A 72,089-nucleotide genomic window follows, 5' to 3' on the forward strand; every position below is an offset into this window, starting at 1 on the left:
TGGAAAGAAGCTATTAAAAGCGAACTAGATTCCATTATGATAAATCATATATGGGATTTAGTTGATCTACCAAAAGGATCTAGACCTATTGAAAAATTTAAGGCTAGATTGGTGGTAGTGGGGTCAAAAGAAATGAATTGACTATTTTGGTACTTATTCTCCTGTTACTAAAATCTTTAACATTAGAGTTCTGATTGCAATTGCAGCAATTCATAACCTTGTGATACATCAAATGGATGTAAAGACGACATTTCTAAATGGCAATTTAGAAGAGGAGATCTATGTACAACAACCAGAAGGACACGATATACCTGGACATGAGGAAAAAATGTGCAAATTGAGAAAATCTTTATATGGTTTGAAACAATCACCCAAGCAATGGTATGAAATATTTAATGGCGTTTTACTTTCCCATGGCCATGTGGTGAATGGATCATATACATGTGTCTATTCCAAGTCTTATGATTTGAATTATGTGATTATATACCTATATGTAGATGACTTGCTTAACTTAGGCACAAACTTAGATATGGTTAATGACACTAAGTCTTTTTTATCCTCTCACTTCGACATGAAAGATATGGGAGAAGCAGATGTAATTCTTGGTGTCAAAATTACTAAAACAGAAAATGGCTTTTCATTAAAACAATCACATTATGTTGAAAACTGTTGTAAAAGTTTAACAGTTTTGATGTGGTTCAAGCTAGAACTCTTTATGATCCTAGTGTAAATTTAACGAGCAATAAGGGAGGAAACAATATCTCTCAAGAAGAAAATGCCAAGATCATAGGTAGTGTAATGTTCCTAATGAACCATACTAGACCTGGCATAGCCTATGTCGTTAGTAGATTGAGTAGATATACTCAATGTCCAAATCATGAACACTGGAATGCACTTTATCGCTTACTCAAATACTTGAAAGGCACCATGAATTATTGTTTGCACTTTAACAAATTTCATGCTGTTTTAGAAGGATATACTGATGCAAATTGGGTGTCTAACAATGATAAGGTGGGTTCCACTAGTGGCTATGTTTTTGTTCTAGGTGGTGGTGCAGTGTCTTGGAAATCATCCAAGCAAACTTGTATTGCTCGCTCAACCATGGAATCTGAATTTATAGCCCTTGAGCAGGCTTGTCAAGAAGCAGAATGGTTGAGGGCTCTATATTAGCCGATGTTCTGTTGTGGGGGAATTCTTCTCCTCCTATTTCAATGCATTGTGATTCACAAGCAGCTATTGGTACTACCAAAAATAGTGTCTATAATGGAAAGAGAATACCTATTCGCATTAGACACAATATAATGAAACAACTCTTGAAGAATGGGGTAATTGCCTTAGATTTTGTAAGATCGAAAAAGAATTTAGCAGATCCTTTTACCAAAGGGTTACTGAGAAGAGTTGTTCTTAAATCGTCAAGTGGAATGGGGCTAAAGCCCATTGATTAAAGGAAATATGGTGGAAACCACTCGTGGTCAAACGAAATCATATTATCTTTTGTTTGCACTATAATTCTCCCGTTCCTATGGCGTATAATAGTGCGTGTGTAATGAACTTGATGGATGTTCTTTGAAGGGTGAGTTATGAGAAACTCTTAATGATCTTATGTTGAGATCATCTACTTGAGTGTGAAGGTGGGCCACCTTCTATGAAAGACTTGGGCAGTCTTTCTAGAGCACTCATGAGACCCAAGGTGTGCACATGGCCATCAAAAGCGTTGTATTCTTTGATCATGGAACAACAAAAGTTTTTAAGGTTTTTACATGTTGTGGGGTCTCAGATGAAGTCTTAGAAGTTCAAGAGTAATTCACTTCTAAAGCGTCACTTTGTTGTCTCATCTCACTACGTATCAATTCAATTGAAAGATATTGATACTTAAGTTTTTCATAACCTTATCCTATTTTATTGCCTAGAAAATTTCTTCTTTGTACTCTTTTAAATGTTTTCTATAAAGCCATTTGTGGGGATTGTGAGAAATGGCTTTGAGTATAAGCCTTAGGTGCTGTTTGATAAAACTGAAAATTAAGTGCTGAAAAAATAAGTACTAGATTTTAAGTGATGAATATTATAAGTGCTGAAAATATTGAATGATTTAATTTATATAAAAATATTAGTTGATAATGTTCAACTTAAAATGTTAAGTTAAATATTTTGACTTATCAAAATAAGTGGTTTTTAACTTATCCCACATGGGAAACTTATCAAAATTTCCAATTGTATATAAAGGCTTGGGCTTTATAAACCTTCAAATTGTGTTCAATGGGTTTTGGCAAATATACCATACGCGCATGCTCGCTCGTTCCCACGATGTCCGACTGGACTGAGCCCGAATTTTATTTTTAATTTTCTTCACAATATTTGTTTTACTCATTTGAATTTTTCTTCAACAAACTAATTGGTAAAAAACGAATCATGATTTCAATTTTTTCACAACTATTATATATTCGTTTGTTTTTAGCTTTGTGAATATACAATTTTTATTATACAATTTTTATCTCTTCTCTTCACAAACTTTCTGGGCAATTAAATACTCTTGTTGTTCCACTACTTTCGACTTTTAGTGCACAAGTTCGAAAGCCTCTGTGTTAACCTTGACGAGCGACCGGATTTCAGATTGCATCTCCGTCTTGTTGAAATAATAAACTTATATTTAATAGTCTTTAATTTAGTTCATTTTATTGTTCAAGAGTCATATATGTATTTATCAATAGTTGTAATGTTTCATAGAGAGTCATCTGTATTTATAAATAGTTATGTTGTTTACCAATTGTCATGTCTGTAATCAGTGGCGGAACCAGGCCGGGGCTTGCCGGGGCTGGAGCCCCGGATGGCCACCGGAAAATGGTGGTAGAACTTTTCTCAGCCCCTGTATTTATTCCAGCGTGAGAGGTGCTGTGTACAATATTATTAGGGTAAGGTAGAAGAAGGGTCACTTTTGTAATTTTGTTTTCTAGGAACCTAAGTTGAAACCGCGCTGTTTCCATTTAATGAAACAAAATGGGCCTATGGCGATGGTTGAAATAATAAAAAGTTTTAAATGGTAAATTACACCTATGACCACTGAACTTTACTTGTTTTTAACAGTATCGCTATTAAACGTCAAAAGTTATCATAAAATTCATTCAACTTTACACTTTTTAATACATGTGTACACTTAACTTCTCAAAATAAAAATATTCAAGAATTAAAGTTGTTCAGAACGACCTTTACCATGAAACCACATTATTTACTTTTCAAAATCACCATTGTTTAGACATTATCTCCTAACCAAACAACACCTAAATGACCTCAAAACGAAATATTTCAAGAATCAAAGTTTCTTTGAATATCATTAACTCTTGGATTTTTTTTTAATTTGAAGCCATCAACAGTCGTTTTGAGGCGCTGAGTGGCCACAACAGTGATTTTTATATTAAATTTTGAAGTTCAGTGATTATACCATTATAAAATCAAAATTTAGTAGCCATAGGTGCAATTTACCCAAGCTTTAAACCAATTAACTTGCTTAGCCTTCAAAAAGAAAATTTTCTTCCATCTTTTTTAACAACTAATTAACTACTATGTGGATTAGAGTGAATTTACAACAAAACAAACTCAATTGTTAATCTTTTTCATCATATTTTACATTACAAAAATTTTGTTGTTCAATATTTGAGCCCCGGATCATCCGGAATCCTGGTTCCGCCACTGTCTGTAATGTATAAATACCTATGAATTAAAGTAGTAAGGCAAGGGAATTTTCTTCCAGCAATTATACTCTTCCTCTGTACCTGTAAAAATTTATTTATTTGATCCAACAAATTGGTATCAGAGCCAGCAAAAATTCTCTACAATGATGAATGGAATGATCTCATACAAATATCCACAATTATCAAAGGAGAACTATGATAATTGGTGCATTAGAATGAAGGCTTTGTTGGGTTCTCAAGATGTGTGGGAAATGGTAGAAACCGGATATGATCAGCTAGAGAGAGGCAGAATTGTCGGCTGCTCAAAAAGGAACTTTGAAGAATTTAAAGAAGAAGGACCAACAATAACTCTCTCTAATCCATATGTGTCTGGATGAGAATATGTTCGTGAAAATTTCTACTGCAACAACAGCGAATGAGGCATGGGAGATTCTTGAAAATTCCTTTAAGGGGAAAGATAGAGTAGTCAAGGTGCATTTGCAAACCTTGAGAAGTGAGTATGAAAAACTCAAGATGAAGGAGTCAGAGAAAATTGATGAGTTCTTTAATAGTACCGTGGTAATTGTGAATCAGTTGAAGAGATATGGAGAAAAAATGGAGGATGTTCTTGTGATAGAAAAAATTCTTCGTTCTTTGACTCAGAAATTTGATTACGTGGTGACTGCCATTGAAGAATCAAAGGATCTGGAGACTATGTCTATAGATCAACTCTTGGGTTCGTTACAAGCCCATGAGGAGAGATTAAAAAATAGAGCAGAACCCGTCGCTCAGGTGTTGCAGGCGAAACTGGATTTGAATGATAAAGAAGAAAAGAAGCAATTTGAAGGTGGATATGGAAGAGGAAGATCACGAGGTAGAGGCCGTGGCTAGAATCGTGGATATAATGGAAGAGGTAGAGGTGGAAGAAATTTCCATAGTAATGAAACAACAAATCATCAGCAATGGAATGGAAGAGGACGTGGAAGAGGAAACAATTTGCAAGGTCGTGGAAATAATTGGAATGGCCGTGATAAATCTCGTGTGCAATGTTACAGTTGTCAAGGATTTGGGCATTATGCTGCTGAGTGTAAATCTGATCCTTTTAAAGATGAACATGCCAATTTTGTCGAGGTTGATGATGAAGAATCAACTTTGTTACTGACATGTAGTGAAGATGAAGAAAGGAGCAAGGAGTCTTGGTATCTAGACTCGGGAGCAAACAATCATATGACGGGAAATAAAGAACTTTTTTATAAGTTTGATGAATCTAAGAAAGGAAGCATTTCTTTCAGTAACAAAACCAAAGTTTCTAGTTATGGGCAGTGGTGACATTCTTATCAAATTGAAGAATGGAGATCATCTTATTTCTCATGTTTATTATGTTCCAACTTTAAAATCCAATATTTTGAGTATTGGACAACTTTTGGAGAAAGGTTATGAGGCGAAGATGAATAAAAATGGGCTGGTTATGAAAGATGGAAAGAAAAAAATGATTGCAAAAGTTCCTATGTCTTCAAACAAGATGTTCAAATTAAAAATCAGCAGTGATCGTCCTATGTGTTTGAAAGCTTCGTCAGATTCTGCATGGTTGTGGCATCTCAGGATGGGTCACTTGAATTTTGGTGGACTAGAGCAAATGTGCAAGCAACAAATGATGCACGGATTAAGATTTGTGAAGGGTGTATGTACGGGAAGCAATCCATAAGGAGTTTTCCAAAGGAGTCTTTGTCAAGCACATCAAAGCCACTTGAATTGGTGCATGCAAATATTTGTGGTCCCATTAATCAGAGTTCACATAGAGAAAGACGGTATTTCTTATTATTTATTGATAATTATACTCGCAAAACTTGGGTTTATTTTTTGAAGGCAAAATTTGAAGCATTTGAAGTGTTTAAAAAATTCAAAGTACTAGTGGAGAATGAAAGCGGCTTGAAAATTCAATCATTGTCAACTGATAAAGAAGGAGAATTCACATCTGAGAAATTCAATCAGTTTTGTGATTATAATGGTGTTCGTCGATTTTTTACTGTTCCAAGATCCCCTCAACAAAATGTGCCGTGGAACGAAAAAATAGAACCATTCTTAACATGACTCGAAGCATGATGAAGTACAAAGATATGCCAAAAGAATTTTGGACAGAAGCAGTAACATGTGCAGTTTATTTAAATAATAGAAGTCCTTCAAAGAAGCTTTTGCGAAACACCCCTAATGAAGCATGGTGTAGAAAGAAACCAAATATTTCTCATATAAAGGTATTTGGTTGTCTTGGTTATGTTCATGATTCTGACGAATTGAGAAGCAAATTAGATGATAAAAGTGAGAAGATGGTGTTTATTGGCTGTGCAAAAAATTCCAAAGGTTATAAATTTTATAATCCTCGGAATGGAAAAGTTGTGATAAACAAAGAAACAGAATTTCAAGAAGAAAGCTCATGGAATTGGGAGATTCCAGAAGATCAAAATTATGATTTTCTTCCTGTATATGGTGATGATTTTGCAGGTCAAAATGAAGATGTAATTATCATACCACCAAATTCACCTTCCACATCTCAGACAAATATGACAGACTCATCCCTAGAAAGTTCATAAGAAAGGCAACCTCGAATGGGAAGCTTGAGTGAGATTTATGAAGAAACTGAAGAATTAAAAAACACTACTTTATTCTGTTTGTTTGCCGATACAGAACCTGTACAATTTGAAGATGTTGTTCAGGAAAAGAAATGGAGAAAAGCAATGGATGAAGAAATAAATTCCATAAAAAAGAATGACACTTGGGAATTGACAACACTGCCAAAGTGGATTTTCAAAATAAAGAAAAATGTCAAAGGAAAAGCGGAGAAGTATAAAGCTCGCCTTGTTGCAAAAGGTTTTTCTCAAAAGGCCGGAATTGATTATGAATAAGTTTTTGCTCCGGTGGCTCGAATTGAGACAATTCGATTAGTTATTTCTTTGACAGCTCAACAAGGATAGAAAATTCACCAAATAGATATCAAATAAGCGTTCTTAAATGGAACTCTTGAAGAAGAAGTTTATGTAAATCAACCATTGGTTTATACTGTGAAAGGGCAAGAAGACAAGGTGCTGAAGTTAAAAAAGGCTTTGTATGGCCTTAAGCAAGCTCCAAGTGCATGGTATTCTTGCATCGATGACTATTTCCAGAATAATGGCTTCTCAAGATGTCCAAATGAGCATGCTTTATATATCAAGGAGAATGAGGTTGGAAAAATAATGTATGTATGCTTGTATGTTGATGATTTAGTTTTCACACGATTAAGGGGGTGTGTTGAAATAATTAACTTATGGTTCATTGTATTGTTCAATAGTCATTTATATATTTATCAAGAGTTGTAATATTTCATAGAGAGTCATCTGTATTTACAGAGAGTTATATTGTTTACCAATAGTCATGTTTGTAATGTATAAATACCTATGACTTAAAGTAGTAAGGCAAGAGAATTTTCTTCCAGCAATTATACTCTTCCTCTGTACTTGTGAAAGTTTATTTATTCGATCCAACGCGTCTGCCGAAATCGCTTTCAAAGCAGTGGCTCTTGTCACGGCACAGTTCGATTTCGTTTCAATTTCGATAAGTGTTTTCTACAACCCTAAAAAAATTTCCTACAATTCTTAAAACAACTACATTCCCAAAAGAATAATAAATATTAGCATCTTGTCTACAAAATAAAAACACTAACACAGTAGGAACAAAAGAAAAGGAAGATATAAAAGGCTCAACAACAAAACGAAGATTAAAGATTTTTTATCGCGAAAGAGAGGATAAAAAGCCGAAAATATGTGCATGCTTTTTTGAGTTGTTTCTGCTAGCTAAGTTAGCATTTTGGACAAAAATTTACGAGCTCAATTCTATATTCAGAGCACAATTAGTTTCAGCATCATCCACGGATTCCTATTCATTCAAGTGTTGAACCAACAGTACCATAATATGAATTCAATTTACTATACAACTCAAATCAATGCTCACTTTTACCATTAAGTAGTAGCCATTCATGCCTAGAATTTTAACTGTCAATTCTAGGATTCATTGCCGTGATGATCCAGCGGAATTGAGCCTATCAACTGAGTCATTTGTTCTACGACGTTTATTGTTACCTCCCAGTTGAAATTTCTCATCTTCGGAGCTGTCTGAGTCATTTGTTCTAGGACGTTTATTGTTACCTCCCAGTTGAAATTTCTCATCTTTGGAGCTAGAAACATCAACAGTCTGCTGTGGCGAGGGCAGCTCTAGTGGCAAGGGGGAAGGTCTACTGCATTGCTTTTGCATTTCCAGCTCAAGAATGCCGCGAGTAGTGTTCTGTGCATCATATCTGGGTTGCAGCTTGTAATCTGATGTGCATTGTAGTATGCCTTTAAGAGCAATTAATTCTTCATCTATGGCCTTCCCCTACAAACGAAGTCCAAATTTTACATTTTCATATTTACAATACAATTGAATTAATGACCAGGAAGAGTTTTAGACGCGCACCTTTATATGCTCCACCCAGTTTTGCAGAATGTCTTCGAGCGGAAACATGTGAAGCAGCCCGAAAGCACTGCTAAATCTAGCTGCATCTATATACTGCTTTTTTTCCAAAAGAATCTGGATATTCTCTGTAGAATACAACAAACAATAATAATATGTAAGAGTACTTGCCTTCACTCTGCCTTGCAATTTGTCTCGACAAGTTAAACCACGAAATCAACAATAGAAACTGTTATAAACCATGTGAATACACTGGAAACACATGGGATACCATATAGACTAAAACTATATATATATTTCATTCAAGGAGAATACACATTAAGTATACTACCTAGATGGCTACCCGTACCTACAGGACTCATACCGTACTTACATTATTACAGAAACAAAAAAAAAGAGTGAATAGTTAGAAAGAATACTGGGAATCTTATCAGTGAAAGATAGAAAAGACCGAATTTCCATGGATTTCTCATTTTCCAAAATTAGATTTTCTTTCCAGGAAACTGCCAGCTCTACAGCTTTGGCTTGCACTATAGGATTTATTATTGGTGAGACTTCAATTAGCTTCTCCAATAATAAAATCTTATTCCCGATACTTGTATCCGGTCCTGCACCACCATATCTGCACTGCTGGGAATATGATTCCTGCATCAAAGTTAAAACAAATTCTGCTGGGTCTGGAGAGAAATTAAGAGCAGCTACAACTTCATCTGGCACCAAATCATGCTCACCCATGTCACTCAGAATCAATGGAGTAGTATGTTCACATGCTTGGAGATGAGACTTTTGCTCAACTGTCACAGAATACAAATACATTAATTAAAATCAGATTATATTCACAGGAATTTCAAGCATAAAGTAATGGAAATTATGAGTTCTACCATTTCTCACAAAGCATCAAATGTCCTGCTCAAAATTGGAAACACTACTAACAGAAAAGATAGAATATAGAAGCACCAAAATCTTTTTGCTATTCATAACAAAATATTTACAATCAGCAAATAGCATCATGAGGGGAAAAGAACTTACTAGCATTCTGATAAATAGCATCAATTTGCTGTTCTTTCAGTTCAAACTCCTTGAGACATGCTTCAAACTGTTTCTCTTTCATTTCAAGTTTGGTTGAGCGTTCTTCTAAAGTTGTTTTAAGTGCATCAAAGTGCTTTTCCCTTTGTTGGAGCTCTAAAGTTGTTTTAAGTGCATCAAAGTGCTTTTCCCTTTGTTGGAGCTCTTTACAAAATCCACAAATCTTTGTTTGCGTTGAATTGGCTTCTCCCTCTTTTAAACTGAGGTCATTGCAGCATTTCTTCAAGAATGTTTTCACCAAATCAAGGTACTTCTTTTTTTACTCAAGCTCCTCAGAGCATTCTGTTAATGATTTTTCAACTGAGACTAGTTGTTCCCTTCTCTCTGTGATGAGCGTTTTGATTGACTTCACTACTTTCTCCTTCAATTCAAGTTCTTCATTTCCTTCTCTAATGGATCCTTGTATAGCATTGAATTTCTCCTCTTTCAGTTGAAGTTCTCGTTCTCTCACTTCAAGCTCCTTCTGCACTAATTCTAATTCCTCAGTTTTCTCAGAAAGGTCCTGGCAACATTTCTGAAACCTTTCTTTCACTGAAATAAATTTGATATCTTCGAACTGGAGCTCTCCTTTGCGTTCTTCTATTGATTTAGCAATCGTAGCCAGTTGCTTCTTTTTCATGGTGAGCTCGTTTTCTTTCAGCTCAATTGCAATATTCAAGCTTATAGAAGAAATTTTTAAAGTTTCAACTTCTTTCTCTTTCACCTCAAGCTCATTACAACGAACTTGAAGTGACTTCTGCACCGATTGAAGTTCCCCCCTTTTTGTTCTGAGAATCTCACTGCAATCCTCTACCTCTTTTTGAGTCAGATTCAATTGCTTTTCTTTTGAAACCAACTCCAAAGATAACTCCTGAGTGTACTTTGTAAGCACAGAAAAAAGTTTATTTTCCGATTGAAGATCATCAAGCGTTGCTTCTTCCTCTTCTTTAGCCCGTTGTTCGAGCACTCGGGTGGCTTCTGCTATCTTTTCTGCTTTGAAGTCAAGTTCTTGCCCATGTTTCAACAAAGAAAACATGGCTAACTCAAGTTGTTCCTCTACATCTTTCCATTGACGAGTTAATGAGAGATTGGAAGATGCATCTCCATGCGTTTGATCAAAGGACTTCCATATGCTTTCTTGCTTTAACTTGGCCTGTTTTATATGATCAGATATTTTCTCCATTGGAGCAAAAACCCTATTGAACAAACAACATTGCATCAGTGTTGATCACATGTTCAATAAATCCCTAAATATTTTCTAGATCATCTTCTACTATGATACTAACAACTATGATACTCATATATACAAATTTTAAGAATTTATAGATATATTCATATATTCTAATTATATACACAATGAGGATTTGAAAAGTTATAGAAAAATGGCAAAAGCACTGACCTTTGAGGAATCCCAGAAGGAAATAATAAAATTAAATAATGTTGGCTCTGTTTATAGAAGAAACCAAATACAAAAAGATTAAGAAAAAGCAAAATCAAAATCAAAGTAAACATGCAGAATGAGAAAAGGGGGAAAAGCAGCAACCTTTAAGAGTGTAGTGGAGAAGGATTTTGAGAAGGATTTTCCTGTGAAACGAAAAGAAGAAAGAAGGAGAAGAGGGAAAAGGTTTGAAGAAGAAACAAAAAACGAAAATGGCAAGAAAACTTAGAAAGGAAGAGGCTAATGTAGCAAAGGAAGATTTAAAAACTTGTGAGTTGTTTTTGGACAGCAAAGGAAGTTGAATAAAAGTTAAATATTTATTTCTGTTAACGTATAAATTGGGAATTAATAGAAGTAATGTAAAAAAAAAAATTTTTTAAATTTTTTTTTATAGTAAATTTAACGTTATTTCCCTTCGTATTTAAACTCTCAAATAAAGTTAAACTTGTAACTTTCATTAACATTACTTCCCTTCCTATTTAAACTCTTAAATAAACTTGTAACTTTCATTTACCTTCTAAGTTAATTTTTAACTTTTATTTCTATCGTTTACTTTTCCTCTCTATTAGTTCCTTTAACTCTCACCTCCACCTCTAAACTCTCAAACAAAGGTTTATGAGTGAAGGCAGAAACAATTCATTCATAATATAATGTGTCAAATCTGGAATTTTACTCTAATTTGTCAAATTTGACAAAAAAAAATAAAAATAAAATCATCTCTTAACAAAATAATTAATTTGAATTTTTTTTGGTAAATTGATTTGAATTAAAATATTCTCTATTTCCTTATTAGTAATCATTTTCATTTTACATAACATTTAATAATTACACCATTATTACATCACTCTTTGGAATAAAATTAATGGTTGGCATGGTAGATTCTTCTTCTTCTTAGGTCCCACTTTAATGAGATTCAACGTATGATAAATTCAGTTTATTGGATTCAAAACCTAAAAACCTAATGGTTAGAGATGCATCCACTCGCTTCTTGGGATCGTCTCTGCTGTCGAAAAAAGACTGAGGTCTCAGCTTTCGGCATCTCCACTCCTTTAACCTAGCTATTCTCGGTACACATGTCTAGTTCAGAACCTAAATACTCTTCTTAACAGACTTATTAAAGCTAAATATTTCTAGTGAGGGACCTTTTATCAACTTTGGTGGGTTCCAACCTAAAATATATACTTTTTAAATTAAATAATAATAATAATTAATATTATTAATATGTAAATATAATAAAATATTAGGATATATTTTATAGTTTAATTTAAATTATGTAACTTACTAAGTTTTTAAATTTTATTTTATATATATTTAGAGTTTAAATAATAATTAAAATTTATTAGTATTAAAAAGATAAAATAAATTTTGTGTAATATTTGTGGAAACATAAAATTTTAAATATTTTATTTATACCTGAATTTTACACCTGAAGCAGGTTTAAATTTAAGGTTGAATTAGTTTTTTTTTTCAAAAAATTGAAATCAATATTATTATTAATAGTATAATTATACTATTAAATTTTAAATGTGCTATATTTATGTTACAAATTATTATGACATTGATATTTTAATTTATTACATTGAATTTATTAATTTGATATATCCAATAATATTATAAATTGATTTTAAGATATTAAGTTTTTTTAAGAAAATTTTACGATATTATTAGTAGTACAATTATTAATATGATATACATTTCATTAAGTTAGAAGGACAAATGAAAATAAAATCATTTTTAAGAACCTTTTAAACTCGGTTGGAGCATGGTTAATTTCTGATTAGTTTTTGTTAAACATCCCACATTGTTAAATGGGGAAGCTATATGGCTTTTTAAATATGTGAGACAATCCTCACCTTTTGAGGTACCTTTTGGGGTGAGTTAGACATTTGTTTACATGGTATCAGAGCCATGGTTCAATGTTGGGGCTCCCGCTGATATTGGCGTCACGCACCAAATGAATTGGGCGTGAGGGGGGCGTGTTAAACATCCCACATTGCTAAATGAGGAAGCTATATGGCTCCTTAAATATGTGAGACAATCCTCACCCTTTAAGGTACCTTTTGGGGTGAGTTAGGCCTTTGTTCACAGTTTTTTTACCAGTTCGATTTTGTTATATATCACTTTATTTAAATTTTTGCCACTGATTTGGTGGCTAACATAAAATCAGGTCTCTACCTTTGAGATACAAAACTATAAGACCACAATTCATTCCCTAAAATGGCCAAATTTAACACCTAGCTTTGCAACCACAATATTTATTTTGCAGACTAAATCGATCTCAACTTAAAGGTCAATTAAGATTTGGTATTTAAAATTGTTCTCTAATTTATTGTTTTCTTGTAATGTTTATTGTTCGTGTTAATGAATCTAATTTGTTGGGAGTTGTTTTGAAGCTTACAAAAATTACGTAGTAGAATGATGATATTCCGTAGAAGATGACGGTCGGAATCAAATTTGTAGCAGAACATATCGTAAGAGATGAACTCCTACAAAAATTACGTTCTGTAGACCTCTCCTACAAAAAGTCACCTACAGAAGATTTTCTGTGGGAGACGTTCTTACAGAATCACTACAAAATTGTCGTAGGCCATAGTTACAAATCGCCTACAAATATTCCGGAGTGAATATCCTTCATAATCGCCTAGAAAATTCCATAGGTGATCCTTTACATAATTACTACTAATATTTTGTACGTCATTAAATATCCATCATAATTTATATTTGTTATGATTATTAATATTAATTAAATAGTTAATTTTATATTCCAATATTTAATATTAGTCACCTGAATCATATATCTAATACTCCCTCCATTCTCAAATAAGTGTCGTTTTAGAGTTTTTCACACGAATTAAGAAACACAATTAATATGCACTTAAATTAATAAATTTACATGGATTAACTAAATAAAAATTCTCTCTCTATAAATTAAGGCAAAATTTAAATGCTTAGACCAAAAAACTATACTAAATTTTATTGAAAAACGAAAACGACACTTAAAAAAGAATAAAAACAATTATCTAAAACGACATTTATTTGAGAATGGAGGGAGTAACTAGGAATTATATATATATATATATATATAGATTAGATCAGGTGTGACACATTTCTTATGGTGTGACAAGCCTTATTGTGTGACAATGATCAATTTTGTAATTAACCAAAACGAGGTGGCAAATTTATAAATAAAAGGAAAGAGAAAATTGTTTTATTTTTTTTCTTTAAAATGCATTTTACCAACTTTTCCAACCTCGTTTTTCAAAAAAATTTATACCGTTGGACTCGTCTTAATTAAATGGTCATTTTAAGATCCATGAAACTCAAGTAAAAAAAATTCCGGTGAACGAAATACGGGTGGACGTTTTCCGGCAAGCAACAAAGTGTTCAGAAAATTCTAAAACAATTCCAGAAAATGTAAAACATTATTCTAAGAAACTTTAATTCTTGGATCAAAGTGATATTTCTTACGGTTTAGTCCCAATAAAACTTTTTCCTTAATTTTATCCATTTTACATGCTTCAACAATTTGTTGGGTAAAAACTATAAGGAATCTCGCTTTGAGCCAAGAATTAAAGTTTCTTAAAATAATGTTTTACATGTTTTGGCATTTTTTGATAATTTTCTATACACGTTTTTTTTCCTACTTACCTTGTTCCAAATCAATGTACCATTTCTTCCAACATAATACTTATATTGTTCCAACAGAAATTTTTTTTATTTTTTTTCTTTAAAATACATTTTTCTGACATTTCTAACCTCGTTTTTCGAAAAATTTAATACTATTAGACTCGTCTAAATTAGACAGTCATTTTAAGATCCATGAAGCTCAAGTAAAAAAAATTCCGGTGAACGGAATTCGAGTGAGCGTTTTCTAGCAAGAAAAAAAGTGCCCAGAAAATTCTAAAAAACTTTCAAAAAATGTAAAACATTATTCTAAGAAACTTTAATTCTTGGGTCGAAGCGGGATTTCTTACGGTTTAGTCCCAATAAAATTTGTTCCTTAATTTTATCCATTTTACATGCTTCAACAATTTATTGGGTCAAAATTGTAAGGAATTTCGCTTTGAGCCAAGAATTAAAGTTTCTTAAAATGATGTTTTACATGTTTTCAAATTTTTTAATAATTTTTTGGGCACGTTTTATGTCCTACTTACATTGTTCCAAATCAGTGTACCATTTGTTCCAAATCAGTGTACCATTTGTTCCAACATAATACTTGTATTGTTCCAACAGAAAAATGTTTTATTTCTTTTCTTTAAAATACATTTTTCCGATATTTCTAACCTTTTTTTTCGAAAAATTTTATACTATTAGACTCGTCTAAATTAGACTGTCATTTTAAGATCCCTGAAGCTCAAGTAAAAAAAATTCCGGTGAACGGAATCCGGGTGGGCGTTTTCTGGCGAAAAACAAAGTGCCCAGAAAATTCTCAAAAAATTTCAGAAAATGTAAAACATTATTTTAAAAAACTTTAAATCTTGGATCGAAGCGGGATTTCTTACGGTATAGTCCCAACAATTTGTTGAAGCATGTAAAATGGATAAAATTAAGGAAAAAGTTTTATTGGGACTAAACCGTAAGCAATCCTATTTCGATCCAAGAATTAAAGTTTCTTAGAATAATGTTTTAAATTTTCTGGAATTTGTTGAGAATTTTCTGGGCAATTTTTTTCTCGCCGGAAAACGTCCACCCGGATTCCGTTCACCGGAAATTTTTTTACGTGAGCTTCAGGGATCTTAAAATGACCGTCTAATTTAGACGAGTCTAATAGTATAAAAATTTTTGAAAAACGATGTTAGAGATGTCGGGGAAATGTATTTTAAAGAAAAGAAATAAAACAATTTTCTCTATCATCTCTTTCATTTTATTTACCAATTTGCCACTTTGCCCTTTTTAATTATCATCAAAACTACGTAGTTTTGTTATGTCACACAATAAGCTCTTTGTCACAACTTAAGCCCTTGTCATGCTGGATCTCACCCTTATATATATAGAGAGAGAGAGGAGGGCTCTTGTGAGAACCATTTTTTAGGTGATGACACTTTGTTATGTGAGAACACTCAAAACTACGCCGTTTTAAGTATAAAAATTAAATAAAAATGGCATTTCCAACTACACTTTATGCTGCTTACCACTAAGCCAGTTACTTTTCTTGTACATTATGTCGCACGCTGCTTAATATACTAATATCCTTGTATCTTCTATTGTTTAATATTTGACGCATACACTTATTAATATAGATTAAATGTGCATAATAATGAATTATTAATACGAAAAAAAAGAAATGTGCATAATAATGAATTATTAATAGAAAAAAAAATGTGTATAATAATGAATTATTAATAGAAAAAAAAAATGTGCATAATAATGAATTATTAATAGAAAAATAAATCCAAGAACATGCTCCAATTTCTTATTTATTTAAATCCTCTATATTTTTGTAATTTATGTTTTAAAATGTTAAGGACGATGTTCTAAATATTATTACATACGTTCTAAATTTTATAATTTGTGTTCTAAAAATTAAGTATAATGTTTAAAAAAATCAGTAAATATATGGACCATTTTTGCATTTCTATAATATAATTTATAACTCATATTCTAAATAACATAATGTATGTTCTAAAAAACATAATGTATGTTCTAAAGTTTATAGTTTGTCTTCTAAAAATTAAGTATAATGTTCTAAAAAAATCAGTAGATATCTGGATCATTTTTTCATTTGTTCTATAATATAATTTATAACTCATGTTCGAAAAAACATAACGCATGTTCTAAAAAACATAACGTATGTTCTAAAAAATATGTCGTATGTTCTAAACTTCATAGTTCGTATTTTAAAAGTTAAAATATATATTCTAACGTATGTTTTAAAAAATATATTTTATTATATAAATAAAATATTAATATAAAAATTTATTAAAATATATAATATATTTTTATTTAAAAAATATTATATGGACAATTTTTGCATTTGTTCTATAATATAATTTATAACTCATATTCTAATACATAACGTATGTTCTAAAGTTTATAGTTTGTGTTCTAAAAATTAAGTATTATGTTCTAAAAAAATCAGTAGATATCTGGATCATTTTTGCATTTGTTCTATAATATAATTTATAACTCATGTTCGAAAAAACATAACGCATGTTCTAAAAAACATAACGTATGTTCTAAAAAATATGTCGTATGTTCTAAACTTGATAGTTCGTGTTTTAAAAGTTAAAATATATGTTCTAACGTATGTTTTAAAAAATATATTTTCTTATATAAATAAAATATTAATATAAAATTTCATTAAAATATATAATATATTTTTATTTAAAAAATATTATATGGACCATTTTTGCATTTGTTCTATAATATAATTTATAACTCATATTCTAAATAACATAACGTATGTTCTAAAAAACATAACGTATGTTATAAAGTTTATAGTTTGTGTTCTAAAAATTGAGTATAATGTTCTAAAAAAATCAGTAGATATCTGGATCATTTTTGCATTTGTTCTATAATATAATTTATAATTTATGTTCGAAAAAACATAACGCATGTTCTAAAAAATATGTCTTACGTTCTAAACTTCATAGTTCGTGTTTTAAAAGTTAAAATATATGTTCTAACGTATGTTTTAAAAAATATATTTTCTTATATAAATAAAATATTAATATGAAATTTTATTAAAATATATAATATATTTTTATTTAAAAAATATAGTATTGGATTTTTTTAGCATTAGATGCACTTAATAATATATAAATAAAATAATTGTATAATTAACAAACTAAAGCAAGCGTATTTTTATTTAAAAAATATAGTATTGGATTTTTTTTAGAATCAGAGGCTAGTATATAAATAAAAGAATTGTATAATGAACAAACTAATAAGCAAGTGCATTTTTATTTAAAAAATATAGTATTGGATTTTTTTAGCATCAGCTGCACTTAATAATATATAAATAAAGGAATTATATAATAAACAAACTAAAGTATAAGTGGCGCGCGTTGCACTCCTCTTATGCCCCAGTCCCAGGTTTGAATCACTCCTCTATAACTACTCTTCTTTTGAAAACAACTAAGATAAGTAAGCTTCAAAATAGCTCCCAGATAGTCGGTCCCTCATGCACCACCAATGAAGTCAAGTTGCTGCTGCACACTAACTAAGATAATCTAAATAGCTCACAGTTGATCGCTCATATGCCTATCAATATCGTCATATCGTTGTTCAGTCGGTGCAATCGTCTGTGGATCCACATGGAGGTATAAGTGATCATCTATATGGTGCTCATTCTGCTGCTCATGTCGCTCTATCTCTCTGCTATCAACTCATGGTGCTCATTATGCTGGTCAGTCGAGGTGGATGCCCCCGGTTTGCCTGAAGTAGGCAATTACGCTCCATGATATGTGCATCCAGGTACATTAGAAACTAGATTGCTTCTGCAATATTGAAATAGAAAAGACTAGCAGTATTGAAAACTTCTTAATATTTGTGTCCCGGGTACATTAGAAACTAAAATGCTAATATTAATGGTAGTTGTTGCTGCTTTGAAAGAGTCGCTCACATAATTATTATGATTTCATGGCACATTATGATTATGATTATGATTTCATGGCACATTATAAAGAGAAAAAAGAGTCTGCTGATGATTTTATGGCACATTATAAAGAGAAAATTGAAACATGAACAAATGAAAGGCATCTTTGTAAGAGTGTAATTCTCTGTGTTTGATATTGATATGAATTGTTGTATTTATACAGAATACAGTTCACATTGCAGTGAACAACTATAGTCAATAACTGAACCTATATTCTAGGCTAGAGATACGTAACAGAATGATACAGATAGATAATCACTAAAATACATAGTCTAATACACCCCCGTAGTCGAAGAGTTCGGAGGGCGAACATTGAGACTATTTCGAAAATCTTCAAATAGTGTGGAGGGAAGGCCTTTGGTGAAGATGTCAGCGATTTGGTAGCGAGAGGACACATGGAGAACACGGACCTCTCCTTTTGCAACGCGTTCTCGGACGAAGTGAATGTCCATTTCGACATGCTTAGTGCGATGATGCTGAACCGGGTTGCCTGTGAGATACACGGTGCTGATATTGTCACAGTATACTATGGAAGATTTCTGAATCGGACAGCCAAGTTCTAAGAGCAGATTGCGTATCCAGCACGTTTCTGACACGACGTTGGCAACGCCGCGATATTCGGCCTCTGCGCTGGATCTGGATAGCGTTGGCTGTCGTTTAGCGGACCAAGAGATCAGATTATCTCCTAAGAAGACACAGTAGCCTGATGTTGATCGGCGAGTGTCGGGGCAGCCTGCCCAATCGGCATCTGTGTAGGAGATCAATTGACTAGGAGATGATGCTAGAAGTGTGAGGCCAAAGTCAAGGGTGCCCTGAACATATCTGAGAATGCGTTTAAGAGCAGCCATATGTGTTGTTTTGGGGCTGTGCATGAACAAGCATATCTGTTGAACTGCATATGAAATATCAGGTCGGGTAAGGGTGAGATATTGAAGAGCCCCAACCAATCTTCTGTATTCCGTAGGATAATGATAAGCAGAACCAGAAGAGATACTGAGCTTTTGTTTGGTGTCAACTGGAGTGGTAGCCGGATTGCATGAGCTGAGTCCTGCTTTTGCAATTATTTCAGAAGCATACTTCCGTTGAGATAGGAAGAGAGAACCAGGCGAGTGAGTTACTGATATACCCAAAAAATAGTTCAGAGGGCCCAAATCCTTCATTGCAAATTCGGAGCTCAATTGTGATATGACGGAAGCCTGAAGTGTGTCAGAAGAAGTAATTAGCACTATATCGTCGACATACAGAAGTATGTATGACACATCAGAACCTTGTCTGTAGACAAATAATGAGCTGTCAGAGATGCTATTAGAGAAACCGATTTTTATGACAAAGTTGGCAAACCGCTGATACCAGGCCCGAGGTGCTTGCTTGAGCCCATATAATGATTTCTGTAGCAGACAGACATGATCCGGATACCTGGAATCCCGGAATCCAAGCGGCTGGTGCATGTAAACGGTTTCAGTGAGATCCCCGTGCAAAAATGCATTTTTGACATCCAATTGCCGAATTTTCCAATGTTTGGACAGTGCGATGCTCAGGACAGCACGAATAGTGGCCGGTTTAACCACAGGGCTAAATGTTTCACCACAATCAACTCCTGCCAACTGTCCGGAACCATTCCCAACCAATCTTGCTTTGTATCGCTCAAAGGAGCCATCTGATTTTGTTTTGTGCCTGAAAATCCACCAACTACGAATAATATTAGCACATTTTGGACGGGGTACAAGTACCCACGTCTTATTTGCAATAAGAGCTTCAAATTCATCAGTCATGGCTTGTACCCAGTTTGGATCACTTAATGCAAGAGACGGTGTTTTGGGAAGTGGAGATATGGTGGGTTTTGTTAAGGTAGACAGATTTAGCATTCGACGAGGTTTATGGATGCCATGTTGAGCTCTTGTGGCCATTTTGTGAGTGTTAAGGACTGGTACTGGAGGAGAAAATAGATTACGGGACGGAATAGACGCGGAGGACTGCATTTGCACTGTGCGTGCAGACGGGGATGAGGACGAACTGGAATTAGATGACAGGACGGAAGAGGACTCGACTGACCTATTTGTACTGGACGGAACATCAGATGACACGGGCGAATAGACACGATGCGACTTGGGGGAGGACGACGCGGACGACTCGATTGGACTAGATGGAGTAGCGGGCGACGCGGATTGTGATACAGACGCAACGGGGTTAGGGGACGCGACATTGGTAAATGATTTGAGACTAGGAGTGTAAGTTGGATTTTGGACAGCGGGGAGGAACGTATCGTCTGACTCGGTAGAAATTTGGGAAGGAGATGCGCAATTATGATGTGCGGTTGAAAATGGTAGTGTTGATTCGTCAAAAATGACATGACGAGATATGATTATTTTGTTTTTAGATGTGTCCAGACACTTATATCCTCTATGATTAGACGGATACCCTAAGAAAACACATGGAGAAGACCGAGACTCGAGCTTATTTCGTGTTTGGGATGGGATAAGAGGGAAGCACAGACAACCGAAGACACGCAAGTGGGAATAGGTGGGTTCTTGTTTATACAGAATTTTGGTGGGTGATTGGTATCCTAGAACTTTGTGAGGATATATATTTAGGAGATAAGTTGCTAATTCGAGAGCATGATTCCAAAAGTTAAGAGGAATGGAGGCATGATGCATGACTGTTCTAATCAGATTGTTGATGGTGCGTATGGTGCGTTCGGATTTTCCATTTTGAGGTGAGGTATATGGGCAAGAGAACCGAAATTGCATTCCGTTGGTTTGACAAAATTGTTTAAATGAATTATTATTGAATTCACCCCCATTGTCACACTGAAAAACTTTAATTTCTCTTTCAAATTGAGTTCGAACATATGACCGAAAAATAAGGAAAGCAGAATAGACTTGAGATTTGTGAGCTAAGGGAAATGTCCAAAGGAAATTAGTATACGAGTCTAAAAACAGAACATAGAAACGATGACCCCCCGAGCTAAGGACGGGTGAGGTCCAAATATCACTATGAATTAAATCAAAAGGCATACAAGCAAAATTGTTGGAGGACTGAAAAGGTAATTTTACCTATTTTCCATTAATACATGAAGAACAAACGTAAGAATCCTTAACTTTATTACAAGAGATGAATTTATTATTGAATAGGGCGTTCAAAACATGACGCCCTGGATGTCCTAATCTATTGTGCCAAACGGCGGAAGACAAAGCAGTAAAAACAGACTGAGAAGATGCGGAATTGTGGGAGCTAGATGTGACTGGATAGAGGGTGCCGGAACTCTTACATCTCATGATAATATTGCCCGTCCGTAAATCCTTCACAGAAAAACCCAAAGGATCAAATTCCACAGAAACTTGGTTATCTTTAGTAAATTGACGGACATAAATGAGATTTTTGATAAGATGAGGTGCATGCAAGACATTGGTTAACTTTAAACGGTGATGATTGGAATTTAGATATGCATTACCAGATCCACAAACAGGCATACAATGACCATTACCAACAATTATATTTTCATTGAGGTTCGAATTGAAATAAGAAGTGAGTGTACCTTTGTCAGCAGCCATGTGAGAAGTAGCTCCTGTGTCCATGTGCCATTGTTCGGGAGGTGGAGCAAGTGTCATGGTGTGCATAGCTTCTTCAATATTGGTAAGTGCATAGGATGGTGATTCCATATGAAGGTGTGCCTGCTGCATGGGAGGACGAGGTCCTAGAATACCAGATTATGACGGCTGCCTGCCTGAAGTAGGATAAGGGCATGGAGGAGTAGCCCATTGTTGCGGTGGTACCCATGGGTAGGTATAACCCCAAGTAGGAAGGGCAGTAGGTCGATAGTGCGGTGGTTGAGATGACCTAGGGTTATACCGACCACCTCTACCGCGATATGACCGACCACCGTGTCTGCCGCCGCGGTAGGTGGAGGATCCGCGATAGTGCGCAGGTCGCGGTGAGTGGTGCGACGGCGCAGCATTAGTTTCCGCGGATGATACGGTCAAAGCAACTGATTCAGATGAGGCAGGATTCTTGCGGGCACGAGCTGTTTCCTCTAAAATCAGCATAGACCTGGCTCTCTGAAACGATGGAAGTGGATTCCCATGTCTTATTTGAGTACCAACGGTGTCATAGGCCTCAGACAGACCTGATATGAGTTGTAACACCATCTGATCATTGGTAACCGGACAATCCACATTGGATAATTGATCAGACAAGGATTTGAGATGCTGACAGTAAGCTGAGATGTCAGAAAAATCACTAAGCTTGGTTTTGGAGAACTCTTGCTGAAGAAATAGAGCCCGAGAATTCTTGTTATCCGAAAAAATTTCTTGCAGACGATTCCAGGCCCTGGCGGCTGTGGAATCAGCTTCAATGATGGTGTGGAGAAGGTCGACGGAGATGGTGGTATAGATCCATTGAAGCACAACGACATCAATACGAGCCCAGAGGTTAGGGTTGGATTGTTGAAGAGTGTTGGTGGTAGGGTCTGTGGGTGAAGGAGGAAGTATATGGTCCAGGACTTGAAAGGTTGTGGCATGAAGCTTAAACAGAGCGACCCAAGTGGAATAATGCCCTTTTTCGACATCTAGGGTTATTTTGATAAAGTTAGAAATATTGGAAACGGTGAGGGACGGATGGTGATTTGTGTTTGATTCGGTGTTGTTTGTGGTCGAATTGGTGTTGGGCGGGGTACCGGCTGAAGATTTTTCTGTGTTTGTGCTCATTATGTCGACGGGAAGAGAAGACAGGGAGGTTGCGATTTGGGTGCTTTACGGCGGCGGTTTGTTTAGGGAAGGTGTCGGCGACGGGAGAGAAGAAGGAAGAAGAAAGATTAGGGTTAGGGTTTTAGGGTCTCTGATACCATGTAAGAGTGTAATTCTCTGTGTTTGATATTGATATGAATTGTTGTATTTATACAGAATACAGTTCACATTGCAGTGAACAACTATAGTCAATAACTGAACCTATATTCTAGGCTAGAGATACGTAACAGAATGATACAGATAGATAATCACTAAAATACATAGTCTAATAATCTTCAATGCAACCAAATGAGCCATTATTTCTCAAACTTAACTAATTACAATAAAAGGGCGGCCCGGTCGCATTACGCGTCCCCGCTGAGCGAGGGTCCGGGGAGGGGTCCCACCACAAGGGTGTATTGGGGGCAAGCCTTCCCTTGCCAATTTAATCGGCAAGAGGCCGCCCCTAAGACTCGAACCCGTGACCTCTGGTCACACGGCAACAACGTTTTACCGTTGCGCCAAGGCTCGTTTTACACGTAAACCAAATGAGCCATTATTTCTCAAACTTAACTAATTACAATAATTACAATAATTCCAAGTAATTTTTTTGGTTGATAGTTTTAATTAGCCTGATTTGTTCTCAACATTGGCATAAAATACAACATTAATGTAAAACACATAAAAAAGGAAATACTGCAGATTAAAATAGCAAATACTGTATAATTTCTTTAGTGAAATAAATTCAAAGAAGTAGACCAGCATGTGTTATTTCTCCATAAAGGAATTGATGCTTATTTAATAGGTAATAGTGACATAAATATTGTTATGTCAATTGAGGTGTAGAGAGCTACATAAGCTATAAACTGAGGTACCTTGTCATGATCATCCAGAATGCACTCTTCATAGGAATAAACCTTCGATATGTCATTTTCCGTTCCACATGACACAAGTTATATGACAGATATTTGTTTTCGTGTCGTCTAAATATTTTTCGCGATACTAGATTAAATTTATGTCATATGAAAGCTTAAGTACAAACAACCTCAAATCACATGTAGTGTTACGATGACAGGCGTCTGTCATCTAAAGAAAACGCAATTTTGAGCCGAAGGTATTTAATCATCAGATGACACGATGTATATATAACTATTGTTGTTGTTTGAAAAAAACCCGCAAATGAAAATGAGTTTTGCGGCCAACCTTACCTTTCCCAATTTAACGCGCTTAAACGTTTTAATTAACATTTCAGCTCATATATAAACCTAAGATTACAGGGTAAATTAGGTTTCTTCAGCTCATATGTTCAACTCGATGGTTCATGGTTTACGTATAAACGAAACGAAAAGGAAGATATAAAAGGATCAACAACAAAACGAAGATTAAAAAAAGTTTATCGCGAAAGAGAGGATAAAAAGTCCGGTATAAAACCGAAAATATGTGCATGCTTTCTTTGAGTTGTTTCTGCTAGCTAAGTTAGCATTTTGGACAAAAATTTACAGACCTATATGTTACAAAATTGAGAACTTTGTTCTATTTTTGTATTTAATTAAAATGTATGTTTTGTTCTTAATGTTTGTAAACTTTAGTTTATGATATTTCACTCTTTGAAAGTTAATTATGGTTAGTTGTTAGAAGTTTGTAGAAGAGTCAAGAAAGTAGAAGTTTGTAGAAGTCGTGTACTGTACAAGATATTTTAGTTTAGTATAAATAGAAATGAGAGAGTTTTATCTATTTCACTATAATCTATCTATCTATTTGTTCTCTGTAATCACTATCAAAAACAGAGTGTCTGAAATTGCAACTTGTTCTCTTCTGAAATTAACAAGTGGTATCAGAGCCTTCTTCTCAAGGGACCTGCCAAAGGATCTTTTTTCTCAAAGGGGAAATGGCATCCAACAATCAACCAGTTCCTCAATTTAATGGAGAAAATTATCACATCTGGGCTTTCAAAATGGAAGCATACCTAGAATCTCTGGGTTTATGGGATGTGGTACAGGAAGACACAGATCCACCACCTCTTCAACAGAATCCAACCTTGTCTCAGATTAAGGCACATGAAGAGCTCAAGCAAAAAAAACCCAAGGCTCTTACTGCAATCCACTCTGCTCTTTCAGATATGGTCTTCAATAAGGTAATGAATATAAAATCTCCAAAGCAAGCATGGGATAGGTTGAGGGAAGAATATGAAGGAGATGATAGAGTTAAGTCTGTCCGTTTATTCACTCTTATAAGGGAATTCAACTCACTAAGCATGAGAGAAGATGAGTTGATATCTGAATATTCTTCCAGGTTGATGAATTTAGTGAACAAAATCAAGCTCTTAGATAATGGGTTTTCAGATTCAAGGGTGAAGGAGAAGCTAATGGTAAGCCTCCCATCAAAATTTGAATCAAAAATTTCAGCAATTGAAGAGTTTTGTGATGTGAAATCTCTATCAATTACTGAAATTATAAGTAAGCTTCAAGCTTTTGAGGAGAGAATCAATCTCAGAGATGGTGGCAACATGGAGGGGGCTTTTCAAGCTAACTCTAAAGGAAAACAGTTCAGAAGGGAATTGAAGAAATCTGTAGGAGAAGGTTCAGATAAGGGCAAGAGAGGACAAGGATCAAAAGATCAAGGTAGAAAAGGAAATTTCCCACCTTGCAAACACTGCACTAGAACAAATCATAAGGAGGAGGATTGTTGGTTCAAAGGAAAACCTCCTGTTCAATGTAGATTCTGCAAAAAGATGGGTCACATTGAAAAAAGTTGCCGGCAAAAAAGGGCTCAAACTCAAGGCAGAATGACACAGCTAGCAAACGTCTCCACTCAAGATGACGATGAAGATGACGAACCGAAAGCGAGTTTATTTCTTGCTTCTCACAAATTCAGCCCACTTGATAGTCAATATTGGCTGATTGACAGTGGGTGTACAAGTCATATGGCCAAGGAGGAAGCTGCTTTCTACAAGCTAAACAAAGATGTGAAGATCAAGGTGAGACTCGGAAATGGGCAACTGGTTGAATCAGCTGGTAGAGGGGTAATTGCAGTGCAAACAAAACAAGGTACGAAATTTATAAATCAAGTTTTGTTTGTGCCATCTCTTACTCATAACTTACTAAGCGTCTCACAAATGCTGCAACATGGTTACTCTCTCATTTTTAAAAATAATCAGTGTTGCATATATGATGATAAAGATGTTTTGTTGGTGAAAGTGCCTATGGTAGACAAATGTTTTACTTTAAACATGTCTTATGCTGAAGAAAATTTGAATTTAATCAGTCATGATGAATCTGTATTATGGCACCATCGTTTTGGCCATTGTAGTTTCAATTCATTAGTTAAACTAAGTAAGGAGGGGCTGGTTAGATTTATTCCTGAAATCATCATGTCTGTTGATGTATGTGGTACTTGCCAATTTGGTAAAATGCATAGATAACCTTTCCCCTCAATGGCTACTTGGAGAGCCACAAAGAGGTTGGAACTTGTGCATAGTGATGTTTGTGGCCCTATGAAAACGGAATCTTTGAATAAGAATCGATATTTTGTGTTGTTTGTGGATGATTTTACTAGAATGACATGGATTTATTTCATTAGAAATAAATCTCAAGTCTTTGATGTCTTCAAGAAGTTCAAGAAGCTTGTGGAGAATCAAAGTGGTTGCAAGATTAAATATTTTAGGACTGATAACGGGAAGGAGTACAACTCCATTGAGTTCAGAGATTTATGCGATAATGAAGGAATCTGTCATCAATTGACAGTGGCTTACTCCCCTGAACAGAATGGAGTAGCTGAGAGAAAGAATAGAAGCGTGGTGGAGATGACAAGATGCATGTTAGCTGGGAAATCGATGCCGAATCAGTTCTGGGCAGAAGCGGCATTTACTGCAGTCTATATACTTAATAGATTGCCAACTGCTGCTGTTATAGGAATGACGCCTATTGAAGCTTGGAGTAACATCAAACCATCTGTGAAGCACATGAAGATTTTTGGGTCTTGTTGCTATTTTCACATTCCTGCAGTAAAACGAACCAAATTGGATGTGAAAGCTAAAGTTGGAATATTTTTAGGCTATGCATCACTTTCAAAAGGATACAGGATATTCGATCCCGAGAAGAAAAGGGTGGAGGTCTGCAGGGATGTTACAGTCGATGAGCAACCCTATTGGGATTGGGAATCAAATGAAATTAAGAAGCAAACTGATTTACAAACTCAAGCTTCAGAAAAGCTGCAGGTGCAAGGTGACTCCTATAAAGACAATGCTACGTTAGAAAGGGAAAATGATGATGAACCTGTGAATCCAAAGACAAGGAGCTTAGCTGATATATATGAAGAATGTAATGCAGTAATAGAAGAGCCGGCATCATATGAAACAGCAGCTCAAGATCCAAATTGGATTCAAGCAATGCACGAAGAGTTGTCAATGATAGAAAAGAATCAAACTTGGAGTTTGGTAAAGAGACCAGTTAATAAGAAGATTATTGGGCTCAAATGGGTGTATAAAGTCAAAGTAAATCCTGATGGAACTTTGAATAAAAGGAAAGCAAGATTAGTGGTTAAAGGGTATGCACAGGAAGCCGGCGTGGATTATGGAGAAACTTTTTCACCCGTAGCAAGGCAAGATACAATCAGATTTTTGGTTGCCTTGGCAGCTCAGCACAATTGGAGATTGTACCATCTTGATGTAAAATCAGCCTTCCTAAATGGAGTGCTTGAGGAGGAGATTTATGTTGATATTCCTCCTGGATATGAGGTACAGAACAATGAAAATGTGGTGTTGAAGTTACATAAGGCTCTCTATGGTTTAAAGCAAGCTCCTAGAGCTTGGTATGGCAGGATAGATTCTCACTTCATTCAATGTGGTTTCAAAAGAAGTGAATCGGAAGCTACTTTATATGTGAAACATGATACAAATGGAAAGATGGTTATTGTTTCTCTTTATGTCGATGACTTGTTAGTCACAGGAAATGATGAAGATCTGGTCAAGCAATTTAAGGAGGAGATGGAATCACAATTCGAAATGTCAGATTTGGGTGAAATGAGATATTTTCTGGGCATGGAGGTAAAGCAAACTTCTCAAGGAACATTCATGTCACAACAAAAATATGCAGCTGGATTACTTAAGAAGTTCAAAATGAATCAATCTAAACCTATGTCTACTCCCATAGGGCGTAATGAAAAACTCTCAAAAGACTATAAAGGGGAAAAGGCATATCCTTCACTCTATAGAAGCTTAATTGGAAGTTTGTTATTCCTCACTCACACTAGGCCAGATATCATGTTCCCTGTAAGTTTTCTCTCTAGATTTATGCATGATCCAGGTCAAATACATCTTGTTCATGCTAAAAGGATCTTGAAGTATGTGAAGGGAACAATCAATTATGGATTATGGTTTGAAGCAGGAAAGCTAGGAAATTTAATTGGATTTTCTGACAGTGATTGGGCTGGAAATGATGATGATTGCAAGAGTACATCAGGCTATGTTTTTTCATTTGGGAATTGTGTGTTTTCCTGGTGTTCCAAAAAACAGGATGTTGTAGCACAATCATCAGCCGAAGCCGAATATATCTCAGCTGCTGGTGCTGCTAACCATGCTGTATGGTTGAGAAAGTTGTTGACGGATTTGGGAATGACTCCAATAAATGCTACAACTATCTATGTTGATAATAAGTCTGCTATATGCCTTGCTAAAAATCCCGTTTTTCATAGGAATTCAAAACATATACGGGTTAAATATCACGTTTTGAGACAGTTAGAGGCTGATAAGGATATCAGTTTGCTGCATTGTTCATCTGAAGAACAACTAGCAGACATCATGACCAAGGGACTCCCTAAAGGAAGGTTTGAAAAGCTGAGAAGTCTTCTTGGAGTATTAGAACAAAATTCTCAAGGAGGAGCGTTACAAAATTGAGAACTTTGTTCTATTTTTGTATTTAATTAAAATGTATGTTTTGTTCTTAATGTTTGTAAACTTTAGTTTATGATATTTCACTCTTTGAAAGTTAATTATGGTTAGTTGTTAGAAGTTTGTAGAAGAGTCAAGAAAGTAGAAGTTTGTAGAAGTCATGTACTGTACAAGATATTTTAGTTTAGTATAAATAGAAATGAAGTACCTCTCTAGAATGAGAGAGTTTTATCTATTTCACTATAATCTATCTATCTATTTGTTCTCTGTAATCACTATCAAAAACAGAGTGTCTGAAATTGCAACTTGTTCTCTTCTGAAATTAACACTATATAATAGAGCTTTGATCAGGAGCTAAACTGCAATTTGCTTCAGCAGTACCATAATATGAATTCAGTTTACTATACAACTCACATCAATGCTCACTTTTACCATTGAGTAGTAGCAATTCATGCCTAGAATTTTAACTGTCAATTCTAGGATTCATTGCCGTGATGATCCAGCAGAATTGAACCTATCAACTGCGTCATTTGTTCTAGGACGTTTATTGTTACCTCCCAGTTGCAATTGATCCCTAAAATTTCGGTTCTGCAACTGCTGTTGAATCAAAGCAGGAAATTTCTCATCTTTGGAGCTAGAAACATCAACAGTCTGATAGTATCCACTTGGCTGTGGCGAGGGCAGGGCTACTGCCAAGGTTGGCTGCGGCGAGGGCAGGGCTAGTGGCTGTGGCGAGGGCAGGGCTAGTGCCAAGGGGGAAGGTCTCCTGCATTGCTTTTGCATTTCCAGCTCAAGAATGCGGCGAGTAGTGTTCTGTGCATCATATCTGGGTTGCAGGTTGTAATCTGATGTGCATTGTAGTATGCCTTTAAGAGCAATTAATTCTTCATCTATGGCCTTCTCCTACAAACGAAGTCCAAATTTTACATTTTCATATTGACAATACAATTGAATTAATGACCAGGAAGAGCTTTAGATGCGCACCTTTATATGCTCCACGCAGTTTTGCAGAATGTCTTCGAGCGGAAACATGTGAAGCAGCCCGAAAGCACTGCTAAATCTAGCTGCATCTATATACTTCTTTTTTTCCAAAAGAATCTGGATAATCTCTGTATAATACAACAAACAACAATAATATGTAAGAGTACTTGCCTTCACTCGCCTTGCAATTTGTCTCGACAAGTTAAACCACGAAATCAACAATAGAAACTGTTATAAACCATGTGAATACACTGGAAACACATGGGATACCATATAGACTAAAACTATATGAATATATTTCATTTAAGGAAAATACACATATATATCATGCTTACATTATTACGTAATAAATGAGAAAAATGAGTGAATAGTTAGAAAGAATACCGGGAATCTTATCAGTGAAAGATAGGAGTCGACATATATCAGGAGCATGTCTCTGATCAGAAACAAACAGAAGAAGTCTTAAGATCTCCTTTCCTCCGAAACAACGCACGAGTCTATATGCAGCCAAAAACAGTAGAAAAGAACAAACTTCCATGGATTTCTCAGTTTCCAAAATTAGATTTTCTTTCCAGGAAACTGCTAGCTTTACAGCTTTGGTTTGCACTACATGATTTATTATTGGTGAGACTTCGATTAGCTTCTCCAATAATAAAATCTTATTCCCGATACTTGTATCCGGTCCTGCACCACCATATCTGCACTGCTGGGAATATGATTCCTGCATCAAACTCAAAACAAATTCTGCTGGGTCTGGAGACAACTTAAGAGCAGCTAAAACTTCATCTGGAACCAAATCTTGATCGCCCATGTCACTTAGAATCAATGGAGAAGCATTTTCATCATTGCTAGTACTAGACTGAGACTTTCCTGTTGCAGAATTATCTGGTTCACAGAATACAAATACATTAATTAGAATCAGATTATATTCAAAGGAATTTCAAGCATTTATGAGTTCTACCATTTCTCAAAAAGCATCAAATGTCCTGATCAAAATTGGAAACACTACAAACAGAAAAGATAGAATATGAAGCACCAAAATCTTTTCTCTATTCATATGTAACGATCCGGTCTGGAGTGGGTGGCTCCGGGGTAGAAAGCCTGAGCAAGGAGCGGCACTAAGAGATGGCGATGGGGGCAGAAATGAACTGAATCCCACATTGGAAATGGAGTGGGAGTGATTGGAGCTTATTAGTAAGATGTGAATCCAATACATGCAGACGCGTTTTAAAGCCGTAAGGCCCAAGGTACTAGATTTGGGCCAAAGGCGACAATAACTACATGATATTGGACCAGGGTGTTACATCATAACTAGATATTTACAATCACCAAAAACAGTCTACCTATTTGAGTGTCTGTTGCATGAATTTAAGGATCATGAGAGAAAAAGAACTTACAAGGTTCAATCGCCTGCCTATTCCGATAAATAGCATCAATTTGCTGTTCTTTCAGTTCAAACTCCTTGAGACGTGCTTCAAACTGTTTCTCTTTCATTTCAAGTTGGGTTGAGCGTTCTTCTAAACTCGTTTTAAGTGCATCAAAGTGCTTTTCCCTTTGTTCGAGCTCTTTACGAAATCCACAAATCTTTGTTTGCATTGAATTGGCTTCTGCCTCTTTTGAAATAAGGTCATTATTGCATTGCTTCAAGGATGTTTTCACCAAATCAAGGTACTTCTTTTTTGACTCAAGCTCCTCAGAGCATTCTGTTAATGATTTTTCAACTAAGACCAGTTGTTCCCTTCTCTCTGTGATGAACATTTTGATTGACTTCTCTACTTTCTCCTTCAATTCAAGTTCATCATTTCCTTCTCTAATGGATTCTTGTATAGCATTGAATTTCTCCTCTTTCCGTTGAAGTTCTGACGAGCGCTCAATAATAGACTTGTCAATTAACTGCAACTCTGTTTGTTTCACTGAGAGCTCGGCGGAGCAGTTGTTGATAGCATTATTTATCACATCATGCTGCTTCTCTTTAGATTCAAGTTCTTCAGAAACTGAATCAAGATGTTTCAGTTTCACTTTGAGAACTTCGGAGCAATTATTGATTTCTGTATTTATTACATCATACTGCTTCTGTTTAGCTTCAAGCACTTCTGTTTTCTCACCAATCAACGCTTTGATTGAATCAAGATGTTTCTCTTTTGAAGAAAGAATGTCTGAACTCTCCTCAATCTTTTCCTGGAATTCAGTGAGTTTTTTCTGTTTCAAATCGAGCTCTTTCATGCACTCCTGAATAACTCTTTGGGTTGTATCAAATTCTTTCTTTTTCAAATGAAGATCAATCTGACACTGGTCAACTGAGTTTTTGATTGCACGCAGTTCAGTAGAGTGATCTTTAGTTAATCCCTGCAGCACATCCAACTGCTTCTGCTTCACCTCAAGCTCAGTATTGCAATCACTAATTAAATTGTTTACACTAGCCAAATCCTTCTGTTTCACCTCAACTTCTTCTTTATAAATTGTAAAACAATTTTTCACGTTTCCTAGTTCGTGCTTTCTCACTTCAAGCTCCTTCCGCACTAACTCTAATTGCTCAGTTTTCAGAGAAAGGTCCTGGCAACACTTCTCAAGCTTTTCTTTCACTGAAAGTAATTTGACATCTTCTAATTGGAGCTCCCCTTTGTGTTCTTCTATTGATTTTGCAATTGTAGCCAGCTGCTCCTTTTTTGTGGCTAGCTCCTTTTCTTTCAGCTCAATTTCAGTATTCAAAATTTTAGAAGAACTTTTCGCAGTTTCAACTTCTTTTTCTTTCACGTCAAGCTCATTACAACGAACTTGAAGTGACTTCTGCACCGACTCCAACTGATCATTTTTTAAAGAAAGATCCTTGCAACAATCTTCAATCTTCACTTTTAACAAGCCCAATTTGGCCTTGTCTGATTTGAGCTCTTCATTTCGTTCTTCGATTAAGTTCTCAATTGTACCTAATTGCTTCTTCATCAAAGTAAGCTCTTTATTACAATCTTCATTGTCCTTTACCACCAATTCAAGTTCCCCCCTTTTCGTTCTAAGAATCTCACTGCAATCCTCGATCTCTTTTTTAGTCAGATTCAATTGCTTTTCTTTTGAAACCAACTCCAAAGATAACTCCTGAGTGTACTTTATAAGCACAGAAAAAAGTTTATTTTCCGATTGAAGATGATCAAGCGTTGTTTCGACCTCTTCTTTAGCCCGTTGTTCGAGCACTCGGGTGGCTTCTACTATCTTTTCGGCTTTCAAGTCAAGTTCTTGCCCATGTTTCACCAAAGAAAACTTGGCTAACTCAAGTTGTTCCTCTACATCTTTCCATTGACGAGTTAATGAGAGATTGGAAGATGCATCTCCATGCGTTTGATCAAAGGACTTCCATATGCTTTCTTGCTTTAACTTGGCCTGTTTTATATGACCAGCTATTTTCTCCATTGGAGCAAAAACCCTATTGAACAAACAGCATTGCATCAGTGTTGATCACATGTTCAATAAAGGGAAAAGTAAAAATAAAAAATTGCTCGTGGTTTGCATTATTTGCAAACTAAGGTGTGTGGTTTAAAAGTTTGCAAATAGAGAGATGTGGTATGTTTTTTTACAAAAACATGTCCAAAAATCAAATTGCAGCCGTAAGATGAACTTAAATATCAATTTAGTTCATAAAAACCCTAAAACTTCCACCATATGATTTATGGTTTCGATTCAGGGAGTTGCATTTTGGGGGAGGGGCAATATTTTGTCGATACATAAGAATAATGTTTTTCAAGATAAAAATATCATTGGTTGTAATAAGAACTTAGTAGTTTAATTTGAAATACCCTGTTTTGTAAATCAAACCATAACACATATACAGTGGCATAACCATGACTCCAGATGATCCACGGCTCCAACATATCAGTAAAAAAATAAATTCGAAATTAACCGTATGTTATCATTTTTTAAGAAACTAGCACTAAACTAATACTCCCTCCATTCCATTATATAAGTCATTCTAGGGTATTTCACACAAATTAAGAAATATATTGGTTAACTAAAAAAAATTCTCTCTCATGTCACTATTGGGCAATAAACATTGGAATATTAAAAAACACATGTACCAATACAAAAAATAATTCTCTCTCATGTCACTATTGGAAAATAAGCATTGGAATCCTAGAATGACTTATATTTAGGGAAAAAACTAATTTGCTAAAATGACCTATATAATGGAATGGAGGGAGTAGAAAATTAAACATGTTTACTTTTTTTAATGGTAAAGACATAATAAAAATGAATATTAAAAGTAAGCATCATTGACCATCTCATCTACCTTTAAACATTGAAATAATACTACATAAATATTACCAGATACCATTGCTAAAAAAAAAAATTATCAATTCTCCGGTGGCTTGTCGGGAAACTTTTAAACCACAGCCATGTTTGCAAATTGCCCAAACCATAAACATTATTTGTGTAGTTTTCCCTTCAATAAAGAAAATAACAGAAAAGAAATCCCTTTCCTCCCCTGTATTATATGATTTGCATGTAAAAAGTAAACATATATTCTTGTAATTTTAAGAATTTATAGATATATTCATATAGTCTAATTATATGCACCAAGAGTATTTGAAAAGTTACAGAAAAATGGCAAAAGCACTAACCTTTCAGGAATCCCAGAAGGAAATTATCAAATTAGTAATGTTGGCTCTGTTTGTAGAAGAAACCAAATACAAAATGATTAAGAAAAAGCAAAATCAAAGTAAACATGTAGAATGAGAAAAGGGGGAAAAGCAGCAACCTTTAAGAGTGTAGTTGAGTCAGGCTGATATTGTTCTGATCATTCGCTATGGAGCAGACCCAAGAATATTTAGAGCTTAAAAGTTAGCTTTTTTATGGGAATGGTGAGGGTTTTGAGAAGGATTTTCCTCTTAAACGAAAAGAAGAAAGAAGAGAAAGAGGGAAAAGATAAGAAGAAACAAAAAAGGAAAATGGGCATGACAACTTAGGAGTGAAGGCAGAAACAATTCATTCACAGAATACAATGTGCCAAATCTGGAAATTTACTCTAATTTGTCAAATTTGACAGAAAAAAGAATCACACCTGTTAAGGAAAGTAATTTAATTTGAATTTTTTTGGTAAAATGATTTGAATTAAAAGTTCAGAAAATAAATTAAAATATTCTCTATTTTATTATTAATAATTTTCATTTTTTATAACATTTATTAATTACACCACTTAATTACATTAGTGTTTGGAATAAAATCAATGGTTTGCATGAGCACTTTTCTCTTTCCTCATTCCAATTCTAACCAGATTCAAGGCATGATAAATTCTTTATAGGGTGCTCAAAACATAATGGTTAGAGGTGTATCCGCAGCGCTTCTCGGGATGATCTCTGCTCTCTAAAAAGATTAGGCTTTCGACTTTCGGCATCTCCACTCCTTTAACCTAGCTATCCTCGGTAAACATGTTTGGAACATCATTTAGAATCCAAATATCTTTCTTAGCAAACTTATCCAAGCTAAATATTTCCCACAAGGGGGCTTTTTATCGGCTTCGTTGGGTTGCAAGCTGAGCCAAACGTGGCGTGGTATTTGGTATGTTGTTTCTCACTTATCTAAAGTGTATTATTGGTGTGTAGGTACCAGAGCTTCTATTCACATTTGGGATTATCCCTGACTACCTCGAACAAACATTTATGTCTCGATCACCTCTCCACCTCCTAATATTCGTAATGTTTGTGATCTTTGGAGTTTGGGGTCAACTTGCTGAAATATGCCTCTCATTCATTCACTTATGTCATCATATTATTGCAATGACATCTTCCGAGGGCACTATTGAGGTGAAAGGTCAACTTCGGTACTATAACAGAAAAGGTACTTATAGTCAGGGGTGAATCCAGTATGGGGACACTGGGGCAGTTGCCCCATATTTGTATTTTTTTAAAAACTCGGGTATTAATTTTGAAGTTTTAGAGCTTTGTCCCCCTTCATCAATGGAGGTTTAGGGTTTATTGGTTCTATAATTGAAGATTAAGAATGGTTTTAAATTTAATATTTTTTTAATTCTGTTTTAAAGCAAAACGACGTTGTTTTATTTAATTAGAACTACGTCGTTTTGTTTTACAACAAAAATAAAAAAATAAAAGTAAATATTTAAATGTAAAACTAAATAGGTCTTAAAACAAGGGTATTGCTAAATACCGCCCCTAATTTCCGGTTCACCGCACTGTTTTGACCATTATACCCTTGCCACTTTTTTTTCCCTAAAACCTTCAAAACTCTCTCTAGTTTTCTCTCCCGAGCACAAATCCCGGATTTGAAAAAAATGGATCAAAACATTCCCGAAGACAATGAGTTCGAACACGAGGTAATATTACGAGAATTAAAAACGTTATTTAGCATTTTTTTATTTTTTTTTATTTGGTTTTTGCCTGGGCGGGTGGCGATTACCACCCGTTCCTTAGGCCGAACGGATGAACTACCCGTTCGGCCTAAGGAACGGATGGTAATCGCCACCCGCTCCACCCATGGAACGGGTGGTACGCGCCACCCGCTCCACCCATGGAACGGGTGGTACGCGCCACCCGTTCCACCTTTGGAACGGGCAGTACGCGCTGCCCGTTTCCACCTATGGTGAAACGGGTAGCCTGCCCGTTCAGGCCAATATGGGCAGAAATTGCCCCGAATTAATTTTGAACGGGAGAAATAGCCCCGAAGTATTTTTTTTGTAATTTTAATATCAATTTTTCGTATATTCAGGTACCGATAGAAGATTGGAACCCCGATAACATTGATTATAGTTCGCGTTTCATAACGGATACCGTTTTCCCCTCCAGTCAGGATGTTATTGATTGGGCAAAAAAAATAGCTATTCAGAATGGGTTTGAGCTTGTAATATCTTCGCACAAAAATGGGGGAAAACAAAAGTTGTTGCGCTGTTCACGGGGTGAACGATATAGAGGTGTTGTGAAAAATGATGAAGATCCTGCAATTAGGAAAAGTAAAACTAAAGCGTGCCGCTGTAAATTTCAGATTAAAGCCTATCAACATGCAGACCTTTCGGGATGGGGGATAAAGGCTAAGGCTGGGTTAACTGGAATGCATAACCATACAATGCGTATGTATCCAGAGGGAAGTCGGCAAATGAGCGGACTCAGTATCGCATCTAAACAAATTGTGCGTGATATGTCTTCAGCTCAAGCAAAGCCTTGTGCTATTTTAGCAGCAGTTAAAGAAAAACACCCAGAGGACAACTCAGTAATTAAACACATATATAATTACAGGGACAAAATGAGGAGGGACGCATTTGAAGGTAGAGACCTGGCTAGTCAATTCTACCATATTGCTGTGGAGAACAAATATGTCCATTACACACAGACTGATTCAGGTGTGATAACGCATGTGTTCATGGCACATCCAGAGTCAGTTGATATGTTTAGGACTTACCACTGGTACATCGGCATTGATTCAACGTACAAAACAAACAAGTACAAAATGTCGTTTGTTGAGATTGTTGGGATGACGCCATGCAATAATAATTTCAAGATAGCGTATGCTATTGTTAAAGACGAGACTGAAAGGAGCTATCGTTGGATTTTGCAAAGGCTGAAGATTTTGCTTGGGGATGATCTGAACCCGACCGTTGTTGTTAGTGACAGAGAGCTTGGGTTATTAAAGCCGATACAAGAAGTTTTTCCACAAGCAGCGCACTTGCTATGCACTTGGCATATAAATAAGGATGTGGAAGATCGTGTGTATAGAATCATTGGAGATAAAGGCCTTGCCTCTAAATTCAAGAATGGCAAATGGAGAACAATATTAGAATCATTAACCATTGAGGAGTACGAGACCAATCTTATGATGATGAAGGAAAAGATGAGCAGGTTCAAAGGAGTTATCTCGTATGTTGAGGAGACATGGTTGGTGCATAAGGAGAAGTTTGTTGTTGCTTGGACAAAGGAGTTTCTACATTTTGGTAACACAACTACTTGTCGAGTGGAGAGCGAACATGCTAGTCTAAAGCAATGGCTCAATACGGCAACTGGGTCCCTTGACACGGTATGGCAGAAGGTTCACAAGCAGATTGAATCACAAGCAACCAATATAAGGTATTTGCAATTTTTTCTACTGCGATTTTGGAATTTGCATTTAGGGTTGTATCATTTCACTAACTAATAATAATTTTGTCTTCGTATCAGGTACATGCTTGAACAGTCCCGGCTTCGTCAAGCAGTCACTTTCACCGGACGCCCATTAAGCCAACTTGTATTCAAAGTCTCTCATTATTGTCTGCAGTTGTTGAATCAAGAGTTAGAGCGTATGAGAGGGTTGAGCCATGAAGTGTACGTGCGTTGCGGTTGTGTATTGAGAACATCGCATCAGATACCATGTGCATGTGAGCTGAAACGAGCTTGTGATCTGGAACAAATGATCAGTTCTGAGAGTGTTCACGTGTTTTGGAGAACACTTTTAATCAATCATGGTCACACTGATGAAAATGACGGGCGTAATGATCTGAACGAGGAGCAGCGATATTTTAAGTCCTTAGTGGACCAAGTCTCTAAAGCCGACCCATACGTAATGCGTAATATTTCAATGTTTATCCATGATCAACTACACCCTGATCAAGCTCAGTACACCAAACCCGATGTCAAAATTAACGTGCGGGGGCGACCTAAGGTGAGCAAATCCACAAAACGTATGCCGAGTTCTTGGGAATATAATGAAACTCGTCGTGGACGGGCTTGTTCTACTAGTTCATCTAGGAGTCGTGGTAGAAGTGGTAGAATTAGCTCGTCATCCTCGGTACATAATGCTGCCTCATCAGATAAATTATATCTGATAAACCTAACTTTTTTTTATAACTGTTTTGCAATATAGAGTTGTTTTACACTAATATACATGAATGCAGATGGAAAAACGTATCATGGTTCTGAATTCGTACATTCCGATAAAATAGTTGGCATAATTAAACCATACGTCGAATCATACTACGACGTTGTAGGTGATGGAAATTGTGGTTTCCGTACGGTAGCAACTTACATTTTTGGTGACGAAGAAGCGTGGCAGACAGTTAGGCATCACATTCGAAATGAAGTAATTGCTAACCGTTGTTTGTATCAAAAAGTGTTTGTTGATACTGTTGATGCAGCTCTTCGTAGAGTAAGTTGGGACGGTGCAGGTTGTACGCCGGATTATTGGATGACCGTTTGGGATGACTTGTGGCCGGTTGCTACCATGTACAATTCTGCTATCATGTTATTTGGCTTCTCAGGTGGGGACACATTAGCGTTGTGTGGTACTATCTTACCATTGTATGCCGCATCGACTGCTACAAGACCATCACGTGAGATTTGTATAGCTCATTTAGGGAATCACTGCCAGCACTACATACGTTTAAATTTATCGCCTAACTTTCCGGTGCCCCCTATAGTACACTGGTGGTTTGTGCACCGAGGCCAAAGCATTGTAGGATGGGAGCGCTTCTATCAGGATAGGGTGACACAGTGGACCAGATTGGCCCAACTTAGGGGATATTAGTGGTTGATATTCTGTAATGTTACAGGTGAATTCTGATGAATTATGTGTGGTTCTGTAATGTTACAGGTGAATTCTGATGAATTATGTGTGGTTCTGTAATGTTACAGGTGAATTCCAACGGCTATATTCCAACGTCTATATTCCAACGTCTATATTCCAACGTCTATATTCGAACATGTGGTATTCCAACGGCTATATTCCAACGTCTATATTCCAACGGCTATATTCTCCATCTATAAAATTAAACATTCTTGCTACTTCAATTATCCACATTTACTCTTTAAATTCCAATCAACGAAAACTCTCAAACATAAATGGCTTCATCTGATTTTACCAACGAGTTCCCTAATTTTCCTCCCGAGAAAAGCATAGTATCAACTTTGAATAAGTCTGATTGCACAACGAAGATGCTTGATTACCAATACTACGCAATCCGTGTATATGGAGAGACATTTGTGAGTCCAACAATGTTCCATCCTGAAACTCCATTTATGTTTTGCTTCAAGCTTCCGTCTGCTGGTGAGTTTCCAATATACTCACTACACATGATGTGGTTCTTATGTTATATGTATTACATGCCTTTTGAATTTGCTCTAGAGGAATGGTTGAACAATTTGAATGAAGGAAATATTCCTAGTTATATTCAAACATTTCTGAAGTGGTTTATGCCTATTGATGACTGGAAAGCTATGTTCGCCAGACTACTGCGTGATAATCAGAGGGGAATTATCCCTAAAAAAAATTTCAACTCCATCATCTTTTTAAGATGGACAGAGTCTGAAATTTCTCATGAGGTTCATCGAACTTATCCTTACTCGATCGTGAAAAATTGGGATCGCTATAAATTAGAGGTTCGAGTACTACAGAGTATCAGCGCTTCAAAGAACGATTACCTGCCAGGACGAGCTTGGCCAAGAAATAGAGGAAATTCTCCATGGAACATTTTTCCTGTGGAATATGAGACGAATATTGCAGAGGAGAAAGAGATATACCTTGCAATACAGTCAGGTGTACCAGCGACATCTTCACCAAACATTCAGGTGTACGAAGAAGATAGTGACTAATGTCTTTTTTTTCCGGTTTATGTCGTTGTAATGTATTTTTTCAGTTTATGTCGTTGTAATGTATTTTTATAGTTTATGCCGTTTATGTCGTTCTAATGTATTTTTAAATTTGCAATAATAACAAAACATACCACAAAAAAAAACCAAATTCTGTCATAATAGTACTAAAATATCAATCCACCAAATTCAGTCAAAATAGTACTAAAATACTTCAAAATACAGTCATAACTCACTTGGCCAAATGCCAAGCACCCATAATCTGCTCTAACGACTGCCTATATACAATCGCAGCATCCTCGTCCAGATGACTCATGTGATCCAACACAGTTTCACCCCAGCCAGATAATCGACTAACCCACTGTAAAAAGTAAGGAACAAAAAACAAGGTTAATATCACTTCACATTTCAGTAAATATCATTTCACATTACTAGACCAGTCAAGAAAAACCAAAAATAACTTACAATCTCACTGTTCGAGCGAGTATAAACAGCCGGTCCGGGTGCAACAATCTCCGGAAGTAGACGAGGGTGTGAATGACGGGTGTACCAATGCATGTACTGATCCTCACAATCTGATGGAGTATGTGCTGGAGTGAATATAGACAGTATAAGGACGGACGACTGGGGAAAAGAGTCCCAAATACCCTGCACCATTACAGCTGGCACCTCCACACGATACTTCAAACTGGTCCACGGGCAAACAGCCTTAGAAGGCTGCAATATCGGTCTAGGAATGGTCTGCACATGTTCAAGCTGTCGAAGGCATCGCCCTGGCATGTACAGCTCGATCACATCCCGATACCGTATCCATCCAGAATATAGAGTCCTTGGGGTCTCAGTAATGGCATCAGGGCCATACAGCATCCACATGACCTACAGATGTATAAAATTACATTAACACATACAAGTAATACAAATTTGTTTTAATTGAACAGTATTTATAATTATATAGCAAGTATACCTCATCTGCTGTCAACACATCAAGCCGGACACGAAATGCTCTCAGCCGCTCATCGCTCTTCTCCATCGATATAGATGGCCACATCGAAGCCCTAGGAAGATCCGGATCAACTGTAACTGCCTCTCGATGTGGCCTGAAGTAAGGAAAATACTCGTAAATCCAGGACTGGAGCAATGTCATACAACCCGTCATCTGCCCGCAATCTCCTCTGGTAGCAATACCAAGATGACGGTATAGATATGCTAGTGCAGCTGATCCCCAAGAAAGTCCAACGGCTCCAGCCGCCGAGTCCTGCACCTCTAACAGACAAGAAGGTCGGATGCGGTCACCACTCTTGTCTACGAACAAGGTGGAACCGAGCATCAGCCACGTCCAAGCTATAGCCTGGGTCTCAGGAATCCGATCACCTCCACAGTGCTCCATGACAGAAGCGGCTCGTATACCACCAGAAGCATAATGATGGGCATCTAACTGAACCCGAGTCATCCCAAACAAATCCATCACGCACTCCTTAAGCTCATCAACAGTCGCATCAGCAGTCACCATGGCACCATCTACGGGGATGCGCAATATCTCCCACACATCATGCATCAAAATGGTCATCTCGCCAAATGGCATGTGAAATGATGACGTGTCTGGCTGCCACTGCTCTACAAATGCCGTGATCAGAGCAGCATCTATGTGACTGTGCATAATACCAGGTAAATGGAACAAGCCAGATGACTCGATACGCGACTGAATCGTCTTGGAAGAACCACTGTACCATAATCTCAGCTTCGTGCAATACCCTGATCTGGTATGACACCTAAGGACGCCCCTATCCTGACCGGCCCATATAGCACATGCAATATGTCCCAAAAAGCTCGGGATCACAGCACCATCAAATGGACCCCCGGGGACGGGGTCCTTCACAACCCAGTCATCCTCTACACTCCTCGATCGCTTGCTGCTACCTGAAATTACAGCAAACGGTTTACATTAAATTTTTAGTATATTTTTCAATAATCACGATTAACACAAATACAAATAAACACATTTTTTAATTTCTCTTACCAGAAGAAGATGCTGCGGTAGAAGAAAATCGTCCGTCTCGACCCCTCGTCACGACGCCACGATCTATGGGGATAGTATCAGCACTAGGACGATGCATAGAAGCATCCCCGTCCATGTCTATATCAGCCGCCTCATCCTGTCCCTCAGCACGCTCCGCCTGTGCAGCATGTGCCCTCCGGGCGTCCGCCATGAACCGCTGCTGCTCCGCCCGGTCCCGCCGAGCAGATGCAGTAACAGGACGTGAAGACGTGCGTCTAGGGTCAGCTCCCTCCTGATCCTGTAATATTATTTATTTAGTATATTCAATTTAACATAATTTTTTTTATATATATGTTCGGGTCTGCCTACGCCCGGTCCGTACAATTTTTTAAAAAAAAATTCAAAATTTGCCCCTTTTTGGCCTGGGCGGGTGGTTTACACCACCTGCCCTATGGTCCAAACGGGTGCGGCGCACCAGTCGGCCTTAGGGCCGACCAGTGCACCGCAAACATTTGGCCCTTAGGCCAAACGGGTGGCGCATGTGGAGCGCATGCGTTGTACGCATTCCACTTTAGGTGGAACGCGTACGACGAGCGATCCACCGCATGGTGGACGCATGCGCCGCGCGTTCCACCTTACGGTGGAGCGCGTGCGCCGTGCGATCCACCATACGGTGGATCGCTCGACCCGCACCATCTCCACCTACGGTGGAACGCATAGTTCATGCGTTCCACCGTAGGTGGAGATGGTGCGGGTCGCCCGCCTACGTCAAATTCTGGGATTTTAATCCCGAATTTCAGCCCGATTACTCACGATTTTGATAAAAATTTTTATGGAAATACTTACCGTAATACCCATGTATCCTTTACCGATGCCTCCTCTTCGTGCCATCTCGTTTTTGGTCGGTTTTTTTTAGAATGGAAAATAAGTTGAGAGGATTTGGAATATTCAAAACTTATGTTTGAAATAATGAGAAGGGCAAAAGGGTCAATACAGGGCGGTGAACCGGAATTTTAGTGCGGTATATAGTCGCCCACTAAAACAAACCTTCGGTCTCTCTTACTCTCTTTAATCTCTTTAGTTTTTCTTCCTCAATTCCTCTTTCTTTTTAAGCCTAAATTGAAATCATTAATCCTAACTAAGATTAAATCAAAATTGGCAGCCAATCCCTCCGTAGTCAGATCGTTGATCGTTGGTCCGACACTCCATTTTCGATCTTTGCTTCTTTGTTTTGGTATTTTTTTTTCTCCTACATGAATTTTGATTTTATATTTCTGCTACTATTTTACTTGAACTTGAGCTTTGATCTCTGATTTTCTATAATTATGATTTTTTGAATAAAAATTATTTTAGTTGTATTGTTTGCCCACATGGAGGAGAAATCTTGGATTCGCCCCTGCTTATAGTGTTAGTTCGAGGTATTGTATTATTGTGAAGGATTTCTCTAAGTCATTGAACTTCTCCAACCTATGCCCTAAACCAAAAATTGGCGCTTAAACGCCCCACACCGAGAGTTAAAAGTCCTTGTTTGGAAGATGTGCAACAATCTTGCCACATGATACCAATTAATACTTATTAGAGATATCAATTTTTATATTTAATAAGATAAATTAAAAATATGATGAAATTTAGTATATTAAAACTGAAAATATAAAATATATACTTTTTAAATTAAATAAATATAATTATTAATATTATTAACATGTAAATATAATAAAATACTAGTATATATATTTTATAATTTATTTTAAATTATGTAACTTACTAATTTTTAAAATTTTAATAATTAAAATTTGGTAATATTAAAAAGATAAAATAAAATTTTGTTTAGTATTTATGAAACATAAAATAAATAAATTTTAAATTGAATTTTAAAATATAGCATATTTTATTTGTATATGAATGTTACGCTGAAGCAAGTTTAAATTTAAGGTTGAATAATATTTTTCTTTTCAAAAAATTGAAATTATAAATTAATATTAAAGAACATTATTATTAATAGTATAATTATACTATTAAATTTTTAATATGCTATATTTATGTTACAAATTATTATTACATTGATATTTCAAATTATTACATTGAATTTTTTAATTTGATATATATATCCCATAATATTATAAATTGCTTTTAAGATATTATTATTATATTTTCTTTTATTAACATTATAAATATTTTATTAGGTTAGAAGAACAAATGAAACTAATTCGTCTATTCTTGTGGCGGTTTTGTACTAGAGTTTTGCCTTTGCGGTTTCGTCTGTCACATAGACGAATTCCGATCCCAATTGATTGTGTGGTGTGTAAGGCTGACGTTGAGCGTGGATGGCATTTATTCGCGGATGTGAGTTTGCTAAAGCATGCTGGCAGAAGGCGGGGCTTATGGGTCCAAGGGTCGAGCGGGAGTGGGTGGAGGATTGGGTTCTGGAAATGGTTAGGACGGCTTCTGCAGATTTGGTAGTTAAGATAGTTGCTTTGTTTTGAGCTATTTGGGAAAATAGAAACATGACTCTTGGAATTCCCAAAGTGAAGGCATTGAGGGGGTGGTTCGGCGGGCAAATGTGATGGTGGCGGAATGGCAGGCGGCCAATACTAGAGTCGGCAAGGAGGGGAGGAGACATGGAAGTGCGGTTGAGGGTCAATGGCAGAGGCCGCCGGTGGGATTTGCTAAGTGCAACGTGCATGCATCTTTGTTCGCAGACGTAGAGCGGTATGGCGCAGGGACGGTCCTCAGAAATCATTCGGGTAAGTTTTTAGCTTGCTTTAGTAGTGTTGGGACGGGTGTTATTTCTGTCCCTTTTACTGAAGCTATTGCAATTAAAAGTGCTTTGGATTGGTGTGAGTCTAAGCACTTTAGTAATGTGATCTTTGAGAGCGATGCGAAGGTTGTTACGGATAAATTACTTGGTACTGCTTTAGATCACTTAGAGGTGGGAGTGGTTATTGATGATATCAGACATATTCTACTTAGACGTGCAGATTATTCTGTGACCTTCATCTCGAGATTAGCGAACGGAGTGGCTCATGCAATGGCTAGGCATGCTCGGTTCAATGCTAGTTTCTTTAGTGATTTTTCTATCCCTGATTTCTTCGTTTCTATAGTTTTTAATGAATCTTTTTTTATTTCTTAATACCATTTTGTTTGGTTTCAAGAAAAAACATTTTTAAGAAATAATTAAACTCGGTTGGAGCATGGTTAAATCTCGGTTGAACTTCTAACTCTTGATCCTTTATTTTTTTCGATTTTTTTAATGAGTTCGGTTTTGACAAATCAATTTTGTTATATATAACCTTTTTTCATTTTTTGCCGCCGATCTGGTGGTAACATAAAATTCGGTCTCTAACTTTGGGAGAGAAAAAAAGCGGACCACAATTCATTTAGAGAATGAATTTTCACATGCACCTTAATTATAGGGATGGCAACGGGTAGGGTACCCGCGGGTAATGTCATTCCCAAACCCTTACCTTTTATTTTTTAACTACCCGTACCCGTCCCATTACCTTAGCGGGTATACTTTTTGAATCTCATACTCTTCCCATTTAATTCGCGGGTACCCGCGGGTATCCTTACCCGTTAAGAATCAATAAATAAATAAAAATATTACAAATTTAACAAACTATAAATTTAATAAATCATCAATCTAAAAATTGAATAAATTGAACCTTAATTAATAAGAATAAAGTAGCTTAGTGGTATCACTCAATTGTTGAAAAATAAATGGTTGGGGTTTAAATTTAATGTCTTACATCTAAAAAACAATGATATTTATTAATATAATTTTTTTTTATGACGGGTAACGGGTACCGTGTACCCTAAGGGGTATTCCCATACCCGTCCCATTACCCTAACGGGTAATGATTTTGATCCCATACCCTTTTATACAGGGTACGGGTAGTCCCATTAGGGTCGGGTAGTGCCGGGTACCCGCGGGTACAATACCCGTTGCCATCCCTACTTAATGAGCATGTGAATTTGCTCATTCACCGTTAGATATATGCCATTTAAAGAAAATGGGCCCAATTTAACACCTAGTTATACAACCATAATGTTTAGGGTAAATTACACAATAATCAAATTGAAAATAATATTTTATTTTTAGTCAAATGATTAATTTTTATATGAAATAGATCATATTTGTAATTTTTATTTTGAAAATGTCACAGAAAAACAGTTTTTGTTTTTAAATTTAAACTTGGATAACCTTCTTCAATTTAAACCTGGATAACATTCTTCAAATTAACTAATTATTGGTAACTTTTTAATTGACAAAATTAGAAATAAGATTTATCATAACTATAAATCATTTATGAGATATGTTTTTCATATAATTTTCTCTAATGTTTACGTAGAGACCAAATGGATCTCAACTTAAAGGTCAATTATGAATTCGGTATCTAAAACCGGTCTCTAATTTGCTATTTTCTTATAATGTTTATTGTTCCAGTTAATGATCCTAATTTTTATATTCCATTAATGGCCATAAAATTAATAGTTTATATAAAAAAAAAAATAATTATTATTATTTGAAATATTTTTTTTAAATTTCTTTAAAAGAAAATCTTACGAAATAATATATATTTAAAGCTGTTTTCTTATAAAGTCAATGTATGATTGTCGTAAATATATCTAAACAAGCATATATTTATAAATATTTTACATTTTCACCCCTCTCTCCCATCCTTTAAAACAAGGGAAAATTACAAAACTAGGTCAAATGGGAAGGCCATTTACATATTTAACCCATTTACTCAACCTATTACATATCTAGACTCAATTTATGTGACTTTCCAAAAATACCCCCAACCTTCCCACTTCCTCCCTATCTCCGCGAATCACCGCTCCCCCCTATCTCCTTGGTTATGCGAAAAGTTGCTCCTGCATTAATGATTTCAAGACTTTTGATCTTCCTTTCTTCCTTTAAATTGCACGAAATCTGCACCATTTCGTCAAAATCACAATGAATTTCTCATTTTCCTCTTTTCATCTCTTGATTCTGCAACTTCCGAACCCTAGAAAACGAAGTCATGGTTTTTCATCTTCATGTTCGTTGCTTGGTTTCTTTCTTCTTGTTACCATCAAAGAAATGGTTTTTCTACGTTATTTCCTTCGTTCTTCCCATGTTATCATATTGTTATTGTCGCTTTTGGGGGTGAAAGGGGCGAAAAATATAAGTATCTGTTTTTTTTTCTGCGTTTTATCATGAATTCACTTCGCAATCGATGGTTTCGCTAAGCTTTGCGAAGAGAACGAGCCTGGAAAGTGATGATCTACTTCGTGTATTGATGATTTCACGACGTTCTGCGAAGAGAAAGAGTCTGAAACATATGGATCTACCTCGCGAATCTATTAGTTCGCGAAGTCTGCGAATAGATCCTTACGTTTCAGACCTCGCAGACTTCGCGAAAAAATCGTTATGCGACGTAGATAGTCACATTTCAAACCTCGCAGACTTCGCGAAAAAATCGTTATGCGAAGTAAAATCACCTCTTCCCCTGCACATTTACATTCGCATGCTTCGCTAATTTTCATTTCGCGAATCCAAAATCGTCCTTTTTCATAACTAACACGGTTAATTTTTTCTGTAGATGGTTGAATACGTAACATCCCTTTCTGGAAGGCGGCGTACTGAGCTGCAGGGAAGATGATTTTCCTTCCTGTATAGGGATGAACTTCCCCAAGATTGACACATTCACTCCTGAAATGATTCGTTAGGAGAGGTTGTGTCAATCTCGGGGTGCACCATGGGACACGTCTATCCCATGGTGCCAATCTTGTTAGTAGATTTTGATAATGTTATGATTTGAATGTCGTTATTGTGGCAATCTTGTTGTAAATTTTGATAATGTTAGTAGAGTTCATTGTGGCAATCTTGTTGTAAATTTTGATAATGTTATAATTTGAATGTCGTTATTGTTGCAATCTTGTTGTAAATTTTAATAATGTTATGATTTTAATGTTAGAATCCGTTGTTGTTTGCCCTTTTTTGTTATATACCACTTCGCGAATTAGCTTCAAAATACATCCAGGCTTCGCATATGCGAACTAAATTCATCAAGCAAACCCAAACATTTACTTCGCAGACTTCGCATAGTATGGAATATGCGAAGTCAGACGGGATGGGGCGAGCCGCGCGTAAATATTGGGGGTATTTTTGGAAAGTCACACAAAATGAGTCTAGATATGTAATAGGTTGAGTAAATGGGTTAAATATGTAAATGGACCTCCCATTTGACCTAGTTTTGTAATTTTCCCTTAAAACAAATAAGCATAAATAATAGTCAAACTGACCCTTCTAAAAATGTTTATTACTTAGGATTTTTTTATTATAATTTTATTAGTGAAAATTAAAAAATATGTATAACATAATATATTTATTCTTCTATCATTAGTTCTTTTATTTTTTAATTAAATATCGTAAGATTTTTATTTTATTATTATAATTATAAAATTATATTAAAGAAACCCTTAGTTGGATTAAATCTTCAAAGAGCAATGGAATCAAGATTCGGTCTTATTGTTTTTTAATGATACAAGCGATCAAAAACCCTATTTCAACTTATTATTATTATGAGGTCATTCATGATTGTATTTTTTCTACTTAGAGATATAGGCAATTGTTCTATCACATTTATTAAACGTTCAGCGAATGTGACATCTCATTTTCTTAATACGAGTAGTCACATCTAAGTCTACGCGTGATATGTGAGACTGTCCACCACTGTTTTTTAAGGAAATTCCTTCTGTTGATTTGATTTAATAAGGGTTAAGGTGTAAAAATACCCCTAACGTTTTTTGCCAGGAGCAATTTTACCCCTAACGTTTTTTGCCAGGAGCAATTTTACCCCTAACGTCTAAAATGGTGCAATTTTACCCATAACGTTGGAAGCCAAGAGCAATTTTACCCCTAAAGTTAATAAATTGGCTCAATTTGAGAAATAATTCATCAAACTGTTTTCTCGGCCATGAATCTTATTATCTACACTTCATACATGTGTCATTTTATCAATAACAGATCACAAACATTCGTTGGGATATGAAAAAAAATAAAAAAATATACTGTCTTTTTGTGATTAGACAAAAAAAATTCAAAAAAATCCACCGAATTTATAAATATTAATCTCAAATTCTATTATTAAATTATAAAAAAACATGAAATTCTTTTTTAGAACGAATTATTATACAATTGGTTCAGAATAATGAACAAAAATATGTGTGTTTTATAATAGTGTCTGAAATTGACCCAATCTATCAACGTTAGGGGTAAAATTGCTCTTGGCTTCCAACGTTAGGGGTAAAATTGCACAATTTTAAACGTTAAGGGTAAAATTGCTCCTGACCCAAAACGTTAGGGGTATTTTTGCACCTTAACCCATTTAATAATGTTTATTAATTTAAAAAAATTGAAATAGGAATCAGATGAGTCAAGAGAGCATTCAACGAAATTTATAAAGATCATTAGTATACTAACTAGTTTTAGACTCGTGCTTTGCACGGTTTTTATTTGATTTTGTCACTATTGTGTAAAAAATACTAAATTGACATATTAAAACTTTAATAAATAAAGACCAAATTTTTAACTACAGCGTTTTAAAAAAGTGCAAATTTAGCCTTAACATATGAAATAGTATAAATTTAACCCCAACATTTTTTAAGAAGATCAATTTTAACCCAACGTTATCGAAAATTAGAAAAAAAAAAACTGGTGGTAATATAACAAATTGCATTTTACGATAATATATTATTTTGTTTTACATAATTTTTTTTTTCTATTACTTAGGTCTAGCATGTTAATACCGTTTGGTATTAGACTCGTGCTTTGCACGAATTTAATATTTTTTATTTTAAATAAATTTTTCTCTTTTCTCTTTTAACTTCTATATATTCATGGCTTTTATAACTTTAGTGAAAAAAGGGAAACAATCTAAAAAATATTAGGAAAATATATTAATAAAAATAAGGATGATCCAAATTTCAAATTCTGGGCAAAATAATATAATCTTTTCAAGGAACTAAAGATGTACTAAAGCCCAAAAAATATTTTCGTTTTTTTTTTGTAATTATAAAATATTATGTCAATACTCTTAAAACCATTGTTGTGTGCAATTTTTCACAATGTTATGACCCAAGCTCTAAACGTACATTTAGTCGCATTAATTTGTACGAAGTCATTATTCAGAGACATCTTCTAGGAGAAACAAAAAATAAAATAACATTTTTGAATGAATTAAAAAAAAAGGTTGGCAACGGTCACAGTGGCCACCGATATTAAAAAGTGTAAAGTTCAATGACCATAACGTTAAAAACTGAAATTCAGTAACACAATATTAAAATTGGTAAAGTTCAGTGAATATAGGTGTAATTTACCCAATATTATCAAGCACAATTTCAAGTTTTGAAAGCAACTTTTATTTTCTGGACATTATTTGGAGAGCTTTTTTATAATTAGATCTCCTAAAATTTAACTAATTATACATTGTAATATGTTTTTGATCCAATCTAATTCTTATTTGGATTTTTTTTTAATTTAAAAGATATCCATCATCTCTTTAATTGATAACTTTAATTAATAACGTACTGCTAATCTTCACACACACAAAATAAAATAAAAATTAACAGTACTGCTAAGTACTGCTAATTAGGATATGCTTTGTAATTGATTGAATCCTATTCTAATCTACGTTTTTTAATTTTTAAAAAAGAATCCAATTTTTATAATTAGATCTCCACTCTAGTCTACCATATAACTACTATACCCCAAAACATGAAGCAATAGGTAAATGTCACCTATTGTTACATTGATCTATTTTAAAATACATATAAGATCAAAAAAAAATTTAAAAATACATATAAAAGTAACTCAGAACTGAAAATATCATTAAACAATTGAGTTACAGTAGATCAAATTTGTTGAATCTTTAAAAGCGGGTACTCCACTTTGTAAATGAAAAGACAAAAGTGAATCTAAAAAATACCAAAGTCCAAATTAGCCTAAAAATCTACTATTATTATGATCAATTACCTACAAAATAAACTCTGAGTTAATTTAGTTAAAGGTATCTCATATGAAGTAGTATAAATAACCCAGTATATAACTTTGAGATTTCAACAATAAATGAGTCACATTGAAAAGTTTAGAAGATCAAAACACATTCTCATAAATATACTTGAGAAACTTGTGCTGAATTCTGGCATCAGGTTGTTGTGGTTTGTCTGGGTGAACACAAAGAGTGGCTTTCCTGTAAGTTTTCTTCACAGCTGCTGCTATTATTACTTCTGTCAGAGGAATTTGTTGTCAACCACTATCAGCCCTATCAGCCCCAAGTATCTGCCAACAATACCATTTGTTTAGGAAGATTAAGATTAGATTAGAAGTTCAGTCTATTAAATTTAGCAGAACCAAGTCAAATGTTTATCTGGACAATTTCAGAGATGAGTGAGGCAATGTTCAATAATTGGAAAACCAGAACGCATCAATTAAACCATTACTCCTATAACTTGCACCTTTGCACTTTTTCAATGCCTAGAACATTGCAGTTATAACATTCATATTTTATGTAAGACAGTATATAGCTACCAAGTTTGATTGTTTAACAACTATTTACACAAATAAGAAAAAACAACCATGCCAAAAATGATGCAAGGAAAAACCAACATACATATTGCAAAGTTGAAAGCAATGCCCGTAAGTTCCCTTCTTTCCCACTTGACCATCTCTTAGCATCAGCATCAATAATTTCTGCTAATCTATGCAGACAAAATTTAAATCAAGAAATTCAGTTAAATATGTCATTAAAAATAAAGAGAGCTAGAAAAAAACTTAAGAATACAATTGAAACGGGTTAAATTGAAAGATAATTCTCAAATTCATTGTGAGACAATGTTACAAAAATAAATGGTGAAGGTTCACTGTGTCTACCTCTTCACATACTCCACTTGAAATATCAATGTCATTCCAAAACCCTACTAAAGAGGAGTGTCCAACATAGTTGGTAACCATCAAGGGCATCAAGTGAATGACATTAAATCAGAGAGAAACGTGTAGAATATGGGAAGACACAGTGAACCTTCACCAATTCACAATTCTAGACCATACAATGGCAACTACATAGGAAGCATTTGAAAAAATATCACCAAATTAACATGTCAAATAAAATGAAATTCCTGCTTACACGTTAGAAATATATGTAAATATAGTAACAAACTCGATTTAACTTGAACTATTTGGCTGGCTACATTTGTTGCTGTGTCTACCTCAATATCACAGGAGAAGTGGATATTGCGAATATAACCTGAAAGAAGGTCAATCAGTTATCATTTAATGAATTATTAGTGAGTAACATGCTAAATAACTGAAAGTTGCAAAGAAAGGGAACATGTAGAATCAGCTATTCTTAATTTTAGAAATATTGTATTTGCATCTTTCCTGTGTCCTTCTACCGTAAAGTCCCTGCTTAGCTCAACAGAAGAGTCATTTGTATCAGCACTGGCCTGATCAAAACTAATAACTGCAATTCTCATGTAAAAGACAAAAGGCAAGCTGTGAGAGATCCTACTCCAATACTTGGTTATCAATCTCTGAGAAATTCTACTCCTAAGTTCCCTACATGATTTGAAGATATGTTCATAATTAGTAATTATTTAATATTTATCATGTCTTCCTCAATGAAGTTTTATTAACATTATAAACACTTAAAAATAGTTCAACACTTTGAGAGATTTCAATCATAGTGAAACATTCAGAGAGATGGGTCAAAAATTGAGAGAGAGAAACCGCTCATCTGCAAAAATGGATGCAAAAATTGAATGGAAAATCATAATTCCGAAAATCAGATGTAAAACAAAATGATATAGGTTGAATAAATAAGCCAGAAAATGGAAATGTAACTGAGTAAGAGAGATAACCCTAGAAACAATGAGCACGGTATTAAGTCCTTTGCCATTTTGTGCATCCGAGAGTGAGAGAGAGGAAGTGAATATCGAGAGAAATGAGAAAGAGGAAGGCAGTTAAGATGGACAAAGTGGGAGAGGATGTGGGGGTGGGTTTTTTGAGCGTGGATGTCACACCCGACCCTAAACGACCTCAATCGGCATCGGGTGTGAAATAGAAAGATCATAATCAATACTTAGAAGTCTACAGTTTATCCAAATATCATTATATTACAATTTTAATACCAAAGTTCTAACCATAATTCTAACAATAAGCAGCCAACTTCCAAATCGCGCCTAAGCGGTCGGTAACCTTCTCTATATCCTGTACTTTCTCACCTAAAAACATTAAAACATTTAAAAACGTGAGACAAAAATCTCAGTAAGAAACTATCAGCTATAAAAACTAATTTTACTTAACATAGCTACATATATACCTTTATAAAGGGATTTTATCAAAACCTTCTCAAATATACTCAAAACTTAATGTTTCATCAAACCATTTCATAATCAAATAAATCTTTTATCAAACCAACTTGTAATCAAATAAATGTTTTATCAAACCAACTCGTAATCAATCAAACGTAAAACCTTATATCAAAATCAATCATAACCGAAAACATAATCCAAATGAACTTAAAACATTGAATCCATCCTCGAGTTTCCCCCCTTAAGTATCAATACATGACCACATATATAATCGAGACGTCTCTTAACATTGTCTATCTCATATGGTCTTACCCAACACTTCGCTGCCATACCCAATAGGTCTTAAGACTGTGTACACAGGCCATGTCCCTCACTGAACATGGTCTTCAAATATAAAACCACTGATCCGGATAACTCTCGATGAATATAAAATCATAACGTGGTCAAATTTCCTTTCACAATCAAATTCCAAACTATTTCATAACCATAAATCATTTGGCTTCAATTAGCCCTTTTATATCATAAAAATCATATTTGGACTTCAATCCAAAATAATAACAACAATAACCGTAATAGATTTCTCAATCCAAATACAATTCGTAAGAAATCATCAAATTCATTTTGTTCAATATAGATATTGAAACCAAAAACATATATGTATATATGTAAATCAACCAAATTAAGCCTTAAATCAACATAATCAAGTAAAATCTGAAATTCACATAGAAGCATAATCAATAGCTTTATTTGAACCGTAATTTCACAATAAAAAGCAAAATCATGAAAAACTCCAATTTTACAAAATACCTGCAGAACCCTAAAATATCAATTTCTGAAACTTCTTTGATTATATATATATATATATATATATATATATATATATATATATATATATATATACATAAAACTCAAAATATAGTTGATAGTTACTTACTTTGATCACTAATTGAAGAAAACAGACCAGCTCAATTCTCCTCTAAATTCTGTCTAAGACATTTCCCTCCAAACACTGCCGAAACTCAAAAACTCTTTAGTTAGAACTCAGATCTATACATAAGGATGCTATGGTTTTAATTTCGAGTGATTCGGACGGTTGAATCTCCGTAAATCAAAAAAACGGTGGAAAAACGGTCGAAGAACGATGAATTGATGAATTGACTGAAAAAGAAAAAAAAAAGAAAAACAAAAGAGATAACCTCGCCAACCTCTTCGAAATTTGAAAATATATATCCAAATTTGGCAAATATCAAATTTGGTCCTCCATCTTTTTATAATCTTTTAAAAATTATCCTAACTTTTAATTTACACTTAAAACTATCGAATTAACTCCAAACTTTTCCTATAGCACCAAATAAAAATCACACACCTAATAATTATCATATATACTAATATCAAAATATAAATTCTAGAAATTTAGTCACGGACGTGACAATTCTCCCCACCTTAAAAAATTTCGTCCTCGAAATTCACATTCTCTAATCTAAATTCTCTTCCTCAGATAATCTCGAAGATCACAAAATTATTTCACATTATCAAGATTCCTCATAATCATCATAAGACCACAATAAAACTTCAAATATCATTCACATCTTCCTAACATACACCAAATCTCCCTTTAATAAATTGAAATCACAATTGATTCCATCAATTGCATATATAGCAAATATATTTCACATATCTCCAAGTTCTACAGACTTCAAAAAAAATCACGTTTGAACCACTAATACGTACGATATTATATTTTCCTTAACCTTTAAATAATCTGAATCAATGATTTGCATCAACATATAATCTTACTTCATAATAATAATAATAATACTTATATCTATAATTTTTCACTCCAATCATGATGAATACGAACTCCAAATCATCATCATCAATCAAATATAAACCTTATATCGATAACATATTTCCTCTATGAATATCACCTTGACTTATTTATTTTCGTAAAACCTCTATAATCAAATCTTTATGATAAGAAAAATCAATATAGATCATTCTTATACCCATCATCCTACATACCATTAATAACTCCAAATAAATTTAAGTTTCTCATCAAACTATATGGATAACAAATACGAGTTACTTAAATCGCAATGTGAAAGTTTTGGAAATCTCCAAACAATATCCTCAAACACAATAAAAGCCTAAAAATTTGATAATGTCATTCAATTTCTTTATTTGATACTATAATCCTCAAAACTTCAATCTTTTCTCCAAACCATAAAACCATATAACCAAAGAAGATAGAGTACCTAAATTACGATAATCAATGTGTCCACTTTACTTCTCATTGATCACTAACATCAGTATCTCTCTAAACATCATTTATATAACTCTCAATAATCCTAAACCTCAACCCACTGAAGTTCACCGTATTTCAGATCTCATGTATTCAACTTAAGCTTCTATAATACACTAACTTCATGTTATAATCTCTCAATCATTAATCAACTTCCAAACCCATTAAATGAAACCTCCATATTTTATCTTTCTCAATCCCATATCTATTATCTTCAATTTATCACTTTATCATTTCTTCAATCTCATATAGTCCTAAGAAGACCAACTTATCATGTAAACCAGTAGCAATGTCTCTCAAATAAGGAGAAAAATCAAAACAAAAACCAAATTCTGGTTTAACGCTAAAATGACCAACATATGCCGTTTTCAGCATAACTTTTTCATACGGAGTCTGATTAAGGCGATTCAAAAATCATTGGAAACGTAAGATAATAATAAAGAACTTTCATTTAGGACTCCTTGACAGATTCAGTCTCTATCTGGTCGAAAAATGCATCATAAGATTCAGATACGAATCTGATTCTCCTGCAACACCTATATAGACAATTCTTTATTATCTCTAGCTCAAAGTAATAATTTACTCATATCTCATATATCTATGGTTGTAAGCTAATTATTGAACTCTCAAATATCAACTTCAAGTCATACTTAATATCAAGTATGCAACCCATATCACCAAATATCAAATAATTTGCTAATTTTTCAAACACCCAATATTTTACTAACCACCAAATCTCATTTCTACCCCTCATTAGCTAGTTACTCAATCCTCGAAAAATTTCAAATTATTTCTTAGCTTGCACCAAATATCCATATTCCTCAATTATTATCGATTATTTCTTAGCTATCACCAAATATTCATATTCCTCAATTACTATCAACCGCAGGTCCGAAGAATTTAACCTAGAGCTTTGATACCAAACTGTCACACCCGACCCTAAACGACCTCAATCGGCATCGGGCGTGAAATAGAAAGATCATAATCAATACTTAGGAGTCTACAGTTTATCCAAATATCATTATATTACAATTTTAATACCAAAGTTCTAACCATAATTCTAACAATAAGCAGCCAACTTCCAAATCGCGCCTAAGCGGTCGGTAACCTTCTCTATATCCTGTACTTTCTCACCTAAAAACATTAAAACATTTAAAAACGTGAGACAAAAATCTCAGTAAGAAACTATCAGCTATAAAAACTAACTTTACTTAACATAGCTACATATATACCTTTATAAAGGGATTTTATCATAACCTTCTCAAATATACTCAAAACTTAACGTTTCATCAAACCATTTCATAATCAAATAAATCTTTTATCAAACCAACTTGTAATCAATTAAATATTTTATCAAACCAACTCGTAATCAATCAAACGTAAAACCTTATATCAAAATCAATCATAACCGAAAACATAATCCAAATGAACTTAAAACATTGAATCCATCCTCGAGTTTCTCCCCTTAAGTATCAATACATAACCACATATATAATCGAGACGTCTCTTAACATTGCCTATCTCATATGGTCTTACCCAACACTTCGCTGCCATACCCAATAGGTCTTAAGACTGTGTACACAGGCCATGTCCCTCACTGAACATGGTCTTCAAATATAAAACCACTGATCCGGATAACTCTCGATGAATATAAATCATAAAATCATAGCGTGCTCAAATTTCCTTTCACAATCAAATTCCAAACTATTTCATAACCATAAATCATTTGGCTTCAATTAGCCCTTTTATATCATAAAAATCATATTTGGACTTCAATCCAAAATAATAACAACAATAACCGTAATAGATTTCTCAATCCAAATACAATTCGTAAGAAATCATCAAATTCATTTTGTTCAATATAGATATATATTGAAACCAAAAACATATATATATATATATATATATATATATATATATATATATATATATATATATATATATGTAAATCAACCAAATTAAGCCTTAAATCAACATAATCAAGTAAAATCTGAAATTCACATAGAAGCATAATCAATAGCTTCATTTGAACCATAATTTCACAATAAAAAACAAAATCATGAAAAACTCCAATTTTACAAAATTCCTGCATAACCCTAAAATATCAATTTCTGAAACTTCTTTGATTATATATATATATATATCTATATACATAAAACTCAAAATATAGTTGATAGTTACTTACCTTGGTCACTAATTGAAGAAAACAGACCCGCTCAATTCTCCTCTAAATTCTGTCTAAGACATTTCCTTCCAAACACTGCCGAAACTCAAAAACTCTTCAGTTAGAACTTAGATCTATACATAAGGATGTTATGGTTTTAATTTCGAGTGATTCGGACGGTTGAATCTCCATAAATCAAAAAAAACGGTGGAGAAACGGTCGAAAAACGATGAATTGATGAATTGACTGAAAAAGAAAAAAAAACAAAAACAAAAACAAAAGAGATAACCTCGCCAACCTCTCCGAAATTTGAATATATACCCAAATTTGGCAAATATCAAATTTGATCCTCAACTTTCTATAATCTTTTAAAAATCCTAACTTTTAATTTACACTTAAAACCATCGAATTAACTCCAAACTTTTCCTATAGCACCAAATAAAAATCACACACCTAATAATTATCATATATACTAATATCAAAATATAAATTCTAGAAATTTAGTCACGGACGTGACAGTGGAACTGTGATCAGTTTCTTAGATATACAATTAAATAATTAAATAGTTTTAATTAGTAATAATGCTACAAAATGACACATCAGCAGATGAGTTCTTTAAAAAGAGACACATCAGCCATACCATCTACAGATTTAGATTATATATAGATAGATTAGGATTTTTTTATTTTATTTTTTTTAAGAAAGTACTGATTAGGAATTGAAAGAATTAAAGGAGAGTATTTAAGGAAACTAATAGACATTATTGGTATTTGGAAAATTGATGCTTTTATTGAAATATTAGTAATCTAGTAATAGATAACCCAAAACTCAAAAATGAAAATGGCATGCTTTTGGTTCGGTTTTGTTCGGCTTAAAATTGAATAAAATCTAACCAAAAACCGAATTAAATGTATATTATTTTAGTTCGGTTTGATTCGGGTTTTTGGGTTTTTTTTCAATTTTCAATTTGGTTTTATTCACTGGTACGATGATTACTAAACACACTTCTCGTAGGGGTATGTTTCTTTTTTTTTTTTAACAAAATTTCATTAAATTAAATCTGAAACAAATACATTGATAAGGAAATGAGGTAGGCACTCTCAAACTCCACTAACAGACAAAGAAACTACCGCCTTAACTAAGAAATGGACTGCAGAATTCGTTGAATGTTTGACATAAGAGATTGACATGTTATCTAACTCTTTAATAAAATTGACACACTCTTGAAACCACATCGGCCAAATATGATAAATAATGAGCCGATTTATTAATGATTTGAACAATGAAAGGCAATCCCATTGAACTACCACATTACTTCCACCTGATAATTTAATCTCTGATAGTGCTTCCCGAATCGTTATTGCCATAACTGGTTCAGTACATCCTGAAATAGAAGAATAATGAGCATATAAGTCTCAATCTCGAAAGACAAAGCCAATCGAACTATATTGTTGTCTTTAAATGTTCATGCATCTATATTGCAGTACAAAGAACCTGATGGATGCTTCTATCGCTTATCAGAAATGAGACCGAAGATGCGAGGAGGTTTCGAGTAGGACTTTTATGCGAACTGGCAGTCCCGCCTGGCAGCTATGACTATTTGGGCTGGTTGTAGCCGTTTATTTTCCTATATCACCACGTTTCGATTTCTCCATATCGTCCACATGAGCATTGTTATTACTATTATCTCCATCAGAAAGACGATCAAAGATTTATGGGTATACACCAAATCCTAAGGGACATTAACTGTACATGAATTGTCCAATCCACGATAGTTTCAACCAAAAACACTCCATAAAAGAAGAGATTTAATTTTAAATTGTAATTTAGTTTTTTTTACTATTGAAAGTTCACAAACTATAATATAAATTTCTTCTTCTTTTTTTTTTTTTTTTGAAAAAAATTTCTTCTATGTTCTACATATATAAATATTCTCAATTAGGGGAAGTTGTGAGCTATATAATACAATCTATTGTAACAATGTACTATAAATAGTTGAACCAAGGTTTTACTGAAAACATGTGCAAGATTAGTAGGTACTGAAGTATAATTGACTATGATCTCACAACTAAAACATGGAGTGATCCAATTTAGCACGTTTCATTCAACGATATATAACATCAAATTTTAATATGTATTCTTATATATAACGGTAAATTATAAAACTGGCTCAATTGAGAGATCTGTTTATATATACGTAGACTCATTACACTACCTCTTACAAAACTAAATACTTTTAATGTTAACTTTCCAAAAATACCCTTAATATATATATTATTGACTTAATCCATTCTTGTGGAACATTACTTGTTCGACCATAAACTATAGAGCTTGTTTGTGCTATTTATATATGATTTCTACTGTGATTTTGGTGTCATTTCTTACTGTGATTTAATGGAAAATGTCGGAAAGAAGGCAAGTGATAATCCTTGCTGCGATTTAGGTTTTGTTGCGATTTTGGTGCCCATTTCTTGCTTCGATCAGGGTTTTGTTGCGATTTACCGATGACTGGTTTAGTAGTTTTTCTAGTAATTTAAAAGTTATTAGGGTTATAGTCATGTTAAAAACTTAATGCAATTTTATCTGTGATGTATTTTGCATGATTGAATGTTAGAAATCCTTTTATTTTATCAGGAAGTTAATTTTGCAGTCATGAAAATCCTCCGTAGTGGGAGCAACTACGAAGGAAATTCATATCATTCTTTTGAATTTCCTCCTCAATTGCTTCCATTGCGGAAGGTTTTCATGGCTATGAAATTAACTTTGAGTGGAGAAGTGTCTTCGCAGTTTCACAAATTATGAAGTGATTGCATAAAACTACGGAGTCACAGTTTGTCACCTATTTTGCAGTTGCTGCGGAATATAATTCAAAGATTAGTTAAGCTGTCAAAAAAAAAAATCAAGGATTAATTAAATAATTGTAATTGCCACCAAAATACTTGAATTTATGAGCCCACTAAGTCACATTAAATTAAACACTTCCATAATTTTGGTTCATTTTTTCTCCCTCCTAAAATATTTGAAGCCTCAATCTATACAATGTCATGTAGCTAACTTAACTAATTTTAAATTGGATTGAATGTTTTTGAGACATTTAGCATTACTCAATAAACAATATCCAAAAACATAATTTTAGTATAACCTTATATTTAAATCCCACCATCTAGTGAAATTAATAAGTTCAGTACATTGATATCCTGAAGTCTTTAGCACGAGAAATTCTACAATACTTCCGAACTAATACACCGGACCAATGAATTGCATACATTTATTTCGTAACACCAATCATCTATCATAAAGTACCATGCATCATTGGGTGTATTTCTCCGAGCATATGGTAGAAGTTCTCCTTTTCCTCATGGAAACTCAACATCAAATGATGCTGCCACATCGTTTTATTGTTCATCAACTGACCCAATTTAGAGTTCTTCACAGTATATGCAACAGAAATCTCTCCCAAGTTTAACTAATTGTTACAAATATGGACATCTTTTGTGGACATTTAGAACACATAAACGAATGACATATCTTGCAGAAGGTAATCTAATTTGGTGATGAACAAGATCCCATACCAGTTTTGATCCCACATTCATCAAGCCTTTATACGAACCACAAACGAACCTGTTTAGACATTTACGAAGATAACAATGATTCAATATAGCAGCTGGGTTTTTCAAACTAATATACACATATAAGCAAATGATGATAAATTAACAAAGACACTTCAAACTACAACTTTGAAAATGATTGAACTGAGTTCAAGCTACAACTTTGAAAATGATTGAACTGAGGCAAAGAACCAAAGCTAATGAAGTTAAGGGTTAATTACAACCATGTTAACAGAGTTGTCATAACACTTAAATTCTTAATGAGAAACTCCTCGCGGTTTGACTTTTGTTTCTTCTTTCGTTTTTTTTAACGGAAATCAGTAAAATCATTTGCGGGAAATAACGAACGAGTTGAGCAACTATATAGTGAAATTGTAAGAATGTTTTATTCTGCTGGGCCGCATTTTCATCTTGCTAGGAACCCATACTTTGTGAGTTCGTATACATTGGCTGCCAATCAAAATATAATTGGATATTTGCAAACCGGGATACAATATGTTGAGGACTACGTTATTGCAAAGAGAAAGAGCAGCTACTGAAAGGCAGTTGATGCCAACTAAAAGTAAATGGGTGGAGAATGGTTTGAGTTTGGCTAGTGATGGATGGACGGATCCTCAAAGAAGGCCAATTATCAACTTCATGGCTACATCAGAGAGTGGACCTATGTTTTTGAAAGCTGTGAATTGCGAAGGTGAGTTTAAAGATAAACATTTCATTGCTAATTTGATTAAACAGCAAATTAGGATAGTAGGTGAATCAAATGTTGTTCAAGTGATAACAGATAATGCACCAGTATGTAGAGCTGCAGGGTTGTTAGTGGAAAATGAATTTCCACATATTTATTGGACACTTTGCGCAATCCACACTCTTAATTTGGCATTAAAAGAGATTTGTGCAGCAAAGGATGCTAATGTTGAAACTTATGTGAATGCAAGTGGATTACTGAAGTTGTCAGTGATACATTTGGAATGAAGAATTTCATTACTAATCATAGCTTGAGTAATGTCATTTACAATGAATCTTCCAATTTAAAGATGTTGTTAATTGCACCTACACGTTTTGCTTCTCTAGTTGTAATGCTTAGAAGAATGTTATCTATCAAATGAGGGCTTACACTTGTAGTTATTAGTGATAAATGGGATAGTTTTAAGGATGAAGATAAGGAGAAAGCTGTTTTTTTCAAGTCAATGGTAATTGATGATGTTTGGTGGGACAAAATTAGATACATTGTTGATTTCACTACTTGATCTATGATATGTGGGACACAATGATTGAAAAGATAAAGTTTGTTATCTTTAGACATGAGCACAAAGACGTTTCTGAGGATTCTACATTTTACAATGTGATTCACGAAATTTTAGTGTCTCGTTGGAACAAAAGCAACACCCCACTTCATTGTTTGGCACACTCCTTGAATCCTAGGTAATTTTTTAATCTCTTCCTTCGACATAAATAATTTTATTTGTAGTCCATCCATCTAGAAATTTAATTTAATTGTTAACATTTGCAGGTACTATACTGATGATTGGCTCAAAAATGGTGTTGGATGTGTAGCTCCCCATAATGATGTGGAGATTTCTACTAAAAGAAACAAGTGTTTTAGACGCTATTTTCCAAATGGGGATGATCGTAGAAAAATGTTAATTGAATAAATTTTCATCGTTGCGTGACAAGTTTGGTGATTTTGATTCCATTAATGATAGGGGTGAAATGGATCCATCTTATTGGTGGCTCTCCTATGGAGTCGCTACTCTTATGCTTAAATCTATAACAATCAAGCTTCTTGGTCAACCGGCATCCTCTTCTTGTTGTGAAAGAAATTGGGGTATCTACTCTTTTATCAATTCAATTAGAAGAAACAAAATCACTCCTAAACGTGCGGAGGATCTAGTGTTTGTCCATACTAACTTGAGTCTTCTTTCTAGGAAGACACCAGTTTGATAAAGGAGAGACAAGAATGTGGGATATTGGTGGAGATGCCTTTGAGTCACCGGATGGTGCGAGAATCCTTGAGATTATCCATCTATCTCTTGATGAACCGGAATTGGAGTCGATGATGTTTGTAGATGAAGATGATGAAAATGAGAAAATGAAATGCTTGAAAATTAAGTACTTTGGTTTGATTTGATTTGAAGTACTAGAAATTGTTTTTGTGATGAATTAATGACTTATCTTATTATGGATGTTTTTTTATGGATCAGAGAATGACTTATTTGTGATTTAGCAAGTTTTTTATATATTTTTATATCTAATATATAATTAATTATATAAAATTTGTTATGTCATGCCGCACCCAGCAGGTGAGAAATTAGATGTATTTTAGGATTTTTTGTCAAATTTTGTAATTGACCCATATGTTTTAAAAGATTTTTTTTAAAAAAAAAATCCTAAACTTTTACATATTTTCACCATTAGTCGTGTCCCCTTCGTGTCACCGCCGAGTCCCCGAGTCCGGCACCTCCACGACGACCCCGGAGAAGAGTACGTGCTTCATAGATGTAGTGTTTGGATAAACAACCCATTGAAGTTGAATTTAATGCCCCAGTGATTGCTGGTGAAGAGAAGGAATTTCTGGAGGAGATTCTGAAGGAACTAAAAAAGGAGATCATCCTCCATTCCAGCTGGAAGTCAAGGTGGAAAACAATTTCGACGAGTCTCAAGCAGTGGGAATTTGGGTCGAAGCCATCTTTCCTTTTAAGAACATTTACATACAGTAGAGTTAATGAAGTTGGAGACAATTTCAACCTCTTTCAAAGGCCACGAGATCCTTACTTAACAACAACATGGTCACCGGAGAAGCTTCTATGTGAGAGAAGGGGATTGTGAGAGATTCAAAGGCCAGTTTTTCATGAATGATGCCAACCAGTAACATGCCCTTAGCTTACAAGGACAAGTCAACTTCATTGTATACTGATACAGGTCAGGGTAACCGATTTGGACATAATTTCAGTTTCACACCACCATACACTTTCCCTTTGGTCTCTATTTTCCTTCTTTCTTCACCGTGCAAAAAGACCAGCTCTTTTTAGAACCAAGTTGCATCGATCCTAAGCCTGCATCGTTACAATTGACATACTCACAACTAATGTGAAGCCAGTAAAACTGACATTAGTCAGCGACACAAAACCCATAAACAAAATGGGTTTTTCCAACCTAGAAGAAATAAGTCTGCGTTCTTAGTGGATCCAAATTGGTTCTCTTTGGTCTTCAAGGATGAATAAGCAAAAGAGATTCTATTGTGGTTGACGACTTGGAGGTTGGAGGTAAATCTTTGATATTTTATCTACATTGGAAGCCCACTTAAGCGGAGCTGGTTGTAACAAGGGCATATATGATTGGTTACTGAAAATGACCGGTATAATTTTGGAAACTGGAATAGAATCTTAGGAACTGCATGACTGATGGACTTAAATGACGTAGGAAAATTGCAGGGGACTATTCACCATAATGTAATTATGGTTTTTTTAAGGATATGGTGGGATATAGTAGGATGTGGTGGATTGTTTGAAACTGTGAACAGCTTCTCTGGTTTTGTAGAGAATTTAGCTCTTCTGATTTTGAATCTATCTAGGGAGCAAGAAGGACGTCAAACTACCTGCTGAATCCATCATTTATTTTTCCACTATTATGGTTCAACTTTACGCAGTCTTTACAAGTTCAACAATTTCATCACAAGGTTCATTCTAGGACTATAAATGTCTGTAAGCCGGTCTTCATTGCCTAATGAATATACTGCAACCAGCCACGATGTATTGAGTGTGTCTGCACAAATTAATGAGGCTGTAAGGACTCGAACTCTCGGCTGTTTGGTCCAAGAGGCTCTGATACTATGTCATGGAACCAATTGAACTAAAAGCTCGAGCTTATAGTTAAGGCCCAATCATAGATTTTATATTAATCTCTGACGGGGCAGATATGTTTTCTATCATTTATGAATTCTTCACCTACAGTCTTGAGGAAAAGACTATTTGAAGGGGTGGGTAATGAAAGAGAATATGCAAATGGAAATGAAGGATAATTTGGGAATAAGGGGAGTCGTGGTTTGGGTGCTTATGCTCAGTCCATTTTATCTTTGATCCTTGTAGTTATTTTCTATTCAATTCTCTTGCCCTTTATATTGAGAAATCTATCAATGAATTTTAGTATTTCTCCTATTTTTTGTATGTTCTGTTTCTATTATTCTGTGTCTATCACCTACAAACTACATAACAGATATAGAGAAACAAATTTGGAATCATATGCGAAAATCTCATATCCAAAATTTCATATATCACATGATAACATTATTGCTTCAACTTAGGATTAAATTTCACAAAAACAATATAATAAACATAAGTAAAGGAAGACCAAAATAAGTAACTAATATCCAGTTACTTACATGCCGGAAGGTTGGAAATGTCAGCAGAAACTGCACAAGGAATCCCCAAGTTTGAAAGAGCTCCCCTTATGATTCCACATGGGAAATAGAGATGCATGCTCATTGCTTGGGCAGCCTTGCTTTCGCCAATGGCAGAAGGATCTTGTGATACTCCTATATCTTCAATCGATGGATCAACTGACATGCGAGCAAGCCATCGAAATTTATTATCTTGCAATACAAAGGTTCCCTGCAAGAAAATCATAAGCGAGATTATGATCTCCATAATTATTTTTAGATCCAATTAAGAACTGAATGGCACACATACCCGATGATTCGTCTTCAAGTTGTCTATCTGCTTCTTGAAAAGCTCAGACCAAAAGTCTTTACATATGAACTTTATTGCCTCTAAATGGTCACTAAACCTTGGTCGCTCCATAGTATACCTAAAAAAGTAAATCTCTGTTAATCCATTCCTCAAACCTAAATTTCTTATTCTTTTCTAGACTTCACAATAACCAAACAGCACCTCAGAATTAGAATTTAGATTTGAAGATCCAATCTAAAGAACATAGAATAAATATTACTAAAAACTACCAATACATCATTCTATAAGATATGTAAAAGTAAATCAAACGGAACTATGAAATCAACAAGATGGGAAGAATTAGGGAATTAAAGCTCAAAATTAAAGGATTTGAAAGGTGTTTAAGATTGGTACCGTTCGGCGAGCTGGTGGCCGACCTGATAGCCAATAGCTTCGATACGACGGCCGGCGAGCTCGGGCTTGTTGGCGTCGAAGCGATTGCAGTATGAAGAAACCATCTCGGTGAGTAAGCCATCAATGCAGCTCTCTGAGACCTCTCTTCCCATTTTTCTGTCCCTCGAGAAAGTGAAATGGCCACTGATGATATTGTTCCTCTTTGAGAGTTCTTCCTTTTCTGGGCTAATAAGATTTAAGCCCACTTGTGGTATGGGCCTGGACTGTACATAGAGCCCATATAACAATAACAATAAAATAAGTAAACGATTTTGGGATTTTTAGAAAATCATGATAGTTATAAAATTTTAATTTTTATATCCTAATACCCTCGGGATGCTTCGGGATTTGAAAAGATAACTCATAAAATAGAAATGATATTATACATAAAAAATAAAAAAAAATAATAATAAAAGGGAAAAAGAAATGAATACTTTTATGTTCATTAAAAAGATACATAAGAAAATAAAAAGTTCAACAATATATTAATGTTGAATAATGTTTTTCATGTAATACAATTCATTTGTGGAGTAATAAATTTATTCATGATGAATAAAGACGGAGCAACATATGATTGATTTTAAGCTTTAGAAAATGAGTTGTACATGTAGAATGAATAAATATGAGAAATTTAGTAAATAACATAATAATTTATTATACTTTTGTTAGGTCGTACATCTTAAGTTTGTTCTTATTTTTCAATTTGCATATTATTGAAGCAGTGAATATAAAAATTTGAAACTCATATACGAAACATGTAATTCCAAAGTTAAGTAATGTTTTTCTAATTAATGAATAATTAACACATATCATAATTAAAGGACAACCTTCCAATTTCCTAAAAAAACAACCTTCCAATAAAAAAAACACAAAAATGAAAACCTAAATTGTTTTTTTTTTTTGGTAAGCAAAGAAGGCTCAAGGCCCGAACAAGGGAAAAGAAAAAGAGAACAAGAAACTCCTAGCAAAAAGAAAATTAAATTCGGACAACCCGACTGAGTAAAGTCCCCCTAGCGTCAGCGGAGAGGATCCCTGGAGGCCTGTAGGAGGCGCATCAAACACTTGATGATCCAACGGACAAAAACCTGTGAAGTTCGTCAGCCAATCAGTGGCACGGTTGCCTTCTCTATAAACATGAACAAAATTAACGATCCAATCCAACTTTTGGAGCTTCTGACAACGGGTAATTAGCCAACCATAAGGGTGATGTGGCTCTAGCACTTGATGAAGAAGATGTAACGCGGTTTGAGAGTCCAGTTCGAAAAAAACTCGTCTGAAGCCCATTTTCCAAGCCAAGTATAAGCCGTAATACAATCCCCAAACTTCCGCAAGCATCACCGTACAGCACCCAATATTCACACCAAAGCCTCCTAACCACTCTCCCCTATCATCACGGATTAAGCCCCCCGCTGCAGCAGCTCCCGGGTTGCCCTTACAGGATCCATCTGTATTGATTTTAATCCACCCCTTTCCAGGCGGTTACCACCTAATCCAGAGGCAACGACTAATCCCTTTTTTACGATCCAAACCAGAAAGGCGGACCTGCTGATACTCGGAGACTAAATTTTTCACGAACTCAGTTCGATTAGCCGGAGGCGGAGTTCCAGTGAGACTTGGTTATTCTGACAGCGCCAATTCCACCACATTTCGAAAGAAAACAGCGAAGACCAGTGATACCCTTGCACGGTAGAGTAGTTGCCAAGGTTAGTCCAAATCCAATCAGAGAGATTGGCATGGAAGAAGGCGGGTTGAAGTCTACGAGAAAAAAACCTAAATTGTTTAAATACAATGTATAGCATTAAGAAAAATGAATAAATGTCAATACTTAAAAAAATGGCAGGCAGTATGATTTTAAAGAATAAATTAGTTTTTCTTACCTATAAAAATCAAAATAGAAAATTAAAAATGTTTTAAAAAGGTGATATGTTGGATTGGAAAAATGGAAATATAAGAAATAAAAATGTTTTAGAAAGGGATATGGAGGATATGGATGTTGGGTAAAAACTTTAAAGAATAAATTCAAATATCAATCTCTTTCAAAATGCCTTTATCATTTATCAAACCAATGCTTACCAAAGAAAATAGATATATAACAATCTCAATGTTTGTTCCACTTGAAATAAACTAGTTGAACTTTTTTGCTTTTTCACATAAGATATCTAGTTTTGGAATTAATTACTTTTGTAGTTCAAAAATATACAAACTAATATTTCAAGGCTCATTAAAGGGATTTAAATCACTATTCCCCTACACATCTAGGGGTGCAACCGAGCCGAACCCTAGGTAGGCTCGGTATTGGCTCGTTATTATCTCGAGCCGAGTCTTCTCAAATCGAGCTTTGACGAGTTTTGTCCGAGCCGAGCTTTGATCGAATCTGGCCGAGCTTTGACCGAGTCGAGCTTTTATCGAGCTTCTAACAAGCTTTAACCAAATTCATCATACATGCATAGAATAAGTAGCATAAAAAAATAGAAAAGCCTTATAACATACTTCATATGAGTTTAAAATATTTATAAAGAAAAACAATCATGTTATTGTCGAGATTCCAGAACAGTATATGATACTTGTGATCAGAAAAACACAAACTCGGAGAAAAATTTCAAACAATGACATATATTAAACTTTGTAATGTATTTTATTCCTTATCAAAACCTAATTGTCTCGCAAAAGACTCAAATGTCTAAACTTTTTTTTGTCATTTTTTGTATGGGTTAAATCTTATTTGAGTTGTGAATTGTGATGAAAACTAATAATAACCAATGAAATATATATATATATATATATATATATATATAAATGAAATATAAATAGTAATTAAAAATAATCGAGCCTGCTCGCGAGCTTTCGAACCGAACCTGAGGAAGCTCGGACTTAGCTCGTTAGTGCTCGAGTCGATCCCGAACTCGAGTCGAGCCCTATCGAGCCGAGCTTTGATCGAACTTTTATCGAACCGAGCTCGAATAGTTTGCGAACTACCAATGCTCGTTTGCACCCTATACACATCTATAAAGTATATTGTAAACTTACAAATTTCATGAACAATTTAAATATTAGTTATAAAATCCATATATAAATTATAAACCTCTAAATAATTGCTACTATATTGTGTGAACTGGCAAAAATTAACATGATTCATTAAAAGATAGAAACACTTTTTTCCCCGCAATAACAAATTTCTGAGTATCTTAGACTCTACTCATGGGTTCAGTGCTTTTTCCCTCTTCCAAATTCATATTCCCTAAGAAATCAGATGCTAGCTTTGATAGAATTTCCACAAACACTTGTACGGTTATTTATCATCTGTCTAGCAAACAGATAAATGCAATGTTATCAGAACCGGACAGGACATCAAACCGGATTGGTAATTGGGTCACGGGTCACTTGGTCGGACCGGATGGCTCGGATTGATCGAACTGGATGACGTAATAAATAAATAAATAATATTTACATATATTAAATATATATAACTAATTTAAAATTAATTTTATACATTATATATATCCAAAATAAATTATAAACAACATTTGGTTTGTTATTTTTTTTTTTATTAATTTGAGTCTTAAATATATGACAAATAAATTAAGTTCAGAATAAATTCAAATATATCAACGTATTCTATGTCATGAGATCTTTTTAAAAATATATTATAAACTCAAAACGGACAAGTGATGAATGAGAAGTTGATGCTCAAAGTGAACAACTTAAAATGGTTTGGAAGAAGTTAAAAGGAAATTAAGCATTCACATCCCACATAGGAAAGAAAGGAGAAAGTTAACTAGTTTATAACTAAATGATATTTACAAGCCTTTAACTAATTACTAGGGAAAAGACTCTCTCACGCGCAGGGGAGTGCAATCGATTAACTGTTACATTTAATTTTTAAGCCTGCCTAAATTTTTTTGCACCCGCCCACCTAAAATTTCTCCAGCCCGCCTCATTTTTCCCAGCAAATGTTGAGACCCAGGGTCACACCGGTTCCCTGGCGGATCGCCGGGTTCCGATTCAATCCCAGGTCTCTCCGGTTTTTCCATCATGCAAATACCCGGGCAGGCTCGGACCAGCTTCCTCTCCGGTTCCCAGTTCAACCGGTCGGACTGGCCGGTATGGTCCGAGCCTGACAACATTGGATAAATGAAACAAAAGAGATTAAAAAAAATATATATAGCAAGATAGCACATCATGCTAATTTAGCGCTGAAAATAGCTCTTTTGCTCAAAAATGCAGTCTTGTGATAACTAAAGATGAACTAATGAGACTATTAATAAGGTTTTATTTTCAATTTATCACAGGATCCAGAATAAACTTGATACAGGAAAACCTCTATATAGGAATACGTTTGGGACCGGACAATTTGTATAACAATTGGGAGGTTATTCTTATATAGAGTTTGGTACCCAAAAAAAAATCAACACTTAAAGTTTATAAATTTAATGTTTAGCATATCAAGTCTACGAGTTTTATTTCCAATACCTAAAGAATTGGAAGAGTTTTGAGTTTAGTTTCCAATACATAAAGAAAAGAGTTTTATGGGAAAATGGTAAAAATTTATAGTTAAAGTTGGAATTTGTGTGCCAACTCATATTTAATCTCAATAATTTTTAATTTTTTTAATAAATTTTGTTTAAATCCTTAATGCATATATACATTATTTACATAATTATTCCTATATAGAGGTATAGTTTCTAAAGGTGTGACTTGGATTATGTATAACAATTAACATTTGGGAGGTTATTCTTATTTATAACCGGCCCAAGTTGGGACCGAAATTTTTTATAACAAATTGGAGGTTATTCTTATATAGAGTATTCCTATATAGAGGTTTTACTGTATATATACAAAAAAAAAAGGTTTAATACATACATAACTATACCAAAGTAACAACAATGACATGTTTAAAATGGAAGAGAAGAGTGCATGTTTTTGTCACTTACAATTTTAATGTAAATTAAATAAGCTAAAAGCATGGGTATTTAAATGTATTAGGATTTTATAATGTAAAAGATCACTGTGTAAAATGATTAATGGAGGTGTTATAAAATGTTAAGAAATTATAAAATGAAAAAGAAGGTTGCGAGTTGAAATAATACATCATGATCAAGGAAAAGAAGTTGTAAATATCAATGAAACAAACAGTAAAAACTCAGGAATATAAGCATCATTAATA

The 72,089-nt window shown here is 34.7% G+C and overlaps 2 protein-coding genes and 1 long non-coding RNA gene across 4 annotated transcripts; all 3 read right to left on the reverse strand.

The window, feature by feature from the left end:
• Window positions 1-28,909: 28,909 nt before the first annotated feature.
• LOC136206483 (uncharacterized) lies at window positions 28,910-34,714 on the reverse strand. Its single transcript, XM_065997548.1, has 6 exons — window positions 34,578-34,714; window positions 34,441-34,486; window positions 31,231-33,248; window positions 30,218-30,718; window positions 29,837-29,961; window positions 28,910-29,755 (listed from the first exon to the last, which is right to left on the reverse strand). The coding sequence occupies exons 3-6, from the start codon at window positions 33,233-33,235 to the stop codon at window positions 29,336-29,338; spliced, it is 3,051 nt and encodes a 1,016-aa protein (XP_065853620.1). The 5' UTR covers window positions 33,236-33,248; window positions 34,441-34,486; window positions 34,578-34,714; the 3' UTR covers window positions 28,910-29,335.
• Window positions 34,715-51,315: 16,601 nt separating this feature from the next.
• Window positions 51,316-54,865, reverse strand: LOC136205121 (uncharacterized). Of its 2 annotated transcripts, XR_010675827.1 has the most exons (4): window positions 54,669-54,865; window positions 52,549-52,668; window positions 52,036-52,123; window positions 51,316-51,704 (listed from the first exon to the last, which is right to left on the reverse strand). It is a non-coding gene; the product is annotated as an uncharacterized lncRNA (long non-coding RNA). The 2 variants fall into 2 exon arrangements; XR_010675826.1 differs by lacking the exon at window positions 54,669-54,865 and having other exon boundaries at window positions 52,549-53,130.
• Window positions 54,866-61,315: 6,450 nt separating this feature from the next.
• LOC136207039 (uncharacterized) lies at window positions 61,316-67,076 on the reverse strand. Its single transcript, XM_065998287.1, has 4 exons — window positions 66,887-67,076; window positions 66,494-66,611; window positions 66,187-66,415; window positions 61,316-61,821 (listed from the first exon to the last, which is right to left on the reverse strand). The coding sequence occupies exons 1-4, from the start codon at window positions 67,036-67,038 to the stop codon at window positions 61,793-61,795; spliced, it is 528 nt and encodes a 175-aa protein (XP_065854359.1). The 5' UTR covers window positions 67,039-67,076; the 3' UTR covers window positions 61,316-61,792.
• Window positions 67,077-72,089: the final 5,013 nt, after the last annotated feature.

Source organism: Euphorbia lathyris, chromosome 9 (assembly GCF_963576675.1).
Source record: "Euphorbia lathyris chromosome 9, ddEupLath1.1, whole genome shotgun sequence".
Lineage (NCBI taxonomy): Eukaryota > Viridiplantae > Streptophyta > Magnoliopsida > Malpighiales > Euphorbiaceae > Euphorbia > Euphorbia lathyris.

Coding starts and splice junctions, on each gene's coding strand:
- LOC136206483 (XM_065997548.1), bottom strand. CDS start 33,235: ATGGAGAAAATAGCTGGTCATATAAAACAGGCCAAGTTAAAGCAAGAA. Junction 30,719..31,230: donor TAGGCAGGCGATTGAACCTT/GTAAGTTCTTTT, acceptor TCTGTGAACCAG/ATAATTCTGCAACAGGAAAG. Junction 29,756..29,836: donor ACTGCGTGGAGCATATAAAG/GTGCGCATCTAA, acceptor CTTCGTTTGTAG/GAGAAGGCCATAGATGAAGA.
- LOC136207039 (XM_065998287.1), bottom strand. CDS start 67,038: ATGGGAAGAGAGGTCTCAGAGAGCTGCATTGATGGCTTACTCACCGAG. Junction 66,612..66,886: donor GGCCACCAGCTCGCCGAACG/GTACCAATCTTA, acceptor TTACTTTTTTAG/GTATACTATGGAGCGACCAA. Junction 66,416..66,493: donor ACTTGAAGACGAATCATCGG/GTATGTGTGCCA, acceptor ATTTTCTTGCAG/GGAACCTTTGTATTGCAAGA.